Source organism: Papilio machaon, chromosome 10, assembly GCF_912999745.1.
Source record: "Papilio machaon chromosome 10, ilPapMach1.1, whole genome shotgun sequence".
Classification (NCBI taxonomy): Eukaryota; Metazoa; Arthropoda; class Insecta; order Lepidoptera; family Papilionidae; genus Papilio; species Papilio machaon.
Window position 1 is genome coordinate 152,495 of NC_059995.1, and position 55,644 is coordinate 208,138.

Sequence of the window (55,644 nt, forward strand, 5' to 3'; positions counted from 1 at the left end):
TTAATAATACACGATGAGGCATTGTGGAAACATTGTGTCTGATACTTCAAGAGAACCGAAAAGCGAGGTAGTGAAAAGTAAGCAGTTTGCCTTGAGCGGCGCCGGAGCGGCAGACTGGTGCTGTAGCCGGGTAATCCCCAATAGCGTAATTCCCCTCACATAAAATTTTCTTTTTAAAAATTTGTAGAGCACCTGAACAAAGAGTCCTTATTACACATAGTGCCTGAATATTCATTTCTAACAAACTAAACGCATAAACAAAATATAAAAAAAACGAAGTCTGATGATAAATCATTTCATATCCATGATATTTTCTGCCCATCAAAAGCAGTCATTGCGAAGAATGCGTTTTCAAAAGAAAATCGAAATAAATACCTCTTCGTCCGCTCACATACGAGTATGTCCCCACAGAGGGACTCGGAGTCGACCCCAAATTAATTGTTGGAAAACCTTACTGCTAACCCTTGATGTTGTCTCGTCAAAGTTGTAAAAGTTTAGCATTCAAAGTAAGAAAGTAGATAGCGAAGCAGTAGGTATAATATCGACGCGACCGCAGCGACATCTCACCTCAGTGACATAAGCAACATTCATATCTTGTCTTAGGTTAGGATAAGGAAGTGTTCGCAAGGCGACTGAACTTACCAAGAGATATACTGTATGTGACTATGATGCGGTGAATGAAACTGATTGATTTAGTTCCAGTTAATCCATATTTTTTTTATCCGTACAACTAATGGTCAGTCAAAGTCAAGTAAGCATAGAGCTGAAAATTGATAGAAATGTTTGGAACACTTCCATATGTGAAACATGAAAATTCTCCATCGATCGATTATTTGGATTGCGAATTATTTACCTAAACCTGCGTTTATCCCAGGTCTATGGAACAGCTGGACCATTTTGACGGGACTTTGACTGGAAAATACGGGAATATTATAGGGTAATTTTTTTAAATTTTGTGCGAACGATGTCCCGGGCGACCGCTAGTTATATGTGCAAGATTTCAGGCTCCAGATAATTTATGAGCCACTCATTGTATATAATTCGTGAGCAGCAATCAGCTGTCACGTGTCACAGCAGCGCGCCGCTACATCGCTACCGGCTGCAACGCTGGCATGCACATGATAGCACAGAACGCTGTTTGGCGCGGCGAGCTGCGAGCTGCGACGCACCGCGCACTTGTAAACAAACAATCGTCGCTGCGTATTTTATAAGTAGAGGCCGCGCCGCGCGCCCATTCCGCCGCGAACAGCCGGTCGCTGCGCACGTCGTTTGCTGCCATGCTCGACCACGCGCGTCACTACGAGCAAAACATGTGCGAGCTTTATCTCGCACCCGCGCCGCCGGCGCCCGAGCGCCTCGACGCATTCCAGGTGTTTCGCAAGAGCAACACTACCCCCTACGTCTACGGCACCTACTACAACCACTACGACGCTTTCGCCGAGCCCGACGTCGACGCCGCCGCCAATGTCTACCACAACCTGCTCAACTCGCGCGAGTACCATCGAGAGGACTGGAAGTACAAGAGCATGGCCGAGTGGACCGAGGACGACACGCTCTCGTGGGTCGTGGACGCGGCCGCGGCGGCACAGGGGCTCGGCTTTTGCGAGTACGACATCCCCTTCTGCAACTTCAGGATCCCCGGCGTCGAGCTGCGCGGCCTGAAACGCGAGGACATCGTGCAAAAGTTGGCGAATTTCAATATCGACGCTACCATCTCGCGTAGGATCGGGGACGTGATTTACGAGAAGCTGCAGGCCCGCCTCCACGAGGAGATGCTGCGCCAATCGGCGGTATTCCGGTGCGCGGAGGGCGAGTTGTACGCGGGCCCCGAGGCAGCGCAAACAATGCTCGACCTGGACTCCCTGGACCACAAGAACCGACTGTACGCGCTCGATTACCGTGCGGCGGAAGCTGCGCTGCAGCACCCGCCTTGCGACTCCAGCGACGACGACGTCTTCCGCACCTCGGATACCGCCTCGCCAGAGTGCCCTTACGGTAGCGACGGCAGCAAGTCCGGCGACGAGGAGGACAAGCGCAAGCAGTTTAAGCGGCCGCCTGGTCGGCCCAAGGGCAGCGGCCGCAAGGTGTGCAAGCGCCCGCGCAGCGTCTCCGTGCCCGAGTTCCTCAGGAACTTGCTGCTCGACCCCAAGTACTGCCCCTCCATTATCAAGTGGGAGGACCACTCTCAAGGAAAATTCAGGTGAGTCTATATCTAACGTCTGGAAATAAATTATATCGTGTTTGGCGTGTTCACCCAGCTCTCGACAGCCGTCCATACGTAATGTATCGTGTTCGTACGTCACGTTGCATTTGCGAGTCGCTATTGTGCGTTTGTCTTCTGTTAGTAACAATTTAACAGCTTGGAGTGTAAAGGTTCAAACTGTGTCCATTGTCTCGGCGCGGCAGAGGCCCACATCCAAGTTTATAACCTTATCACTTTGTCAAGTAGTGTTAGATTTGTGAAAATGACTAAAAGAAGTAAATAGCCAAGTGAGGAGATCGGATCAATAATTAGGGCAAGAAAATTACTATTTAATTGATAAAAATACAACACAAAATGAATCAGTCACCTATCGGTAGAGACACATTTCAATATCAAAGCGAAAATAAAAATCTAATCGAACTTATCTATTGCTACATTTTCTTATTTTACGGATATTGAAGAGCTATATTTTACAAAACTGTTTAAGAAGGCTCTACAAATTATTATTGTTTATATTAAAATTGCATTATATAATATGAAAGGACTTAACGCTAATAAAATGATTGTTGTTGTAAATTTCTGTTTATATGGCAAAACACTCTTATAGGTATTGTAGATAGATACCTACATTTTATTCTAACAGACTATTATTTTGAATCCGTTTTTAGTAAGATAAAAATACAAGTTCTATATTCACACAAACATTGAGATCAGATGGAGATTGTACGTTGTTACTAGATAGTTGATATTTGTATAAAGGTTCTTATTGTTCGTTCTACTTATTTTTCGTTAGTTAACTAAGGAGTATATGTAATGAGAATCGCGTTTTGTTACTTCGTATTAAATTCTGGCTTCCTTACTACACCTTTGTGAATGTTCAGAATACGACCTCTTCTATCTTTGCATTGCGGGACGTATAAGTTTCGAATGATTTGTATTTTTTCAAACAGAAATAGTAAAGTGCGCTAAAATATCTTTGCGTCTCGTAGTATCTCACAGTTCGCTACTCAAACAAACGCTGCAACTGACCTTGTCATTGAAAAACTTCAATCGAGCAAAAACATGTCAATGTGACATTGCAGCTGTGCCCCTACCACCGCTCTTGTACTCGTACAATCCCTTTAAATTACATTTAATGCAAATTTTCCACTGATGTTTTTTTTTTTTGGTATGATAACATTACTTCATTTTAATCAGGTACATGTTAAAATTGTTAATAATCTTACTAATATTATAAATGCGAATGTTAAGAATTTTAGATGGATGAATGTTTGTTTGAAGGTATCTCCAGAACGGCTCAACGGATCTTGATGAAATTTGGCACAGATGTAGAACATAGTCTGGAAGAACACATAGACTACTTGTTAATTTTTTTTTAATACCGCGCGGACGGAGTGTCGGGCGACAACTAGTAACTCATAAATTCGAAATTACAGTGCAAATTTAGTTATCTTAACTATACCCATTATTTTGAAAAATTTTCTCAATCGGAGTGTCAACAAGATTTTTATATCGTAAATAGAAAATAATTTAATTAATTCGATTCTTTATAAGGGACAAGATAAAAAAGTTCCTATGTCCGTCTCCTAGTTCTAAACTACCTCCCCATCAATTTTCAGCTAAATCAGTTCGACCGATCTTGAGTTATAAATAGTGTAACTAACACGACTTTCTTTTATATATATATAGATAAATTTTATCAACAGGCGTGTTATTTCGATATCCATCTTGATAATATATCTTTAAATAGTACATTAAATATAAATATTTGATAAGTCAACAAACTCAAATTAGGTACCTTCATTCTAATATATCTACTAACAGACGTCGACACGCTATTGACTGTTGTCGCTTTAGTAACACAAGTCGAATTTAATTATTGTTATAATTCTAGATTCTTCGAGTGTTGTATTTTCGAGTGTAACATTAGTAGGGGTTCGGATTCAATCCTACTCGGGCTTTATGTTTACCAATAACAAGTGTGAAATCGCTTTGTTGTGACTTTACTCTTGACTGCATATATGTATATATAAATGTTCATTAATCACTTTAAACGTTGACTTATTGTCACAGCGTAGAGTACATTTTATACTGAAATATATGACTTTTAATTTTTTTGCGACTAGCGAACTTAACTAACTTTAAATAAACAAAGTTTGGAGTAAATAAGCTTCACCGAACAAGTCGTACAATTCACGTGTCAGGGTCAAAACGTGACTTTATCACGTGTCAAATCAACTATGGTTTACAGCAAGTTTAAATTTAAATTTTATTCATGCCTTTTTCTATAAATAACCAAACATTGCTCTACTACTCTAAGCTTTAAAAAACATTAATAATTAGTGTAAAATTATTGCTTACCCTTAGAATTATATATAACTTTGTAAAGTGTATAAACAATAATAAAGTAGTTGAGATAATTTGTGTCGATCTCTGGTGTACGAAGAAAGGGCTGCCACCTTTTCATGCTTAACATATGCACGATGCATATTCAGACTGTGAGTTGAACGTCGATGACATGGATCCCGAATGTGGTGCGTAAAAGTCATTGGATGTAGGTTTTTTCGTCGTCCACCAAAAGTCAGAGGTTGACAAGGCACTGGTCGTCGTTTATCGCCAGTGTGCAAGTCCAGCAATTGAACATTGCCAGCCCTAGCTCGTTAGCTGCATTTTGTACTATGCGTTGATAAGATCGTAACTCCGCGCCCGCCGCGTCTCCCGCTGCCCGCCGCCGCGACCGCGCATTGTCTCATCAGCTCGCTAGTGCGATTTTTTATATCACCTTAACCTTGTGCTGCCGGCCTCGCCTGATGCTTAACATACACCACTTAGCACGCAACAACTGAAATACATTCCTAGTACCTCACATTAAGATTCATTATTGATTATCTTCGTCGCAGTCGTTTTTAATTGTTTTGGACAATGTTAAAAGTTCATGAGGAATTTGTACCGCCCGTGTTAGTGTTTTTTAGTTCTTATTGAAAGGTGTTACGATCGAGTTTTGAATGAAAACCTCATTTTGATATGAATTAACGAGTTACAAGAATCGCGTTTTGTTTAAATCATTGGCAGCGGCATTTTAAGCGTAACCTTTGAGGTTTTTCAATCACCTTGGGTCCAGATTATTAATAACCTTAATAATTTTTGAATACCAGTGTGCGAATGTCTACGAGCTACGGCGGTATACTACGACACTGCGTAGACAGTAAATGGGTACGGTAAGCCTGCGTAATAATTCTCATAACAACAGGAATATTACATGTTTCTGTCTGGTGGCATTAGCACTGACCTGCGCCGGCGCAGCGCATCTGAACCGGTTTGCGTTGCCTCAGATCCGAGAATAGATTGCACACAAGCACTAACACAGATCTAGAATCTAGGTATTAGCACACCGCCTAGCTAATTGTGATGTAAACATTGGAAGCTGCAGAAACACACATCAATTTTGTATCATAAAATTATTAAGATTTATATTTATTTAAAATTTAAATTCATTTAATGATATAGATAACTAATATTTATATATGGTATAAAAAATACTCGTTCTTCGTAAACCTCTGTTTGCCTTGAATTTTCTGCTAAACCACGAAACAGATTTACTAACTACTATAACTAAATTCAATTTTCACCATCATTTAGGTCATTTATTCCAGATACTTTGTGTATATATTTAATTTTAATTTGAGTTTAGTATATATGAATAAACAGCGTATTTCTAAACCCCTCACATAGGCTAAACCGTCAGCGTTATAAAAAATTCTATATGAGATAATTGTATACATCTGAAAAGGCGCTACAAAAAAATGTGTGTGATGCACACGGTGCAATTTTTTCAATTTTAAAAATTAATTCTTAACCTAAAAAATATTTTGGTTAGCTAGAGATTTTATTGTAGATTAAATTTTTCTTTTACAGTATATTAATGACAAATAGTTTAAAATATATCACGATCATAAACAATAAGCGGAACACAAAAATCATATATACTACTGATATAACAGAAAAGTGGTCGGACGTATATCCTATGCCAACCTGACGAAGCTGGGACAGGTCGCTAGTATCACTCCTAATGACGACGTAAGATATTTTTTTAATTAACTTGACCATTAGCAACTTGATTGCTATTAAATTTAGATACAAATGCGGTTTTCATTGTTATCAGCTGCCACCCAAGTAAGGCGCCAAACACCTATTGCATAGATAAGTCTGTATAACTCTATATTCAAAGGTAAGTATAAATTACAAAAAGAAGACGAATACATTATATACTTTGGAGTACATTTTATTCGATATTAAGACTTGTTGCAATTCTGACAAAGACGAAATTCACCTCGCGCTATCGTACAGTTACGTCGTTTTACGATTGGAAGGCATTTGTTGGTAAACATGAAGCGATAGAGCATTTCATGTGTAAGCAACGCGTGACCTAGAAGCCCTGAAACTAGGCTATTCGCCATCTTTGTCGTACTCGCGTGTGACGCGTATAGCCATCCTTTGCGCCAAGTTTGTCAGATACTACGCTCTTATTCATGCTCGACCTGAAAGTTGATTGAACCTTCGAAATATTTGAACTCTCACACAAACAATGGCGTTGTCTCTTATTTTCATTTTGTCATAATACAAAACGATAACATCGTAAGGTTTCACTAATTATAATTACACTTATTAGTTAATAGATTTATTTATTTAAATTTAATTTAATATCTACAATTATTATACAAATATATCTAATTGAGCAGATGCAAACGTATACAAGTGAGTTTTTAAAGAGGCGTGTATATTCATAGTAACTATTTTGATGTAGAGTCAGTAGAGCACATGTCTGATAGCCGCTGTTTTACCGAGTCCTAGTGCAGCCGACACAGTGCCGTGCCGTGTTGTATGGTGCCCTACCGTGTGGTGGTGAGTGCAGGGCGCGTCCCCTGCCGCCCCCCGTGCCGCCCGCCCGACTCCACTCGTATAGATTTTTTCCCATCATGTCCCGTGCGGGGCTCCAAGGCCGCGCGCACTTCCGCCGCCTACACGTGCCAGGTGGAAAAACTGGTAGCTAGGGCCCGCCGTACCGCGCCGGAGGTCAGAAAAACATTACACGTGGAGTCTCGCCTCGTGCCACTCGTAGTAACCAAGTGATCGCCCTCTTAATTAGTTACAAGCGATTTGCATGATTATATTTTTTTGATACGCGAATTCTGTTAAATTCTTTGATATCTGGTTATAGTTTTACTCATCCGTGACGACAACTCTACGAGTTTAGTTAGAATTATTAACATTATGTCATCACGAATAGTTTAAGATTTAACGAAAACAACAACCGTAGGGCATAAAAATCGTTTCTCTTTAATACCGAAGTCATTCTGTTGTCATTTGTTCTGATAAAAGTAAAACAAACATAGTAAAATTATTATGCGTAATCACATTTTTTTAAAGTACTTATAGCAATACAATGGTAGCCTACAAATCTCGTTCCTGAAACATAAAAAAACATTACTACGAAACGCAATTCGCCAAACATAAACTGTTTAAAAGTGTCGCACAAAAACCCTTAATAATCCCTCGACAAAAGAAAAAAAGCTTCGTAAGTTGGGAACGAAAATAAGCGCTGTGGAGCGGTACGGCGCCGTCGCCATGGCAACGCTCCCGGGAAGACGACAGTCACGTGTCGCGGGAGCTTGCTTCCGCTTTCCGCGTTTTTCTTTTTTCCTCTCGCCGGGCGCGCATTTTTCCCGGCGGCGGGCCGCAGGGTGGGGGCTGCAACCCCCGTGCTCCCCGCGTCCCCCGCGCCCCGCAAGCCCTCGCAGCTCGTGTACGCAACTTAATTGCGCCTGTGAGAGTGTGGGCTCGAGAAATTAGAGCAAGGTTAGTTCGCGACAGAGATTATACGAATATAAATCTTTTGTCTGGTGATAAACTCAAATGAGGGTATTAACATGAGATTTCTAGTAAACATTGACTTGTATAACATGTAGAGTTGCATACCACTAGTTAGCTAACTCGTCACTTTTACGTCATTATCATACTTTTTAGCATAGTTTCGTATACAAATACATAGCATATTAAATTAAATAATATAAAATGGTAAACGTCGTCTTCGGATTCAATTCAACGATAATTTTAAATGTGTTTAAGAGAACATTAGTTTTACGGCGCGGGGCGCAGGGAGCCACGCGGACCAATTACTGTGCTTGTTTATGTATAACTCTATTATTTTAAAGTTGTATTAATTAGCACGTCTTCCAATATGACCATACATAGATAGTGCCATCCGGTAAATAATTAATCCATGGCTATTTCGTAGTTATTTATATACTTAGTTGGAATTATGTTGTGAACATAAAATTGTTTTATTACAATATATATTTTGTACTGGAATCAATTTTGTATGTTAATATTTGTTGAATTAATATTTCTTAATATGTTGACACGTTATCTTGTACCTTTATTTAAGTTGTTTTTGTTGTAAAGCTAGAAGAAAATGTTTCATGAACGAGCCAATCTAACAATCTATGTACAGAAACGTTATAATATAGTTGTGTGAAGTTTTGAAAATATTTCAAAGAGTAACTTAAACATTTGTTTGTGACAAAACGAATTTTTATTAAAACATTTATTTGAAGTTGAAGGAAACGTATACTCTCTGTCTTAGCATACTCTGTGCCGGACTTGCACCAAAGTCCCTGTAACATTTCTTTTTCGTGAAAATCTATTTATAACTAGGGCAGGCCGGCGCGGGGCGCTACTTGTTTATGTACCTTATGTCGCAAGAAACACGGTCTTATTTTATTTACCACGTCGGTCTTTGTGCGACCGGCTGTATATACGTACATATATTTTTTTTCTCATAGTGGCTCTATTATATTGATTAGTAGGAGCCCCCGCTTCCGGGTGGCGAGATCGCCTTTTGTGCGAATTTTCTTAAGTTTCCTTTGTTTATCCAATTCCTTTGCTTAGTTTCTTGCTAAATGCACATGAATACTGAGTGGATGATACAATTTTATAACATCTTATCTACATATAGAGAATGCTTGTACTTAGCATCTTTATTGCCGCGTTCTTTTCATCTTGGCCTGTAATGGCAGGGAACCGCAAAAATACGCACCTTGTTCCAAGTCTGCTTTTTATATTACGCTTCACAGAAATCTAAAGGCGATGTTTTTCTTGCATTGCATTTTCACGACATGTAAACATGTTGTCACATTTATTGGTTAGGTATATTTCAAGAAGGAAAACACAAGGTGCATTAAATAACAAGGCTTCCTTTTTATTATGTGATCCTTTTTTTTAAAATATCGCATTTGTTGGATAAACCCAATACGTGTAGATGTTGACACATTAAAATAGTCGGTAATACCATTCTACTTTTAAGAATATTAAGCGCCAAAGTATACACATCACGTCTTATTGTTGTTGGTAAATGTATTCTTTCAATTCTATATGTATTAAGCTATTTTTAAGTCTTGCTACAGACAATAATATTATACACTGTGACGATACTTCTCCATATAGCGGTAAAATTAAGATTCATCTTGAAGCGGATAAAATAAAAAAACAGTCTCGTTGAAGTAATTGTCGCGAAACTAACCAGCCAGTGATTCACACAACGACACAGTAAGTGAATTTCCAATAAGACTCCAATGAGACGTGGCTAATGTATGGTCAAACCTCGGTTTGGCAAACGTTTGTAAGACAAGTAAGTCATTTACTAATAAAGAAAACGGCTGAAATACTCACGTACATTTGTCCGGTGTCGAGCCCTTCGGGGGCCCTTCATCAGGGTGAGTGGGACTGGTATTATTTCGCGGACACGGCGAAACTAGTCGGTGCCGACACCGGACAAATGTACGTGAATGTTTCAGCCGTTTTCTATATTAGTTAATGATAATGTCTCACGAAAGTTTGAATAATTTAATCACGTAAGTCATTTGCAAAGTCGCGTCGCATTCTTAAAGAAGCATCGTCACCTTGTCACCGCACCGACGCGACGAACTGTTTGTAAAGAACTCACCATGTGACGCGCACTGACAAACTTATTGTGCGTGATGAAGGAAGTCATTAAATCATTAATCGGCCTCCATTATACACGAGTGAGAAATAAAACTGCTAGCTTGGTATTTTTTTAAGTTAAAGACGACATGACAATCAAGTTATGAAACTCATAAAATTTATGCCGATCTCTTTGAGAAAAGTGAAGTTAACTTTTGTGTGACTTCGACCAGTCTGCACACAGCAAGCACGGACAATAAATAAGCATAAACATATTATCTGTACAAACAAATCCCCAATATTACTTGTACAAAAGTCTCTGCATCTCTTTGTCTGATATTTTGACACTGATTCCGGATATCGTCTTCAGATATAATATGTTTAATTGCATCATAGTCGTGATTATAAGTTATCACAGGTCACATGTATATACGTAGAATACTCTTGGACTAGTGTCAATTCGATGGCTTTCTTTTCCAAGGACATGTTCATTTTCCGGTAACTTATGACTACGCCGAATGTCGAAATTCCGTGCTATTGGTTGATCTGCTTTATTTAGATATTTTAGAAAGGAAAAATATCATTATTGTATAGACATATATTACCTAATACCTATTTTATCTACATCTGATATACATATATAAAATGTTAACTAATATAAGTTTAATTAAAAATGACTTTATATTAGATCCGAATAATTAACTTTCTAAGAAGTAGATTCTCGGTTTGTCTACTTGTATTTAATGTGGCATAAAGTTTTCGGCGTAGTAACCTTGCATTAGCGAAAGGCAGCGCGTACTTTAAATTGTGATTATTCATTCTTGGCAGCTAGTCACTTGGGTGACCCCAAGTCCAGAAAAAAAACTTAAGGTTACAAAAAAAAATGAAATAAGAAAAATTATCGGTGGATCACTATCATGTTGTGATCATTTACCCTGAACGATTTAGTCATTGGGTTTAATTGGAATAGAACCTAAACCGGTGGGTGAGCGTCGACCGACAGCAGAGAATTTGCGCGGCGGGATTCCCCGCGACACACAACGCACACCTATGTGCCTCGTTACTCGCGCATCAGCAATGTCGCCGACAAACTTGAAACCACAGAAATTTATAAGTTACATTTTACATTGATGTATGTCAATTAAAAATCGCATTGGTGGACATCTTATATCAGTAGGTGTTGAACTTTATTATTTATATGTCAGTGTAGTGCCACAAGTGTGTGTAACTTATCTGGCATCACGTCTAGTTAAATAACTAAAACTGTTATAGATTAGATAATTTTGATGTATTATCAGATTACCTTATTACGTTTCATTAATATTTGTGGATAATACGTTTTCACCTATACGATATTTTTTTTATATATTCGACTTACGACTAGTTAGTTCCTCGATGACGTCAGCTTAGAATAAAAAGTTTGCAAAAATTTTTACGTAACGCAACGCCACACCTTAACATCTCGAGATTTATGTGGTTTTTAATCGACCGAGTGTTGTAATGGCTAGTTTCCGAATATATCTGCAACTATCGCGTGCGTTGACGTCATCGCATTAGCGTATGAGCTGTGTTCACACAGACGAGATTACGTGAGAAAAAGTTAGCAAACATTACAACTATTATTATCTGTCATGTTGATGAAATTATATGTAGTGCGCTGTGAGTCAGACGAACTGTGGTACTGATAGCTGTGATTCATCTGCACTAGTATTGTTAAAAATGAATTTATTATAGTTTAATTTAAGAATAAATATTTTAATAGTTAAGGTGAGGACGTGTTTATCGTAAGCAGTATAAATATTATTTTAGTTGAAGACAGTGTACAGTGTAACACATCTTTATATGTATCAAGATATAAATACAGTTTATCGCAATTAAACTACGGACGAGAGTGTGACAAGGACGGCATGAGGATAACGTGAAAATAATTGATACAACAAAGATATGGAGCACGGCATACTCACCCGTATCAGTAAAGATACAGAGTTCAAAGTTGCGTGCGTGCAAATTTCACGATCGTAGTGTCCAGTTTTGTTGTAGGCGGTACTTAGAAAAGCGTGTGCGACTTTCCATCGATTTTCTTTTATATTATTGGATTATTTAACTAACGCCTACCAAATTTGGCTTGTTATTGATGATGATGAAGCCGTGGTTTTCAAAGCGGTAGATCGTTGTGTGGTGGTCTGGGGTGACCTGGTGACTAACATTATGGTCGTTTGTGAAACTAGAAAGGCGGACGTTATATTTAGTGTATTTTATAAATCTTAGATATGGTCGTTGGCTAAAGATGCGTCACGATTGAATATTACGAAACTAAAAGTGAGATCAAAGTAGTTTCTTCAGTGCACTACTCGTATGCACAAAGATTAGCCAACATTGTATACCATCAGAATAAATGGCTTCACACTTTTTTATTGAGTTACTAGCTTTTACTCGCGACTCCGTCCGCGCAGAATAAAAAATAGAATACGGGGTAAAAATTATCCTATGTCCGTTTCCTGGTTCTAAGCTACCTGCCCACCAATTTTCAGTCAAATCGATTCAGCCGTTCTTGAGTTATAAATAGTGTAACTAACACGACTTTCTTTTATATATATAGATTAGTTGTTCGTTTAAATAATATGTAGTGGATTTAAGTCATTGAGATAGGTCTCTTTCTCAGGAAAGTATAGATTTTATAAGTAGATATCTCCTTGTTTTGTGACGTATTAGTACATCCTAAAAGTTCTTATTCTGTCCGCATTGTTTTCTTTAACAAAACTATTCTTCTCCATTTTTTAAATTAATTAATTTTTAAAATCAACAGACAGATGTTATGCATCTGTATAAAAAGTGTGACATGACCTTAGAGCTCGCAAAAACTGGTTTGTGTTTATATATAGTGTTGGGAATAGAAAAAAAAGCCAAATAAATTAACTTTGTTATTCTCCTGCAGACATTAATAATTATAAAAAGTGTGGGGGGCGGGGACAACAGCCCGTGGTCAAGTCACTAAGGCGGCAGGTCGCTGCAGGCTGGTGGTGGGGTGTTTGCCACTCTGACTTGCTACACCCAAGACGATCTTCCAAATAGTTGGAAAAGAAAAGTAACTCTAAAACTATTCACTTCGGTTCATTTTTGTTTGTAGCTTTGGTATCGGAAAGAATCAAATAATTATGCATTAATATTCATTTTATCCATTTTTTTTCTTTTAAAAACATAATTTTGAAGTAAAAAAATCTCTGATGAATTTTTTTACGTAGTTTAAGCTAGTGCGAAATGTTTCTGACGTCACATTTTAGTACTATATTTTAAATATCTAAAGGTCGTATAAATTAAAAGATACGTGTAGTTTATCTGGTTACGTCTATATGTGTTTTCTTTAATATGTCAGCCATAATCAAGATTTGAGAAGTGGTCGGACTGGGTTCTCTGACGCGGATTCGCAACACTGTCTGGTGGATATAATATTTGTGTACGTGCTGTCTCGCTCCTGCGCGTACAATGGAACGAGATGAGTTTATTTTACACGTGAATCTTTTTTGCATCCAAAAATATAAATCACAAAATTATAACCAGAAAATATTTAAATACTTATAAATTATCGTCTCCATTGATTTTGGCGTGATCATTTGAATATGTAATTATAGGTGTTTTCATCAAGTTTTAGACAAAACAGGACAAATTGGCTTGTTTTTGCCTAAAACAATTATCCTATAAAACAGCAGATTTATCATCCTCAATTATATAGGTCAGTGATTCTCAACCACTGTGCCGCGGCACTTTTGTGTGCCGCCAAATTTCAAAAGTGTGCCGCCAAATTTTGCATGTATAAAAAATGTTAATATTATTAAATTATATCATTTAAAAAGAAAGATATTTTCAACATGAATATATATTTAAATCCACAAAAAATAAATTATTTTTTGTGGATTAGTGCCAAATTATGATGAAGGGACGTGCATAGCAATAGGAATATGTCTAAAGTCGGCGCACAGTCTTCTGTTATATAATCTCTAATATAATCTCTAATATAATTTGTAATAATTTTTTTCTTTTTCTTTGTGTGCCGCCAAATTTTGAAATCGTTAAATATGTGCCGCAACAAAAAAAAGGTTGAGAATCACTGATATAGGTAGTTGCGTAATTACATAAAACTTATAACTTATGAAATGGCGTAGGCGCACACCAATAAGTTATATTTCGATGTAAATATTAGAAGATTAGATTGATGTTTAATAGTTCTTTTTTTTTTGTAACGTTACTACATAGCTGTCGCCCGCGACTCCTTTCGTGTGAAATAAAAAAATAACTATTAAGTTATTTTTTTATTTCACACGTTTATATGTCATAGTCTGGAAGAACACATAGGCTACTTATTAAAGTAAAGTGTTCTACATCTATGCCAAATTCATCAGCGAGTTCCATTGAGCCGTTCTGGAGATAGCTTGTAACAAATATCCATCCATATATCCAAACATTCGCATTTATAATATTAGTATGATTCTACTACTAATAAATAAGTTTTAATGTTGAGTTAACTTGGCATAATTAAATTGACTAAGTAACAATATTACCACGATAAAGCATTAAAATGGACATCGATAAATCTTTAATTTTTTTGCACTTCACAAAAAAGTGATATGATAAAATCACATACATATTTATATGTCGTCCTTACATTACCTTAAAGGAGTTAAGTTACAACTGACCTAAATCGAATTTCCCTCATATTTTAAATTCCTCCAATGCCATCACACCTTCAGATAACCTCAATTACGTCTTCTTAATTTTTGGCATCAATAAAGTGCACTACAAAAGGTGAAAAAGGTTACAAGCGAAAATCTCCAACATCCAAGGTTAAGTGATGTTTGTAGGATATTAAAGTGACAATAAAATAATCGATGTATGTATTTAAAGTGACACCGCAACAAACAAAGAGTGTCAAGGGTCCCTCCTATTTTGGATTTGAGAACTTTGCGAAGTGACACGAAGCCTCTTTGCATATAAAACTCACGCTGACCCCAAAATAATATTTGTTAACATTCGCCGAGCGGTTACTTGACTTTTGAGAATATGCGGACAAGTATTCATGAAATTATATAATTTATTTATGTAAAAATATTGTTAATTCAGGATAACAAAATAAGGTAATCCAAATTCCTCTGCAATAGTTATCAAAGATTTTTCCTTTTTGAACATTTGCTTGTTTTTTCAATGTGTAGTTTATTCCAAGTAACTCAGTACAGTAATCGCTGTATAAAGTTGAACATTTGTAATTTACAAATGAGGTGATTTAATTCCACAATCATACGCATTGAAGTTTACCAAGAGTTGGATGACGTACCACTTGGCTGCGGCTCGCGGCTGATTTACTACCCGGCGGGACACGGACACTTCGTATCTGCCTGAATTCATAGCTTGTGTTATCCTCCTAGCTATCAATATTGTTTAATATCGCTTAAGATTCTTATTATTAAGAAGATTTTAATTTCAGAATTTTTTCATAAATAGAGTTTAATATAATTCTTTCTGGCTCTAGCTACCAAAACAAATTGTTTCCGAGAGCGATTTTTTTTAACTTCGCAGAACACGAGTTTATGTTTCTTGGTAAGTACAGTGATGTAAATGCAAATGAAAAATACGCATGGTACGTCACTGTATATTTCTTGTACATATATGCTCTTGAATTAGTTACAAGTATTTTATGTAACACACGACTTTGTTGGTAGATTTTGGTATAACAATTAGATAAGCTAAGCGTAATTAAAGTGAAGTCGTATTCAGAACTTCCGAGCAGAATGCTGGTCATCCTACTACTGTTTGTTTATCTCCGCGAGCTTCTCGAAATACCTGGAAAGCATTAATTCGCAAACGCCTTGAATTCGTAAAAAAACAGTTTTGGTCTTCACACCGCCGGAAAGAATTTGCACTTATAGGCCAATGTCTTAGGGTATAATTTTTATTGACAGACAGTAGATAGCGGTGTGCAATCGAGTGTCAATTCAGGACAACGTACAGGAAACCGGGCGTCAATGGCGCGTTGTTTATTTTGGAGATAACCTTTTTACATGCGCTTTTAACTTGTTATGTATTCGATGAGCATGGATTAATATTATGGAAGGAGGGCAGGTATTCGTAGTAATCATAATTATCATTTGCTTCTATTAATAAAGTGCATTATACAAAAATGTACGCCTCATGTTATAACTAGGTGTAGGAAACGCACAAGTCGACCATGATTTTACTAAGAAATAATACCTAAGTCATGTGGCGTCAAAACAATACTGTATACATAATATTTATGTACATAGATGATGTATTGTGTAATGAAATAGAAGATTTTCATTGCCACAAAGTCAACAAACGCGTGCCTTGTACACTTACATAGATAGTCTCTTTTGTATGTGATACTAAATACGTCATATTATGATTAAGATAAAAGTTTAGCCAGTTTTATCTACTTGAAATAACTTTCTTGTATAACACGTACATAAGAATATTTAAAATTAAACAAAAACCAGTTCAGATTAATGTCTAGACATTGTATACTGAAAGCAACCTTAGAAGACATCAGGATGTCACTCGACAACATTAGATAATAAAAAAAAACTTTCATACATTAGCACAAAAAGATATTTAAATGGAAATTTGTTATTTAACAATAGGTTATATGGAAGGAGATGATCAAACTTTTCACAAAAGCCAAGTCCAAGTCAAGTTCTAATAAACGATTAGAGTTGGCTTTTGTGAAACTCTAGTTGTCTAAATTTTGCATGAAATTTGTGTCAACTTTTAAATTTTTAATATACTAAAGTAAGAAAGGTTTTTAATAATTATATGACGTCACGAATGCAACGTTGTATAGTCCTGGTGTAGGTCAGAATGTGGTAACACCGTGTGTCAGTTTCGTAGTCATGATGAATGATAAAAGACGGTTATCAGTGATATTATCTTAATATCGTTGACAGCTGGTAACAGATCAAAATTTGTTCACCACACTTCCTTATTTTGTTACTTAAGAAATTACTGTAGATTTTAGCTTCTCTACATATTTGACCTGTGACATTCATCGAGATTAAGTTACATAATAATACATAATGTAAATTTACATATATAATGTATGTATATAGCCGCACGGTTCTTCCCCTTTTCCAAGACAAATGAATATCCCTTGATGTAGTTTCAGATATCTACATACATTTCTAGAAAATATATGAAATAGGCGTTTTTTGTATGCTCTACGTGATAGGATATTTTGTTAATAAAAATGGCCTGAATTTATGCAGACCTGTAACTAAAATATGAGTATTTTATTTCAACATAATATAGCTAAAGTAATGAAAGATAAGGTTTATTTCAAAATGATAGTAAAATATGTTTTTATCCATGTCAATAAACATAAGTTGAAATGATCATTGATAAGCGATAATCTGCATGTCCCTATTTCGCAAAAAAGCGGGAAAATCGAGCATTTGTGACGAATAGGTAAATAATGTTGTTTGTGTTGCCGCACGTATGCTTCTGAGAAAGAATTCTTAAAATAGTGCATCAGATATGAAAATTAGCAAAATTAAATATACATTTTATAAATAAAATACGACATTGAGGTTCGTTGCAAAAAACTTTTGCCTCAATACGTCCTGAGTGATGAAAAAAAAAATCAGAATAAATATCAAACTTACGTTTAATACATTTTTCTTACATAAAAATAACAATTTATTACGACTTAATATTATTGAAACGCAGATATGAAGATAATTTGCCATTTAAGTGCTAAAAAGAGAATATTTGTGTTAACATAAACAGTTACTCAACATAAGTACACTCATCAGACCCTAAAAATGCATAACAAATATCTTGAAAACGATGTCATTGATTTCGCGAGGGGTATGCAAGAGGGGGAGAGGGTCTGACTCAAATGCGACAGGTTTTGTACGAGCTCGAAGGTGATGTGGTGATATTGACTCACCCGCAGGACAGATGACTGCTTGTTATTACTTGTAATCGTAAACTATATGCCATTATACGACACTTATGCTCCCATTAAGTCAGACAGTCAGATCGAAAACCTTTGAGTTTTCACTGCCGAGAAACATAAAAGTAATATGTTTTTGTAGAGTTGTTTAAGCAGTGGAAATTCTTAGAAAAACACACATTCACTCCTCTTTAAAATGTCGCCACTGAAATAACAATGATAGGGTTTTGAAGTAAAGTTACGTTTTATTTTTGAAAAAAGAAAACCATTAATTTAGAGTCATGTCACACACGTGATTTGACATGTCAATGAGAACGAATCATTGTGTCTCTATACACGGATTTCCAAATTATTATGATAATATTTCAATTTTTTAAAAACTACTCCTTTAAATATGTAAAATGTACGAGTACTACGGATTCGTAGAGGTTTTATCAATGTTATATTTGAATAGTCGGACATATTGCATTTTCGTGTTCGCAACACCGACCTGTGTACAAAATATGTACGTTAACAACACGTACTTTTGCAAACTCACGTAGTGTCTATTGTAATCTGGATATGTTCTCTCATATTGGATTTGTTTGGAAAATTGTTTGAATACTTAGTCATATAGTTTATTTTTATTATAAGAATTTCCTGTTTAATTCCGCATTAACGTAAAATACTGTGAAAACATTTTTTGTACATATTTTGGACAAGAATAAATTATTTTAATTCAGTCGTTATAATTACTGACAGAAATAATTCAGTTACCTTGATTTTCAAGCAATTGCACAGGGCCTATGACCATGCTCTCCTGAGTCCAAACATTAGTGTACTCTATGTCAAAATGCCGTCAAGAAATCGTAATTCAATGCGTCAAATTACGTTTATTAATAAAATTAGTGGAGCAGAAAAGTATTATGTCTTGAATATAAAGGTGAGTGTACATTAAAACGTTGTTAATGCAGATCACGTGTGCCCCTTGGCCCAGCTGATACGCGATAGTCGTCGAGGCAAGGCCGGCGTGGCCGCACGCGCAGCGCATCCAAATTCCCATGAATCACGGCCCGCGACTGCGGACCAGCGCGGCAAGGTCGACGATATTATATCAAGGGTCCGTACGAAGCTGACATCTTGCTGAACGACTTGGGCTTGAGGCCAACGAGGCATCAAGCAACGTGATGTCATATGTTTATGCGATCCGAGTTTGTTGCCTTTTGTCCTGAATAGCAGGGTTGAACATTATTAATTACCTACATATAGTGGAGTTAATGTAATATATTATAAATTATTGAAAAAAAAACTTTTAATTATAGTAGACATGGCAATTATTGTTTGACTAAATGCACTATTTTTAATTGTGCCATTTTATTTATTTTCATTATAATAAATGAAAAATTACATAATCGTCTTGTAGAATTAATTTAAAAAATAAATGCAAACATTACGCTACACATAAAATAAACAAATACTAAAACAATGACAGTAAACTTTGAAATTATAAATTAAAATAGTTACTCTATGACATTGAATGGATTTAGATGAAATTAAAAATTCTATAATGATATGATACAAGGCTTGTTTTTATTGTTGTTATAACGTGCTTGCATTATGCATGTGCCGCGAGTGGCGACCTCTGGCGGTCGTTACTACAGCTTAGGCTAAAGGACGTTGCGACGAGTCACTCTGTAAGCTAACGAGCTAGTGTGAATGGAACACTAGCTGTTGTACGCGGTTATGTCCGTGTCTTATGTTCGAAAAGTATTGTAAATTCTTGCTAGGTATTCGTGAAGTGTGCACACAGCACTAGCGAGCAAGTGATGCGCATAGATTTTAAAGTGGATTCTACTGTAGTTATAAAATGTATTTTAGTGTTGCCAGCGATGTGTAGATAGCGGCCAAGACTGTAATGGCCTTCGTGATTACTGGTCTAAAGTCTTTGAACACAAAACCTCAACAGTCGGCTCCTGACTTTCTTTGTTCTCTGTGGTATTATGACAATTCTTCGTATATACTTGCAACAACGTTTGTTCATCATATTCATTAAGTTGTGGTCAACATTTATAAGACTTCAGCTTAAATCTTACTAATATTAAAAACGCGAAAGTTTAGACGGATGGATGGAAGTTTGTTAGAATGTATATCCGTAACGGTTTAACGGATCTTGATGAAATTTGGCACAGATGAAGAACATAGTTTGGAAGGACACATAAGCTACTTCTTAAGTTTTTTGTTTAATTCCGTGCGGACGCAGTCGCAGACAGCTAGTTTTTCTTATAAATGTGAAAATACGTCACACAAATGTTTTGACTCGCTGAAAAACAAATAAATGAAGCCATAATACCTTTTTTATTTTTTTTAAATATGTAACAAAGTATTTATATAGCAAAAATAGTTATTACAATTTCTATATCTTTATTTGTGAACTATATTATGAAGCTATTTGCTTATAAATGTTTATTTAATGTAATTAATTTATAAATTGTATAATTACCGAGACAAATATAGTATCGGCCGTGGCCGTGGTCCTGCAATTAGCAACATTTTATTTCCATTGTCTGATTACTTGCCACTTCACTTGGAGCTACTTATTTGCGTGCTATTCTAACATTGGAATGAAATGAAAACTATCATTTCTTATAATAAGATCATCTGCTAAATATTTATTTACAATCCGGTTCGCCATGATTACAATTAATCAATTATTTCATCATCTCGATCTAAATACACATGTGTACGCACACTGATTAGTGTAATACACATCAAGAGTGTGTAATTTTACACATGTTTGCAATAATATTTAAGGCATTCAATTTGTTCTACGTTATAATAAGTTAAATCTCCAATACTAGAAATCAGTCGGTAAAGAAACGTAAGTGCTTGTACGTCGGTATGTCTCAGCTCCGCAGCCGCGGCCCAGAATCTTAACATGTTCATAAAACTTTTACGATCGCTTGTTAATCTTTAAATGCGATATTTATTTAACTATTAATTCTCAAGTACGCGTTCTCGATTATAATCTAATAACCGTCGTAAAGACACTTGAATTATTATACATTATGAAGAAACTGTTTATATTAAGAGATTTTCTTGAAAATAATAAGTGAAATTATTTGTGTATAATTTACGTGACATTTAATGTTTTTGTATGTTCCTTTTTTACTACAAGGAAAACATATTTGTGTTTGAATTCTCTGTAGAGTCACAGATATATTGTAAAATTATGCATTTGAAAAATGAAAAGGGCATTGTCTAGTTTGATCGAGTGTCTATATTATATAACAATATTTCTCTTAAAACAACAAAAGAAAACTTATTTTATACTACTTGTACTCAATATATTTCTCAGTAAGCGTATGTTGAACGGATTATTGTGAATCTGGTTGAGTGTGAGTTGGTTGGGCGGTGAGACTCGCCCCGCCGCCCCGCTGTGCCACAGCCGCGCCGGCCGCGTCGCCAACAAGTGCGCCTTGACTCCGACACAATTATCTGGACATTTTGCATCAGAACTTGACACGATTATTGAATACTAGTTACCATTAAGTTTGCGCCGTGCATCTATATAAGTACTCTATCTGAGAATTTATTTAATCACCGGCAAATTATATGATTGAATATGTTATTAGTTGTTCCAAGATTTACTTCGAGCATCGCTGCCGACGCCGTTATCTGATACATAACAATAGAAATATTACCATATTTAAAGTCTATTAAATTGTATTTTTTTTAACAAAATACATTATAAATAAGTATATAGTTTTATATTCACTGTTTTAATTATTAGATATAAAGAAAGGTGTAAAGTAGCCGGAGATAAACATATTCATTTAATATAATCAATGATAATAAAGTATTACTTGTTATTGTTGCAATTATTTCGTTTGCATTGACATCTGTAAGGACTCTGTCGTTCAGGACAACCTCGATTGCGTCTAGAACCTTGAATGCGATATAAAACACGAAAGAAATTGTTTCTGTAATCAGTAGAAAATTGAGCAATAACTGTCTGTGTCGATGAGTTTATAAATATCATCGATTAACTGGACAGTGGCACTGGCACAGCAGTGACATCGCCACTGTCTGTGTTATCGAGGTTGACTGCCATCGGGTTGTTAGTCCATAGCATTGTACTCACTGCTGTATTGTGTAATCTACGGCTTTGTGTTAATTTGCTACTAGTCTATTATTTCTTTGAAATTATATCTCGCTTATTAGGAAATAAGTTCAACAAACTCAAAAACTACTAGACTGATAACAAAAATACACTTCGATTTTTATAAAGCTACATTATCCCTGAAATACATACTCAATCTATATGTAATATTCTTGTAAAATCATATATGTAATATGTAATTTGTTTGTCGTCAGGTTCGTGAAGCCGGACGAGGTGGCCAAGTTGTGGGGAACCATGAAGCAGAACGACAATATGACATTCGAAAAGTTCAGCCGCGCCATGCGCTACCACTATCGGCAGGCGGTGCTCGTGTCCGTGCCCACAGCGCGACTCGTCTACCAGTTCGGCCACAAGGGGCCAGACTTCAACACCGACAACCCCAACTTCATCAAAGTCAAATCGGAGTTCGACGTCCATGATATCTCACACCATTAGACTGTGTTGTGAATTGTAGGTTAAATAAAAATATCTGATGATGCTCAGTGGGAACGAAGGTTATGCTGATGTAGGAGTGTCTCTGAGGAGATGCATCTGAGTGACAAGTATTGTTATAGCTCAATTAACTAGCAACGATGTTTTCAATGTAAAGAATGTGTATTTACTGAAAATTGAATTAAATAGATGTATCGCTCAAGTTATTGGGTATTGGAATGCAGTTAGGCTATAGCTATGGAAATGGTCAAGGTTCGATATGTGTTTGTGACAATGTTGCATGTTGGCACACTCGACGTGCGGTTCGCTGGTGGTGCATTGGTGGTGCGCGGGGCGGAGGAGGTGGTCCGGTCAATTATCCGCCGAAGTGTCCATATTATTTTTTTAAATGATTTTAATTGTATTTTTCCGATGTCTTTATGAAGTCGCATCGTCGAGATGTTTCGAACTATTAAAGGTTGTTTAGATCTTACAAATTTTGATATAATATTTTTGATGTTTGATTGTTGTTACCATTAGTGATAAGTGCGGTATGAGTACATACGTATATGTACGTATATACGTATGTCTGAACAAACTTTGACATTCCGATAGAGGTTAAGTAATCGCTAGGCTAGGCTAGGCTAGGCTAGCTCAAGTTGCCATACTTATTGATCGTTTATAATTTATATTGTACTTAATTTCGAATTTATCTTTCCCATTTCCATCAGAGTTCATATTTTATCATCCATTAGAGTATATTTTTATATAGTTATTAATGAAATTCTTTCTCAGTGTTAAATTAATTATTAGATTTAAGATAATGTTGTGTAAAGTTATTGGCGCGATGTGCAATAAGTTAAATGACAGGAGAAAAGATCTGCAGGCCAAAGATTAAGTTGTAGAAGTTGGTTGAGGTTGAAGAAAATTATGTTTGCGACAATCTTATTGTACCGAGTAAGTTTAGAATTAAGTTTACGACTCTCAGGCATTTGCTGTGATCTAAAATAGTACATCAATCATTTTAATTTTATTTTTCCTCGTATCTGTGCTTTTTTTATTTCGTCAAGTGGATAATATCCGATATTCATAGATATGAACTTGTACAATACCTACCATTTACACAATCATTTCTTTGCCTGGACGCTGCCTTTCCGATGTCTTTCCGTTTAAATAATTCTCCAAAGCTTTGCTTATAAAAGACGTTTAGTAATTAGTTCATTTTTATTTCAGTAAACGAAAGTGTAACGATAGTTTGACGCTACATTTTCGTATCTCTCACAAAAAGTCAATTGTGTACAGGATTTGAAAAACATAACTGGCAGTACAAATTCCGTGTCTTGTAATGTTTATTGTTCTATGTAAGAGTCACACTGTCATGTCTATGTGCGGTACGTGTTTTGATAAAGTTTTATATACCATTGCTATATACAGGCAATTCAAAATATTTAATATCTAGTCCAAATATCGATAAAATCACAAAAATATATTTAATATTACACGTGTTTATTTTCGAATTAATGATTGTTTCAAATAAATAAAAAAAAAACAAAAACAAAATAGACTTAAAACGCTTTTATAGTCATTCGAACCATACATAGAGCGGTGTGATGTATATAATGTGAAATCATTGTATGTAAAAGGTTTAGCCACACAGTACGTCACAGGGTTGCGATGTCACACAATTGTGTTCATATAAAATCCCAGTTTATTCACCCAGTGACACAACGTGCCGTGATTCATTGCTTTCCAACATACTGACTACCAGTTACGACTAACTAACGATCACCAATCTATTGTTTTTATCCAAACTACGATGATAAACGCTCGTACAACGGCCAAGAAATACATGTTGTAATATAAAACGTAACTAAAATACGTAAAATTGATGACTTTCAAGTATAAAGGTATTGATATTTAAATAAGAGTTCTGATCTAAAGAGATTATTGTAAATTAATTCGTTTGAAAGTTGTGTATATCATAGAATTGGTGCATAATATATTTTACATTTTATTTGTTTTGTAATTTGAAATATTTCGGTATAACAAAAAGTTATACCGAAATATTTATTTTGAAGATATTATAGATTATATTTATTTCTATAAGTACACGTTAAGTCTGTTTCGTTTCCAGTATATTATATTTGTTTAATTTAGTTTATGTTTAGTTTATTTGTTTGCGTCTAGAGACGACCTGATGTTTGGTTGACTGGTAGTTGTCATATTGTAAGCCAGACGCAGACCAATGTGCAATCGAAGAGAGTCTTATGTTCTGATTGTTTCATGTTATTGATGACGAATACACGAATTATGTATGTGACATTTTGTTTATTTTTATCCTAACCTCTGAAAAATATTTCATTGGCACTCACTTTTCATCTTTCATCATCATCAACCTGTCCTTATCCCTATTGAGGGTCGGCACAGTATGTACTACTCCTCCATACATCTCTATCAGCCGTCATATCTGAATTTGCACCCTTTTTACGCATATCCTCTTTTACACAATCCATCCATACTCACTTTTCATCTCTACTGCGGTTAAATACACCGAGCGACCGACAAATAATTCCCTATATATCACGTTCAAATAAGATGCGGTTGAAAATTTTTCCAACCCTATCAACATGTTTGATGCATGTCCAATTCAAAAAAATTACCTTATTAGAAAATTGAAAATTTTTACCATAAATATAGGCTTAACTATGTATATTGCTATATTGCTTCATTCGTTTTATAGACTACTGGGACTACGATTTCTAGGTAACAGTGAAAGACACTTTATAAGTACATTTTAAATTTAATTCTACAAGCAGTTACCGACGAAGGTAATATTGAACTAAAAAGACCTTGGGTAAGAAATTGGATTAGAGTAAGAGTTGAGAAGAACTGACCACCCAGCAACTTTCGGAACTAGCTAAAGTCGGCGGAATAAGAATGACAACGATGATGTCTGCTGAAAACTTTGAGGATCAACGTAGTACTACGTTACATAGGAACTAGATTTCCGACGCAGTCTTAGCATAATACATTTTTATTAAAAAAAAGCAAAAATTACAAATACGACACCATTTTCTCCCGATTTGAAGTCCTGATAAAATTTCCCTGGAATGATGTGTAAGTCCCATACAATCGCTCTGTACTGGACTAGCATAGAACAGGCTGTCTGTTTACTCACTGGCGTCAATGAAGACTTCATTATGGGAGTTGTATGCCAGCGCTGATTTAGATCGCTACTGATCTACTGAGTTGACGTAACATAAACCAATTAGATTATTATTCTATTAATTCAAAACTAAACATAAAATACTTTTAGCAAGCACTACTGCCATCTACAATTCCGTTACATGGTTTTTGAAAGATTACTCACAGCGACATCTAGTAACTAGCAGACAAAAGCGAACTAGATACTATTGGACAATAGATGTCAGTAAGATTGAAAAAGAAATGCTCGAAAGCGACATCTATTTTCGAAATTCTTAATAGTTCCGAAGCTTTTTTACACGTTCTGGCACAAGATGGCAGGAATTGATGCGTAGATTAGTATTCAAAAAATATTTATTTTTATAATATTTATTAAAATTTACTTTAATTACTTATTTCACAATTTTTAGTTATTGAAAACATGTAAAGAAATCTCTGCCTTGACTTATTAATTCAACAGTAGGATATTTTTCTTACTCCCTGAGCGTGAACCTTAGCCAGTGTCCGCCTTTCATTCTAATGTTAAACGTATCCGGGGACAGTTTGGCTGGGATGCAGGTCTTCTCGCAAGGGGAAACCTGCACCTGCAGCAGCAGCTGGTACAGTAGCACCTTCACTTCGCACAGCGCGAACCGGGAACCTGGCGAATACAATTATAAGTAAGGTAAGTTAGTATTAAGTATCTATAATAGTAAACGAAAGTTGTAACAATATTTACCGATGCAGTTCCTGGGCCCGAGGCCGAAGGGCATGTAGGTGAAAGGCTTGATTAGGTGCCTGCGTTCCTCAGAGAAGCGCTCCGGATCGAAATGGAGCGGCCGTGAGTGATAGGCGGGGTCGCGGTGGATAGACCACGCGGGGATCATGATCGACTCGCCTTTGCGCACCTAAAACATGTTGCTAACAATGGAAACGTTGGCTTTAACTAAACATGTCACTTAGATGTTTAAGAAAGAATAAAGAAGTATAACAAAGCCTTAACTTAATTTATAAACTAATGCTATATTTTCATGACAAAGATTTACCACATAGTCAAGAGTACAATCCTTATTTGCTTTTCCTAAGCTATAATCTTTGACACAGAGTCTGTCCAATGCTAAAGCGGGTGGCCACAGTCTGAGCACCTCTGAAATGAACAAACATTCGTAAATCCCAAAATCATTGCAAAACATAAATCTGTTTCTTTTTTTCTAAAGGACTGTAAGTAGCGTTTTTTATTGATTAAAACACTAACCAGATACCACCATGTCCAGATAGGTCATGCTCTGTATGGAAGTATAGTCGATCGCCCCCTTGTTCCTATCGTCATACTCGCGGATCTCGCGGTGCAGGCGCTCCTGGACGTCGGGGTGCAGCGCCATCTCGTACAGCGCGAACGACATCGCCGCGGAGATCGCCTCGAAGCCCGCGATGAAGAACACCACCGCCTGCGCCACTAGGTCCGTATCCGACCACACTGCAACACGATACAGTAATTTCACACAACTCAACTCTTTTAACATTTCAAATGTTAGTGTACACCTCACAGGCCCGAGTCGTTGTTGTTTAGTGAACTAAAATGAAACTATGTATTATCCGGAATTAAAAAATCAACCGCATTGATTAAATTAGCGAGAACTTACCTCGGTCTATATTTTTCTTACCAACAGTCGACTCTTCGACCGTGGCAAAGCCCGCATCTGCGTCAGCGGCGGATTTTTCTTCGTGTGTCAACCGACCTATACAAATTCAGAGTGTTATATTTGGAATTGACTTTACGATAGTTTCGCGAATTAACGACTAGATGGCGTTGTTTGGAGATCGTAGTGAATTTTCACACTTGGTTCGTTACCTTTCTTAGCTTCCATCAGCAGATGTATCATGTCAGGTCTGACAATCTGTTTAGCCTCGCGATCGCTCATAGTGCCTAGCACCAGATTTAGAAAGAAGTTCTTTATCGCCGGCGTGAACAGACTCACGCGAAGAACCTGAACAAGATAATAAAGCAATGAGTTTTGTTTGTATGCTTGTTAATGATATTTAACTGGATGATATTTATTAAATGGAAAGAAACCTTTGAAATATTGGGCCAAGAAACAAGCAACAGAAACTTGAGCAACTGATTGAAGTCGAAAGTGGAAGCAACTTTGCCCATCTTGTAGAACTCGTTGTCTCTGTTCGTGTGCGAGTCCACTTTCAGACCGAAGGCGCATGAGGCGATGACGTCATTCGCGTACCGAGTCGTTAAATCCTTACAGTCCACATCGATACAATTAGCTGAAAGAATTTTTAAAAGAAAGAAAGTATAAAGTAGTATTTTGCTTGTTTAAAAATGATCTGTTTCTTTCAAAACAGTTGCAACTTACCTTTCGAGTTCTTCATTTTCATCCTTAAAGATTCCATCATCTTTTCGCCGACTTCGACCATGAAGGGCACCATGAGTCGCATCTTAGAGCTAGTGAAGGCGGGGCTTAAGGTAGATCGCATGTCTTTCCACTCCTGACCTGTTTGTGCAAATCATTCACAACAAACATTATCTCGAAACCTGTTTTGTATCTATGATATATCTCGTGGTAACGTGTTATGCGCAATTAGGTACCCAGTAATGGCTATCTTGCTAATAAAATTTATTTATCTAATATTAACTATTGTAGGTTGCGACAAATTATACACAATTACATTATTATTGTAAATTGACTCGTTCACCTCAAGTTCACAATTGCTTACTCCTAAATTTTCTGCCGTACTCAGGTTCCTTAAGATTCCCCTTAGTTTGAATTTAGGATGATAATAATATAATTACACTAAACAAATCAAAAATAAAATCTTTATAATTAGTATAAAGCTTTGTAACCTTTTAAAGCAAACAGATTTCGTCCAAAGAAGGGGTCGACTTGCTCGTCGACGAAGGCCCGGTGGTCGAGGAAGTGCTCGAAGTCCCTCACAGCTATCTTCTTTATAAGCTCGATGTCCTTGATCATCACCATCGGGTTAAGGAACTCGTATCTGCCCACAAACCTGAAACAGCAATTATAAAAGGTTCTCTTTTTGTTGTTCGTTTTGAGTTTAAGCATATATTTCTGCACTTAACAACATTAAATAAACCTAACCTGTCATCAGGGAAGGCACCGTAGAGCCTTTCAATGCTGTCTGAGAAGTGCTCCTGGCGCATTGTGATCCTGGCAATGTTGCCGAAGAGCGGCAGGGGACGCAACGAGCGCACGCCGTATCGGCTGAATCGCGTGTACGTCTGCCGGAAGTACAACCACACCGCGCACACCGCAGTAACCACCCACACCACTAGCAACAGCATCTATCAAAACAAACATGTAACTACCACAAGAGGACGTCGGTGGCGCAGCGGTTAAGCACACGACTTGTCTTATAAATATGTCCTAAGATCGATTCCCGCTATGTGCCAATGTGGTTTGAATTTTTGAATTTCATATACTCGTATACAGATGTTCTCACGACTTAGGAAATTATCACGATGCACCTTGCACATATCTGCAAAGAAATTCAAAAATATGTGGGAAGTCATCCAACCCGCACTTTCCAACCAGCCACCTGGCCACCAGGCCACCCTAACTTTAAAAGTTGCTTGTTATAAAAAATAATACAGTGGACATGTAGGTCTTCAGATTAAAAGATTCTTATCAAAAATATGATTCTTTGTTTTCATTGTTAATTTGCATTGTCACTTCGTTAATAATACGACGTCTGAAATTGACAAGTCATATTACGAGTCATATATAGTAGACGATAGATATAATGAAGAGTACTTAAGTAAATAATGACGACTAACAGAGAGATAAGAAGTGGACGCGATGTTAGCTGCGTAAAAGACTTGTTGTTTGCAAGACGCAATATTTAAACTAACAAAACAAATATTTGTAAATTAGTTAATTAGTGAAATATATTTTTTAGAACTAGGAAAAATGAAGTGCCTAAATAGCACAATATCTTTAAGAATATTTCAATATAACAATGTACCAGACTTCCATTACAACATTTTTAGTCCGAGAGTCGAAATATACATATTTAAATGTGCGTGTATAACAAAATAAAAAATGTGTCAAATAAAAATTCATCATCGTCAGCTCACTATACGTCCCCATTGAGGGGCTCGGAGCCTACCCTAAGTTAGGGGTGACTAGGCCATAGTCAACCACGCTGGCCCAATGCGGGTTGATTTCAGACATATCTTTGAATTTCTTCTCAGATATGTAAAACACATTGTTACATGGCGGGATTTTAACTTAGGATCTGCAGATTGCAAATCAAGTGCTTAACCCCTGAGCCACCGACGCTCTCTTAAATAAAAATTAATCTTCTAAAATAAAGAACTAGCGACAAGTCGTATTTATATTGCGAAGTTGTTTAGAGTTAGAGGTTAGCATTAGTGATGCAACGGAAGTGTCTTACCGGAACCAGAAACGGAAACAGATATCAAAAATAAATTTTAGCAGAAACGGAAACGGAAACGGAAGCGGAAACAGAAGTGTAAATAATAATAAAAAAACATATTTACAAAATTTTTTTTTGGTAAGAACAGTTTGTATTCGTTTTTAATTTATTAAGGCATTGGATATCGGTGTCCTTTAGCCTTCAATATATGTATTTTTACTGTGCTGCAATAAGTTAAAATACGTTTTTTTTTTTAATTTATTTTCAGGAAACAAAATTACACTATTTACAAATTAATGTTCGCCAAACCACTCGTGTTGATAAACGACAAATATATTTCTTTATTAATACATTCACTGCTGACCACTCGGATCCGAGTGGGCAGAGCTATTAGTAGCGGCGCCTCTCCCTCGGATCCGAGCGAGAGGCCCGTTCACTTTGTAGTAGCCAGTAAGCCGCCGGCGTTTGAAGCGAGTCCATGTTGCTTTGTGTGGCCACTCTGGCAATATAGTCAACTAACGAAAAAGAGTATTAGTTTCATTCTTACAGTGTTGTAGTGACCACGTTCGTACGGAGGCAAACATACAAATATCTTGTATCACATGAAGCTAAGGCTGAACTTTATGTTATGTATGTATATTTTTTAAATATATGTATGTCCTGTATGTGTGTGTACGTGTGTGTATGTGTGGGTGTGTATGAAATGTTACAAGATCTTGAACCGAGAAGATAAAAGCTGGTTTTGATTAGTATCCTTACATGTTTTACTCAATATTCTGGAATTTGATGAAAAACTTGATTTTGTCAAAATCTTGTAACATATAAACAGAAATGCAATCGTGGAACAAATATCTACATATTAGTGAACTAAACCATTGCCATCCCTAGCGCTCAAATACAAAAAACATTATTAATTTATCTATATGTTCAAACACTCCCAGATATACTAAATAAAAATTCACCGTAAAAAGTTTTGGCTCCCAGCAGTTACATTTTTTACTTTGTAAACAGTGAATGTGTTAAGTATCAAAAACACCAAATCTAGATTAGAAAAAGATATAATTATTAGGCACTTGACTTGCAATCTGCAGGGCCTGGGTTCGAATCCCGCTATGTACCAATGTGTTTTTCGATTTAGATATTTACATTTATCCGACGTTCCTACGGTGAAGGAAAACATAGTGATGCTGCCTGCACATATCTGAGAAAAAAATTTAATGATATGTGCGAAGTCAACCCGCTCTGGGCCAGCGTGGTTGACTATGGCCTAGTCACCCCTAATTTGGGGTAGGCTCCGAGCCCCTCAGTGGGGATGTATAGTGAGCTGATGATAATAATGATGATGATATATTACATGGTTATCACTTATTCAAAAGTACATTTAAAAACTCGTAAGTATGAAATAGGAACATTTTGCCAGTTGTCAAATTTTATATGGACAACTACTAGACAGTTTACTCCAGCAAGAGAAACTGATTGTTTCAAACAGCAGCAGAAAATATTACGCGCTTAAATTCACAAAATAGTACGTAAACAAACAAATGCGACAAGTAACGAAAGGCCGCGCACGGACTGCGCGTCTCGCGCCGCGCATTTGGATCTCTCAGCCGTCGTAAAGTTCCGTTTTATCTCCGTTATAAAAGTTGCGGAAACAGAAGCAGAAACGGATGTTGAAAAGCATGCGGAACTTCCGCACTTGCGGAAACGGAAACAGACATCCGTTGCATCACTAGTTAGCATATATTTAGTTACTAGTTATGGTATATATTGTTACCTTTTTTAATGTATTACTGCGCGGTTCACTGCATTAAGATTCAATTACTGGCGTAGACGGATATTTATTAGATTACAAAAGTTTTTATCTATCTAAACTATTATTAAAATTTAAGGCTCTGTATATAATATCGAAATGTTTATGATTTACTTATAAACATTTTTTTTTATCTGTCCGTCCGCAAGTCTAAGTTTGTTTCAAGTGATCTCCTAAATGGTTAGACTGATTTTGACTGGAAGATAACTGATTTATGCTGAAATATTATAGGGTATTTTTTTCAATTTCGTGCTGACGAAGTCGCGATTACTGTTTAGGTATTTGAATAAACTCATTCTTCTAGAAAATTTATCCTTAAAAATTGTTACGTTAGTCTATATGACTTCTATATGAGTTAAGATTCATTACATATTTATTCTTTGACATTCATCTTTAAGTTTATAAAGCGACTGGTAGTAAAATTATACCAAAATTAAAATGTGTTGGATGTCAAATGTCAGTAAAAGTCGGCACTAAGTTATCGAACTACCCAATACATTTACAAACTAAACAAACGACAATTAAAAAAACAAACAAAACAAACTACCTTAAAACCTTAAAGATATGCACACGTTTACTTTGTATTATGAGAAACAAGATTATTTTTCTTGCTGTTGTATTATCACTTGTATTAATTACACTGATATTTAAAGTAAGTCCTTATGCAAATGCAACGCCAGCGAAGGACCAACTTGTTATATAGACGTGATGTTATAGATCTAGTGTGTGTATGTATGTACGTTTATATAAACACAATATGCATCTTCCATGTGTGCAACTGCAATCAATCGCTAAGTACTTATATCGATACTAATAAAATAAGGTTGAAGAGTTTGTTTGAAAGTTGTTAAAAAAAAACTATTGAGCAAACTGTTTAATTCAGATAAATGACAATTAATATTAAGATATTCTTTAAAACTGAATTTCCATAATTATGGGCCACTAAGTACTGATTGGTGCGAGTTACGAAATGGGCCCTGAGATATTTCGACCGATTGGGACCAATTAGTTAGTTTTTAGGTTGCTCGGAGACGAATAATGTTTGGTAACGTAGAGATGGATAAAACCGCGGGGCATAACATTATGTACAGATATACAGGTAACAAAGTCATTAGTCTGTGCACTTAATAACATTATTTACATGGACTTAACACAAGTATATATTTTATCTGTTATATTGACGGAACTATAACCTGATAGTAGGAGTATATGACTCATAAGTACTCTTCGTCCTGAGTTTGAACTTTTACTTATAAACACTACTTGAATGCAAAAATACATGCTATCTTTGATTTCAAATACATTGAGAGTGTTGTCAATATGTTTTAAATATGTTTTTCACAGTGGAAACTCACATAGGACTAAGGTTTACGAATTTGAAGTTTAAAAAGTGATTAATGATGAGATGGTTCACATTAAAATCTTCAAAATAAAACGCTTAAAACTAACAAAAAAACGAATGCATACTATATTTGGAATACTTCCTCGGCACAATAATTATTTCGGGAAGATTTTAAATTATGTTTGCTGCAACCTTTGACAGTTTTTTTTTTCGTGGACCATATGTTAGACATGTACATGCGTTATCACAACTGTATTTTTGCTACATTAGTCGACCCTAACATCACTCTAACATTCGGCCTCATGAATATATAGGGTTATATGTTCCAATTTACTTAGATATGATCGGGTGAAAGAAAAAAGAATAAAAGTAGCTACAACACCTCCTCAAAGCAAAGAAAAGATGATCTGAATGAATTTTCATAAAGAAATTTCGTCATTTCAAATTAAGTAAACGCTTTTGTTTCACACATTGACTTGACGAAAACGAATAAAGCAGACGATGACAAAGCAAACGCAAACTAACATAGATAAGAATGGACCTCGTTAATTTTGCTCAATCATTTACAACAATCACGAAACGTTATATATTAATATAATATTAACTAGCTGTCGCCCGCGACTCCGTCCGCGCGCAGTTAAAAAAAAATGAAAAATAGATGTTGGCCGATCCTCAGACCTACTGAATATGCTCACAAAATTTCATGAGAATAGGTCAAGCCGTTTCGGAGGAGTACGGGAACGAAAACTGTGACACGAGAATTTTATATATTAGATGTTTAAGCCTAATAATTGCACTTAGTTCACCATAATTTATTAACTATATTTAATTGTTTCTCCGACATGTGGTACTTGACACTAATTGTCATATGTATTAGCTTTTTATATCGCTTTAACTTATTATAGTTTGTAAAAGTTTACTCTCAAGGATGCATTATAACGAAAGGGTATAGGGGTGAAGATTTGTAAGGGAATATATATGACGTTTTTGTGAATATTTAGTAGGCTTAATATGTTTTTTGTAATTCTTTATTACTTTAAGTTAAATACAATAATTAAACTTACGCCTGTAACCCAGAGGGATAGGCAGAGACCAAGGACCTCTATTTGTCGCGGTCCTGAGACACCACACTCTCTTCTTCCACATTCATACATCAACGTATGTCTCGTTCCTTAAGTAAAATAATTAGCCTAAATAATTAAAATGCCACCCGAAGACAATAATAATAATAATAATTTATTGGATTAACACACACACAATTTACACAAAGTTACACTTTACAAGTATAATAAAATGTTACAATAATATTTTTGCACACATTTGTTGTAACCAACAATATTGCACGCGGACGAAGTCGCGGGCACAACTAGTACATGTATACGTTATCTGTACACTACTTTAATCTTGGTTGTTTTTTTTTTGTTTTATCATTGCTGGACCTGGATGTAAGTATATATATAGCCAGATATAAATACGTAAATCATGTGTTTGAGACGATCAGTTTCGTCGTCTGCAGCCGACAGTGTGGATCATTAGAAAACTGTACTTTATTTTTAAATCATTTTTAACAAAAGCGAAATTAATAAGCAATAGTGAGTATTATTTTAATTATATTTATTTAAAGATTTATTACTTTGTACTTCTTGAGTTATGTTAGAGTAGGAACAAAATCCTTACACAGAGTTGAGTGAATATAGTCTAAGAGCCTGTGGGAGATCTACCTTCATCCATATCATAACGACATGAGACATATTTTTTTATCACAATACAAAAACAGGCAGTTTTAAATTAAAAAAAAAAATTATAACGATTTTTAATTGATTGCTTTTGTTATTTATTATTATACACGTTTTCTTATAATACTAATTTGGATTTGTTCATATATGCTAGCCAGGTAGCCATGAACATAAGTAGGCATATTCTCTGTGTTTAACACAGAGAATCACTTGACATGAAATTTTTTGAGCTATCAAAAGAGTGAAGGTGAAAGCCACATTTATGTACATCGAATTAACTGGTAGAGGCGGGATAGAGAGCAACATTAAAAAAAAAATCTCTAACAAAAAACACTAAAAAGAAACAAAATATTGTCATGAAAATACTCGAAACTAAGAAAGTTCTCCTCTTTTTTGTAATATGTCTACATTGTATAATTATTGTTATTTTGGAGTCGGTTTCTAAAAAAATGTTTTTATCAATATCGAAGCATCAGGGGCGGAGCTTCGCGGTAACCCACATTAAAAAATACAGTCGAATTGATAACCACCTTCTTATTGAAGTCGGCTAAAAAGTGTTTGTCTTCGTTCAAAATGAAAAAAAAAGTACTTATAGTAGCGTTTTTATTAGTAATTATAATTCCTTTCTCATGTATCATGTACCACGTACCATGTACCATGTACCATGTACCATGTACCACGCCCCTTCTTTTTATTCGAATTTAAAGAGGGTTACATCGAAAAAAAAATTATTAATAACAATAAAATTCTAAATTAGTGAAAAATAAGCTTGAATTCCATTCACCATTATTTTTCATGTTCGTATTTCATCCTCACAAAGGCAATGATCGTACAAAAACAATATCGTCGACAAAACAGTGAATTGTTTATATGATAAGGCATGATTCGACAAGAATTACTTAAGATAAGAACATAACAATAGATAATTATAGTAGTACGAGTCGTATGAATCTTCAAAACAAAACAGAGATCAAATGGTCAGACAACACAATCTTGTTAACTACTACATGACATATGAATATGGACTATGACAAATATCTTTAATCGCCTCTCAACTATTGGAGTTTGGCTGTCGACTTAGCGAATACAGCTCGAGCCGGCACCGGTCTTTGACGCTAGCAATTTTTACTCTGCTCCGTGATGTTTCTTAGCTATGATATTTTTCTCGGTCTTACGCGTTTCTTTCTCACATCATTTGCCTTTTGATAACAATGTCTTCAGGTACTATTCTTTGATACATTTTTCCTATCTTAGATATTATTGTGAGGTTTAATTAAATATGTATAGCTTGCATATGTATAGGATGTATTGAGATAAAATGTTATATAATGGTAATTATAGACGGTTCTAACATAATGGATACTCAATGATAAGATTTTAAATCAATTATAATCAAACTTATCGACCAAGATAAAGCGAAAAGTGGGCGATAAGATCCACAATACATGTATTTTCAAAGCTTACATATTTACTTTCACTACATTTTATTATTTGAACAATGAAATGGTAATTTTTATTTAATTAACGAACAAAGAACTGATAAATGTCCAAAAACTAAATGTATTATGGTCCTTATTAACATCGGTGGCGCAGAGTCGTGGGCACTCGGGCCGAATAATGAAAACATGGCTTGCATAGTGCAGCAAAATTTAACCCTTCGTATCGTTTTGTCACTCTTTGGGGATACAGAAACGACAGAAAAATATTTTCTGATGCAGTTACTTACAAAGGTTCATTAACAGGTGATGATATTATTGGTGTTGCTATCGACGTTGGCGGTGGGGCTGACGCTGTACTTGCGGCACGTGTACTCCAGGTTCAGGAGGTACGGCGTCAAGAGCCTCACGCCGATTCCCATCCTCGGCAACATGGCGCGCATCACTTTTCGCAAGGAGCATGCTTCAAACAACACGGACAGGATTTACAACGTCGGCCCTGGAGACAGGTAGCTAGTTTATGTAGATTTCTGTCGATGGCTTAAGTATGAACCCAAAATATTATGTGCTCATAGTAGACTTCTTCTACGATCGTCATAAATAGCAAATCTTTCTATTTGAAGTCTAATAGCGCAAAGCTTTTTTTATTTAAGTACATAATTTATTGTTAATGTGCTTTGATTTGAACAAACTAAAATCAATGGAAGATTACTTACGTATTATGTTAATGTACTGTCATTGTGGAGTTCAATATTTAATTATTTCTTGGTTCTAGATTTGTAGGCAAATATGAATTCCTGGATCCTGTGGTGATGATAAAGGACATTGATCTCATAAAATCTATTACCGTGAAGGACTTCGAACACTTTGTGGATCATCGCAAGTTTGTTGACGAGGAACTTGATACGTGCTTCGGAAGAAACTTGTTTTCGTTAAAAGGTATCTTGGTTTGGTCATGGTCTTCAATCAAAGTATATACCAGTTATTTATTAATTCACACTCATAATTTAGAGTAGAGCCACTCATTGGAGAAGTACATATATAAGAAAACTGACATCAAACATTATTTTTTATTAGAATGTCAAGCGCCACTGCTCCGGCAAGGTAGGCAACGCATCTGCATTTGCCGATGTCTGTGGGCAGCGGTCGCTTCGCTATATGGGCGTATTCTGGCGGCTGCTTACTCATTTGTCACTTTATGATAAAAAGTTTAAAAATTAACATGTGTAATAATTACATTGGAATTTTTCGGACTAAGAATTGCATACTTTTCCAGGCGAAGAATGGAAAATGATGCGATCTATTCTAAGCCCAGCCTTCACCAGCTTCAAGATACGCTCGATGGTACCGTTCATGGTAGAAGTTGGCGATAAGATGATAAACTCGCTTAAAATGAAGATAGAAAATTCAGGAAGTAGGCATTTTTTAAAACTTTATTTCAATTTGTAATTAAACGATGGATTAAAGCCGCAAATGCTAGCTACTGGATAACTTCGTTTTGACAAAGATATTTTTTGTAGAGAATATAATCGACATAGACTGCAAGGAATTGTCGTCACGCTACGCTAATGACGTCATCGCCACATGTGCTTTCGGCCTCAATATCGACTCGCATGCCGAAGAAAACAACACCTTCTACAAAAAAGGCAAGGAAGCTGTCGCATTTAACTTTAAGCAACTGCTCAAGTTCTTTACTCTAACTTTTTGGCCAAAGGTTTCGAAGGTAAGCTGCTATCTGTTTATATCTTGCTAATATTATAAATGCGAATGTTTAGTTTAGATGGATGGATGGATGTTTGTTTGAAGGTGTCTCCGGAACGGCTGAACGGATATTGATGAAATTTGGTACAAATAAAGAACATGAAGAACACAGGCTACTTATTATGTTTTTTTATAATTGCGCGCGGACTGAGTCGCGGGCAACAGCTAGTTTATAAATATCCTTTTATGCCTTAAATAATATGAATATTATACAAAATCTGCATCTATTTTGTTATTAGCGTTTATCTATTGATGTTTGTTAACTGACCACACTTTACGTTATAGCTGTTGGGGATTACTCTGTTCTCCGAAGAAATAAGATTTTTCTTTCGGGACTTGGTGCTGGGCACAATAAGAGATCGCGAAGAAAACAATATCGTCAGACCTGACATGATCCACCTACTAATGGAAGCCAAGAAAGGTGACTATTTGGACATTTGAAACTAAAATAGTGACTATTTTATACTATGTACTAAAAATACAGATGAAGTATATAATGAAAGTGATATATAAATATCAACAGGTCTTCGTCACGCCTGTAATCTTTTTGTTACTTGTACTTAAGATGCAGATTATTAAACAGCTTGCGTGGCGCAAGAGATTTCTTGTTCACGCATGCCATAGCACCCATATACGAGAACCATTTTCATAAGTCGTTAGCGCCCGCATGCGTTCTTATCCTTACTCTTCTTAGGTCCTTACTTTTCCTTACCGAGCATCGTACTCGTCAGCTGAGTCTTCATGACGCTTGCTTCACGTCGACCGATCATTTTCATTACTCGTTACCCAGTACATGGGTACTTCAAGCATGTCGTATAACGACCGAGTTATCGACCAATAAAAATGTGCTCTAAGGCAATGGAATAAGCCACTTCATGCAACTTTTCTTAATTATTTAAGGTAACTTAAAACACGAGAGCGGTAAGGACACAGACGCGGGCTTTGCCACCGTCGAGGAATCAGCTATTGGAAAAAATAACATATCGTATGGTAAGTGCTCGTTCGCTTGTTACTTTGTAGTTGTTATTATTGAGAGAATAATTTTTTAGACTAAGTTATACATTTAGTTCCAAAGTGTTGTTTATAAATGTTTGTGTTTCAGTGTGGAAGGACAATGACTTAGTGGCGCAAGTGCTGTTATTCTTCATCGGGGGCTTCGACACGGTGTCGACGGCGATGACGTTTGCGATGCATGAGTTGGCGGCCAACCCGGAGGTGCAGGAGCGGCTGTATCAAGAGATAAGGGAATACCACCACAAAAACAAAGGAAAAATTGACTACAACTCTATAAATGAATTGAAGTATTTGGACATGGTTGTTTCAGGTAAGCAGCTAATGTAATTTATATGCTGAATAGATGAGTACACTGCCGAAATATATTGCGGAAATGTATCTGAGATTTCTTTTCTTCAACTATAACTACGAGTCATTTGCAAGAAAATCATTTGACATTGTTTTGTACTTTTATAAAATGAACGTATAAACTTGTTGTTTTCAGAGGTGCTCAGACTATGGCCCCCTGCTATAACATTGGATAGATTATGTGTCAAGGATTATAATTTAGGGAAATGTAATGAGAAAGCGTCGAAAGACTATGTCGTGAGTATTTTTTGACACAGTGCAACATAAACAAGATGTCTTTAACGGTTTCTTCTTAATTCTAAATCATCTCATTCTGTCTAACGTGTTTTAGGTGCGCAAGGGCGAGTCGATTATTCTCCCGCTGTGGTCTATCCACCGTAACCCCACCTACCATCCGCGGCCGCTCCTCTTCGACCCGGAGCGCTTCTCTGAGGAACGCAGGCACCTCATCAAGCCCTTCACCTACTTTCCCTTCGGCCTCGGCCCCAGGAACTGCATAGGTTAAAGTTCTTACAACTCTAGATTGCTACAGATTATTTATAAAACATGCTCACTATATGAAATGTATTTGTGCAGGTTCCCGTTTCGCGCTGTGCGAGCTGAAAGTTATGTTGTACCAGCTGCTATTGCACGTCCAGGTCTCCCCGTGCGAGAAGACCTGCAAGCCAGCGCAGTTGGCCACCGACACGTTTACTATTCGAATGAAAGGCGGCAATTGGGTAGGCCTCAAGCTTAGGCAATAAACGTCTTTGGTGGATTTTGATTGTCACCTAAACAAAAGGACCAATCGTTGTTGTTAAATTTATTTGATCTTTATTGTTTTCATGATTGCATTTAATGAAATGAATCTTCTCATTGCCAATACCGTTGCCGTTTGATAAATATTTATAGGATTTTGTTTGGAAATAAAAGAAATCAAATAAAACCTGTTTTTTTTTCATAGTTTAATGCACATAAATATGATATTGTTCCCACCATCAGCTGAAATATGTACCTACTTTTGGATCGTAGGAACAAGTTATCATATACCTCTGAGCATGAGGCAACGCGTAATTAAACAAATTTTACAAAGTTATTTTGCATACCAAGTGTTTTACGTTCACAAACAAAAATCATATATACTGTATCTTCGGAACGGCTCAACGGATCTTGATGAAATTTGGCACAAATGTAGAACATAGTTTGGAAGAACAAATAGGCTACTTCTTAAGTTGCTTTTTAATTCCGTGCGGACGGACTGGCAGGCGAGAGCTAGTAAATTATAAAATAGAACAAAAATTATTTTAATATTAAAATTACATAAATATTTTGTTATTTGTGTCGTGTTTGTTGCGGCCTCGGGTTTACGTTGCGCCTCCATGGACTTTTATTTTTACTAACTTTTTATATTTTTTTAATTTTCATTTCATTTCGTTAGGTGCAAATTACATTTTTGTGTACAAAAAATTTTGAAAATTTTATATTTGTCTGCTATTGAATTTTTTATGGCGAAATGAAAAAAAAAAACAACTGCTGGATATTGTATGCAAAAATAAATAAATAAGAAAGTAAAAAGCCAACATCACGCGGTGTTCCCAGGCGGTCACCCATCCAAGTACTGACCGCGCCCGACGTTGCTTAACTTCGGTGATCGGACGAGAACCGGTGTATTCAACGTGGTATGGACGTTGGCGACTGCTGTAGCATATTTATAGAAAAAGTTTTAGTTGAGATATAATTAAGTTTATGTATATATAAAGAATTAAAAAAAATCTTAAATTTGTCTGTAATTGCATTTATTTAAAGGTAAATAGAAAAAAAACACTTCTGGATATTTTATGCAAAAAAAAAAATGAGTAAGAAAGTAACAAAAAGCCAACATCACGCGGTGTTCCCAGGCGGTCACCCATCCAAGTACTGACCGCGCCCGACGTTGCTTAACTTCGGTGATAGGACGAGAACCGGTGTATTCAACGTGGTATGGACGTTGGCGACTGCTGTAACTTATTTATCGAAAAAGATTTCGTTGGGAGAGAATTACGTTTTTGTGTACTAAAAAGTTTGAAAAATCAAAGTTTGTCTGTAATTGAAATTTTTGAATTCCAAAAAAACGCTTCTGTATATTGAATGAAAAAACATACAAGAAAGTAACAAAAAGCCAACATCCGCTACCAGCCAGATGGTGCTACCAGCGCATTAAATAGCTCTGACACATATTGGCGGCGTGAAATATTTAAGATAACATGTATCGTATCGTATCGTATTTAAGATGAAAAAAAAAATGAAAATGAAAAAATATTTATTGACATCCAAAAAATACAGTGAATTATCCAGGATCCTCGCACTAAGCGCAGCCTGTATCGCGAGGACCCAGCTCAGTGATTTAACAAGAAACATCGTTAGATGGCAATGGCAACACATGGGCATTAAACAATATTAGAATAGTTAGGAGTTAAGTAAACTACACAAGAAAACAAAAACATTCTCATTACAACTCAATCCATAAATAATCACTTAATTATTCTTATTTAATGTACTATTTTAATGATTTTCTCAGTTTCCGCATATGATAGTTTCCATAACCACGACTTCAATTTTAATTTAGCATTGTAAAGTGAGTCTTGTTTAATGTTGCATTTACTTAAAATATTATTATACATATATGGCCCTAAGAAATGTGAGAATCTTTGTGCGAATGTGGAGCTAACTGTTGGAAGTGGTATTTTAAAAAGTCTTTTACCTTGAGAGTCCTTATAAATATTGTTTTTCATGACGGCTTTGTGCTGTATTAGAACCGTTTTTAATATATATATTTGTCTCACAGTCAGGACCTTAGCCTGTGAGTATAATGTTTGTGTCGGGAATCTTTTCTTTTTGCCGAATAGCACCTTAAGAACAGTTCTCTGAGCACGTTCTAATTCAAGCATGTTGGTTACGGAAGATCCGCCCCACGAGTTGATACAATATGAGATGATGGACTCGCAGAGCGCGGTGTAAACGAGCCGTGCTGTCTGCGGGTCTGCGGCCTCGCGGATTCTATACATTATATGCGCCAGTTTTCGAACTTTACCAGCTAGTTCACTTATATGGGTTTTATAGGACATTTTATTATCTATTACCACACCAAGGTATCTTATGTTATTTACCTGTTCTATAGCAGAGCAATCGCACAAATTAGGAGAACTACAACCGGAATGAATTTTAATGCTTATCTGCGATTTCGGTGCAGAAGATTTAGTTTTATGAAAGCATAAGAATTTTGTTTTATCGGCGTTTAGAGTCAGGAGGTTATTGTCTAGCCATTTAAATACATCATTAACTCCTTCATCACATCTTTTTACTGTTTCCGTCCAAGAACTGCCGTGAAAAATAAGTGCAGTATCATCCGCGTAACAAATGATGTCAGTGTGGTTATTGGTCAGTCTAAGCAGATCATTCACGTATAATATGAACAGTGTAGGGCCTAAAACACTGCCCTGGGATAACATGTATAATAGTGTCCTCTCCTTAAACCTTGTATATTTTATAACTATGGACTTGAGACACCTTTGGCCCACACTTCTATGCAGATATCTTCCTCTTGACGTCTGAGTTCTGTGTGGTCGTAGTATTGTACCGCTCGAGCGTGACATTCGTGCAACAGCTAATGGTGCTACGGACTCTACCACTTTTAAACCTATCAATGTCTTCGTTTTTTGTTGGTTGGGTTTCGATCATAGATAAGGATGTTTTGTAATGGTGTATTTTACTAAAATAAAGATGAAACCAAAGAATTCTGACATACCAGGATAAAATTTTTGGTACTCCTGCCTAATCTTTTATCCATTCTAAGATTTACTGTTTTTTACCTTTCACTAACAGACAAGGGCGGCTGCACTTAGAACTCTAACATTACGTATTCTTTTAATACGCTATTATGATGAGAGATATGCTCATTCACATATCAACTCGTTCAATGTAAGTAGTATTGTGTGAAAATCAAACAATTAAAAATATTAAAGCTTTTTATTCGACCATAGATATTATAATATAGTCAGTTACAGTATCATGAATTAATTTGTTCGCTTGCAGAAGACCTATGTAGATACCGTGCATTTACCTTAGAGCTTGACGTTCAAGTGTCTTGCACAGATAATTCCGTGTTTTTATTAGCGGGTTCATGTTGTTATGTACATTGACACTTGCATAGAACGTCATTCCCTGAGACGGAACCTGAGCCAGTGGCCGCCTTTTAGTCGTATGTTGAATGTGTCGGTAGCGAGCTGCTCAGGAACACAGGTCCTCTCGCACGGGGCCAGCTGCACGCGCCGCACCACCTGGTACAGCAGCACCTTTACCTCGCACAGCGCGAACCTAGAACCTGCACAAGGATCATAACCAACGCTGCATTTAATGCAGACCATGTGTGCATTTGATGGTGCTGCATGATGGGTAACGGTCATTTTGCTATTTTAGCGTAATGCGATGTTGTTCAATATCTTTATAAAATTATGTTGCTGTTGGATAATTCTTATTCATTCTAATATTAACAAGTAAGGGAACAAAATGGAAAGAAAGAATATAAAATCTTCTACTCTCTACCACCATGAATCTAGAAAAACATCAAAATAGGATATTATAATAGTCTGTGACCTAATTGTGTCTTTAAGAAATAAATGTTGATACCATAAATATAACATTAGCAGTAACATACCTATGCAGTTCCTGGGACCGAGTCCGAAAGGCATATAAGTGAATGGTTTGATGAGATGTTTGTTTTCCTTTGAGAAGCGTTCAGGGTCAAATCTGTCGGGGTCTGGGTAGAAAGCTGGGTCCCGGTGGATCGCCCATACCGGCACCGACACCGTCTGCCCCTTGCGGATCTAGAACGTAATAAAGTTATGTGTTATTTCATACTGTCTACGTTTATACGCAGATGTTATCGTCTAGGTTTACGTCATTCAGACAGTACGGTATATCGAAAAGAGAAATATTTATTCTGCTAGTTGATCATTCTTTGACTAGATATGTTTGGAAAATCTGTTTCATGAAGTTATTCCAAAGTAAATAAAAAAATATTGACTCTGATTTCTAGCTGTGTGTAATATCTATAAGTTAACATCTCACAATGAAATCCTCAGTTGCATCTTTGTTGGGTCTTCCTAAGTTGTAGTCCATCAGGCACTGCCTGTCCAGTCCAATTGCAGGCGGCCACTTTCTCAGCACTTCTAAAAGTTTCAAATAAGAAATTGTAATTAAATAAAATAAAAAATAAGAGTAAAGATGCATCAGAACGTTAAAGTGTACCTGAAACAACCATGTCCAAGTAATTCATATTCTGTATTGAATTGTAATCAAGCGTTCCGCCATTCCTAACTTCGTGTTGTTTAATTTCATCCAGCAACCGGTTCTGGATGTCCGGGTTCAACGCCAGCTCGTGCAGGGCAAACATCATCGCTGTAGACACGGTATCGAAACCCGCGAAGAAGAATATTAACGCCTGAGCAACTAGATCGTCGTCTGTCCAAACTGAAAGTTATTTATCATTGTTAAATGTAGCGAAAATGCGTAGCTGTGACACTCATCAGATTACAAGCGTATACACTTGACGCCTGTCTTCTGTGCGGTCGTGGTATTGCTCCGGTCGAGCGGGAAATTCGTGCAACTGCGAAATTCTGCCGTGGACTCTACCATTAAAAATGATGTTAAACATACTTCAGAAAAATACTATCTTCCTTCTTTATGCTTTTAATACTTGTTTATCTTATTATGTCGTACTTACCTCTTCTAACTATCTTCCTGCCCACTGATGATTCTTCAACAGTTGCGAAACCAACATCTGCTTCTGCTTCGGTTTGCTCTTCGTGTGTTAATTTACCTGAAGGACAAGCAATTGACATATAATACCTTCGATAATAATTAATCGATCTTATTAATGTATTTACCTTTCTTCGCCTCCATTAGCAAATGTATCATGTCAGGTCTGACAATTTGTTTAGCCACACGTTCATTGACAGTATTTAGAACTAGACCTCGGAAGAAATCAATCACCGAAGCATTGAACAGGGAGATCTTTAAGATCTAAAAAATAATTTACATAATAAAATTTCTTACTGTGTCTCACTATGACACCAAAAGACAGGTCAATCATCATTCATTACTCGTTCATTGAATTTAGTGTCAATACTGAGCGTGGGCTTCAATTGCGGCCACATTGTGCAATTTGTGCCAATCAAGGATAAGCCAATTTAAATTTGGAGGTCATCATTCAATGTCATTCTAAAATCACTTACAAATGACTGCCCAAAGTGAAGCAATGTTATAATTTTTTGACATCATTTTATGTGAATCTATAGAAAAATAAAAAACGAAAGAATTTGAACATTCAAATACATCCGTAATGCCGTAACAAACATAAAACTACTTATTTTAAGAAAAAGATGAACACATTTATAGATTTGTCGAAGAAATTCTATACGGCTGCGGCTGTGATACCTTCTCGATGAAACACATAGTAAACTCTATATCAATTAACACCACACCTTTGAAACAGTAGGACAGGTTGACATAAAAATTAGTCTGAGCATCTGTGTAGAGTCGAAGTTGGCAGTGACTTTGCCCATGTCATAGAACTCATTGTTTCTGTTCGTGTGCGAGTCCACTTTGAAGCCGAAGGCGCAGGACGCGATGACGTCATTAGCGTACCGAGTCGTCAAGTCTCTACAGTCTATGTCGATATAGCCATCTGTGGATCAAATTATGGTTAAATTTAATGACTTTATAATCTTAATACATAGGTACAAATGTATGGATGGATGCTTGTTATCTCGTAACTTAAGAACGGCTAAACGGATCTAGACGAAATTTGTAACAGAGTTTACAGACTGAAATAGCGAAGAGGCAACCATTTTTACAAAAAATCGCGGGCGACAGGTATTAACAGTATCATCAAAATTGTTCACTGCAACAAATCTGTTGTACAACTTTAGATACCTTCTGAACTCTGTATTTTCTCCTTGAGTGACTTGATCATGATGTCACCAACTTCGACCATGAAGGGCACCATGAGCCGCATCTTGGAGCTCGTGAAGGCGGGGCTCAAGGTCGATCGCATGTCTTTCCACTCTTGACCTTTCAAAGGAAGCAACATTAGAAGCTCATTTGAACTTCAGCACATAGTTTAATATTCAATGTGTAGCGACAAAATTGTAAAATCATGCATAGTGGCGCACAACAAAAAAAAAAAAAAGTTTCTCACGCTAAGAATTTAATTAACCGCGTTTGTAGTTTATAATAACACGGTTTTTGTTTTAATCTCGTGTAAATACCGTCTCAAAGTTATAATAGTAATCAGAAAAATTAATCAGCTCCGACGATAAGATATTAGTATAAAAAAATAATTAAAAATTTATGTTACCTTTTAACAACAGAAGGTTCCTCCCAAAGAATGGATCAACTTTGGCGTCAATAAACGATCGATGATCCAAAAAATATTCGAAGTCCTTTACACATATAGTTTTTATTAATTCTATGTCTTTCAACATTATCAATGGATTAATTAATTCAAACCAGCCTAAGAACCTAAAAATTATTGGGTTCTATATATATTTTTTTCTGTTCTGTTGTATAATGCTAGGTAGGTAAGTTAATCACAATTTTACTTTCGTCTCTTTCCAAAATAAGAGTAACTAGGTTTAAGAGTAACTAGGCTCGAGAGCTCCCTCAGGAGCCTCGGTTCGGGCTGTTACTTCGTTATTATTACCGGATTGGTAAATTGTGGAGAGTGAATATGTTTTTAAACAAGTTCCTCGACAATGCAAATTTTCGCCCCATAGTATTATGGAAATTTCTTCCCATAGTTAATATAGGATCATTGTAGTTTAGGAAATAAAATAAAAAATAACCTTTCTTCAGGAAATGCTGTATAGAGCCTTGCTATAGCTTCTGTGAAATGTTCTCGACGTAACAGTATCCAGCCCATGTTACCTAGGAACGGTAACGGCGTCAGGTTCTTGATTTTAACTTTGCTGAACTTTGAGTTAACCTTCCGTAAGTAGAGGGAACAAGCCACCACAATCACGGCGAGCCATATCACCAGTAACATTATCTGAAAAATAATGAAACATTTAGGAAATGCGTTTTAAACAAATATTTCACATTTAAAATCATTCAAACAACAACAATTTGTTTTTGTTCATGTATTTCAACAGTGGAAACTTACAAGTATTACTACAAACAAATTATCACTTCTTATTATTGTTGATAAAAAATTAGTTTTTGTATTTGTTATTTTATTTCAAAGTTGTTTATTAAAAATATTACTTGAAAAACTAGTTTTTAGCAAGACGTGTGTGTTCTGCCAAAGATTTCACAACAATGTGTTGATTGTATTATATATTATATGAGGCGCACATTCCTATGTTGTCTTGTTCAAATTAACAAGTTTGTTGTTTTTCATATTATTATCTGATGTTATTATTATCTGTTTGTTCTGTGATAACATATGTTTACATAAATGAAAAAATTTCTTTAAATATAAAAAAATCAACTACGTTAAATCATAGCGGACGTTTCACAATAATTTATTGGCTTAAGAATTCAAGAATTTAAATATGTCAGTCAAAAGAGATTAAGGTTTATTGTTCTACAACTGGATTTTTTTACTACATTTTTAACATTTGATTTTAATTTTTTTTCGCTGTCAACTGATACATAGCTAAAGAACGCCATCTGCGGGTGAGTGGCTTTGTTAAAATTGTCGTGTCTCCTCGTCTCGATCGTGAAATTCCTTTATTGTATAGATGGCGTTATTTCGATATTTTATAATAAAAATTGGTCCAATTGCTATTTTGTTGAAAGATTGTTTCTATAATTCTATTTGAGAATAAACGGAGTGCGAAAAACTTTTTTTAAAAGCTAGCTGCAAGCATAATCTGAAGAAGTGACACTGAAGCCTGGTATGGTTTTACGCCATCTATTTGAAAATTTTTAGTTATGGCGCTCACCGAAAGATGGCAACTAAACTAATTAACACCAAAATTATAGAAAATAAGTTTACCCTTTCGGATTAAATTAAATGCAGCTAATGACTAATTAATCAATACAAACGTAATATAAGAATTTAAATATAAATATTTTGAATTACAAATGTTATACCCGAGTTCTTTTCATTCCAATAATAAGTTCGGAGCTATCTTATGAAGCTATAAAAACAATACTTTTTTTAAACAGGACTTTTATGTACGTCGCTGATTAGAACCGTCTTTACGACGAAGTAAGGTCGCAGATAAAGAATCAGATTGAACATTATTCCGAAAAGGAATCACTTCTTTAAGTTTAAAAAGAATTCACTTCTATCTAAATTAAATTTGACTTTGTGCGTCGAATATATGTGATTGTGTCTATACATTTAGTTAATTTGAATTACCATTAGTTAAACAATAAATAATATTGGTATTTGGCTATAAATAAAATATAAGACCTAACTTCTTTTGTCATTTAATTAAATAGTAATCAGATGAGGCGGAGTGTGGTTTGCACAACACGTTTTTAAAGCGGCCTATAAAACAATTAAACAAAGGGTTCCCTCAATGAAGGGGAAATTTTAATGACCGTGTTAATAACCACTTAGCAAAGTAGAGACGAGACGAGAGCGTCGTTAGTGGGACTCTGTAAATACGTCAATGAAAACATCGTCGAAGGAAGGTGGTTTGTTCATTCCATTTATGATTTTACGATTTATCTCACTAACTTATAATCGATGTTTTTTGTAATTTTTTGTGTTTAAAATATAGGTACCTAATTCTATAATTAGCTACATTAACTACTAGCTCTCGCCTGCGACTCTGTCCATGCGGAATTAAAAAAATACTTAACCTATGCGTTTTTCCAGACTATGTTCTACATCTGTGCCAATTTTCATAGAGATTCGTTGAGGCGTTCCGTGTATCTTCAAATAAACATTCATCCATCTAAACTTTCGCAGTTATAATATTAGTAAGATTTGAATAAATAACATGGATAGGATATAATAACGAAATTGCCCTCAGAGGCAAACTAATAAGTGTGGTTCGTAAATTGAAATGTTATAATTAGTCACAATCATCTCGTCGATGTATCCGTGGCAGAGGTGGCGCAAATATACCAAAATGCACTGCTTTCTGGCCCGTTACTGCCTCCAACGGACCGGAACCGGTCCCGGCACCAAAACGTATACGTAACCGTACAAATTGTTCAATCCCTTGACTACACTACAAAGTAATTATTCTTCGGACTATTTTCTGTTCCATTCGATACGACATTCGGTAAATGGAACAAAAAAAGGGATTCATAGAGATTGCTGTTATTTAACAATAATCTAAAGCAGGGCCGGTTTTAGCATTTCTGGCGCCCTGGGTGAGATTTTTTTGGCGCCCCCTATATTTTTGGTGTCGGGGGAAATCTTCCAAAGATAGGGTATCTTCGGCGCAGGCGCCTCTTTGTATCTAACACTGACGCCTACGGCGCCCCCTTATGACCTGCGCCTTGGGCGGTCGCCTCATCTGACCCTACCCTTATGCCGCTATTGACATAAACTGTTTAAAATTTAACATGGTGAATCGTATAAGTACCTACTGACTACTTATTTCACCAACTTTGTATCATAAGGGAAATTTTAAGCAAACGTAGAATAACAGATGAAGCAATAAGTAATGTCTTGTTTGTAACCGACCGCATAGCGCGTCGACTGCAGTGACTGACGCGCGTCACGTTGTAATGACGCGCGTCAGTCTGCGGACGACGCGGACTCGGCGGGATGATTGATGTTTATTCACTGCGAGATATTACCGTACTCTACCTACTGCAGCCCCAAATAATGCAGGCCACACACGTTAGGTAAAGCTACGCAAATCCTAACGTGGATATAACAAGATTGTACAGTTATGTGTACAATGAATCTAGTTTAACCTAAGGTATGTGGCCTACATTAGAATATGAATTTAAGTCATTTAAAACACTAAGGACATCTTTTCACGACGATGTTTATATGAAAGCAGATGATTCTAAATTCTAGTTTCTAGTTGTTCGTTTGTTAATATATTTCTTATCCTGAGGTATTTTACCGAAGTTATTGGCCATTGAGAATTAACATTGTTAGTTGAGAAACAATTCACTTATAGACTTTAAATTGAACTTACTTATAATACAGTTGAATTATAAAAGCTCTTCGTCTGAACACTAATTTAATTTAGACCTGATTTAATTTCACGTTGTTTTGTTTCTCTTTGATTTAGTTTGTTTTCTGTGAAACGTCAACTGACGTAGCAAAATTTACATTTAATAGAAAAAAAAAAGTTTTTAGACTCTAAATGAAATTCAATTAGAGTTTCATTCGTTAAATGGATTCGTCGGGATTCGGTTTGTAAAATAATTTTCTATTAATATTTTAATTGGAAACTTGGGAAAACTTAGAAAACGTTTTCAATTATGATTATATTGTAAAGAATTCTTTCGTAGAAATTTAAAATCATTAAAAAATTATCTATCATATTATGTATTTACATAACAATAAACTGAGTTAGTTTACATTTGATTTGCAATGAAATTACTATTATTAACTAGCTTTTACCCGCGACTTCGTCCGCGCGGAATAAAAAAATGCACATAAGATAAAAAAGTTCCTATGTCCGTCTCCTAGTTCTAACCTACCTCCCCACCAATTTTCAGCTAAATCCGTTCGACCGATCTTGAGTTATAAATAGTGTAACTAACACGACTTTCTTTTATATATATATATATATATATATATATATAAGATAGATAGGCATTGATTTAAAAAAATAAAACTTCTAAAATATAACTTATTGTAATGGGTTAATTGTAATTACTTATGTGAAAATAATCCAAAAAGTTAATTATTATTATCCTAAGGCATGTTATAATCAACGTTAATTTTCCATTTCGGCCTCTCGAGAAGATACCTGATGGTACAAGGCTGCTTTCCTCATAAATAAGCCTCCTGCGCTATGCATTACGAACAAATCCTGCGCAGCGGTGGAGGATTAAAGTGCGGGATGAAAGTGAAAAATTTGGCGAAGCGAAGCGGAGATTACTGGCGGGATTACATCTCCGTCATCTATCAACTTCATCTGTGAGCGCCGCAGCCTCTCCGCCCCGTATCGCCGCCTAGTGAGTGGTGCCAGCTGGTGCAAGGGAAACGTAAACGCCTCTGCAATATTCCAAACTTGAAGTTGTCAATATGGGGCGGGCACTTCGCTATTTTGGCGATATCAAGTGACCGCTTGCTTGTTTGCCATCTTCTGGTGGGAACCCCACCCGGAGGTGGGATTCTATGTTGGTAAATGTTTATATTATGTTGTTTATTCGCTTATTTCTAACAAAACATCTGTCCCAAATAATGTGATTGTATTTACTTGAAGATGTTTTGTATGTTTTTTTTAGCTTATTCTACGTAAATGTAATATATTTGGTTTGCATTAAAATAACGAACTGATACTAATAGAATTTCATAGTGATAGTGGTTGCGTTAATATATAACGCTGTAAGTTACTAACTTGGACCATACATGAAAATTTTTCAAGGCGTTGATCGATGAACAGACGCGTCCTAAAAATGAGGCTCAAGAAATTCGTGTCACATAAAAAATGTAAACCGTCTTATGCAGACAAGACGTACAATGTAAAATGTTCCTAGATACTTTTAATTTTTTAAATTTTTTTACTCGTCAAATAAATGTGTAACGCTGGAGTTTATTTTATCTTATGAAAGGTGCAAATGGGTTTGGATATTAAAGTGCCCTTGCCCTATTATAGTCCTCGAACTAGAACTTCAATTGATGTAGAAACATATTTATCTAATCATGATATTAAAAATATTAGCATACAAGCATTTTAATCTAACCAAAGCTAATGTTACAATTTAAAATTATTATTTATAACGTTGAAATTATCAACATATTCGATTATTCAAAGAAAAACTACTTCCCCTCACTATAAAGAATTCAGAAACAGAAATAGGTATCACAAAACGATGTCAAGCGTACAGCGATGTGCACAGTGTGTTATAAATTGTACAGTTGGTGAAAAGGAAGGCTTGTTATTTGGAAAAGGATTTCTTACAATAAACAATCCTCTTTTCTATAACAAGGGGCCTACAGTTTGGTTAAACCCATTCTCGTGTAAGCCTCTTACTTTATGTAATCTTGAAACGAAACTAAACATGAGGATGTCAATGTTTCTTAGAAAAAAAATTGATACTAAATATATATATATGGAAATTACTTTGTATTGTTTAATTTCTAAAATAAATGTAAAACTAGGCTCAAAATTAATTTAACATTAAGCCTATTTTAAACCAGAGATACCTAAACAATTTTTCTCGTAGACCTTTTTCAAACTTTTACTGGTTTCGGTGTGTTTCTACTTATCTCCTTCAACCTGTGAATAATCAACTTTATTTCCCACTAGAGTTCCCCTCGCCACATCAGTTATGGACCCCATGCGGTACATTCAGTCCTGAATCTATACCACTTTGGAAATCACTGCTTTAGATCAAATTTTACGCTTCAGTTTAACAGATATATGGTTCGTATTAATAAACGTGTTACGTTTTCAGTGGATGCTGTATAATTTTGTATCTTGTAGAAATATATTGACCAACCTGCATTTGAGAAACTACACTGAGGGTTTATATACTCAGAGTGTGAAAGTTAGTACATTTTATGACTCATGTTTAAATGACTTTGTTCTATTTTTTATATCCTTTATTGGTTTTCAAACAAAGACAAATATGCACAAAGAACTCGCTGAAGATTTATTAATATAAAAGAAATCCGCAGACGAAGTAAGATATTCTTCCGTAATTTTTCAAAACGCGCTCTCCAACAAAGCTTCAACAAGAAATTGAATTGACAGGATATTTTAAAAGTCTTTGTGCATTTGAAATCTCTGGGACGATAAATCTAACAGATGAAAGCTAAGAGTTAGATTTTAAAATGTCTGTCTGAGCTAAGCTTTTATCCTTTTTATGATGTTACCAGCGTGATGGCTGCGGGGCTGGACCAAGGAAATTCATTGTCTTATTGCATTATACTTATCTTTTCTTTTAAAAAATAGATTGCATCGTGGAAGTTATTTTTAGTTGAATCTTCATAAAATCAGAAAACTGTTGCTAATATTTCTCAGCTTTTAAATTTGATGTTTTCAAATTGTAAAAATATATACGTTACCGAATACCACGTTATCGTAAATCAATGTGATGATATTTTTCTAGTAATTTATTAACTTTCAGTCTAATTGCTTAATTTTTTAAATTAATTTTAAAGTTAATAAATATGTATAAATAATGATTAATTGCATCATAGTTTATTACGAGTATTATTTAGTAACTGTCTCTGTAAGTATTCCTTTGATCGTTCGTTCCTTTCAAGTTCGGCAAGAGCCAAGTGTTGCCTTTATATGACGTCGCTGAATTTGGTTCTTATTTTTTTTTTATTAAATCTTATTTTTTTTTATTTAAAAATTGCATTCGATAGTTCACTTCGACAAGGTAAGTGTGAAATAAAATGAATTGTCCAATAATTATTTTAATTTGTTATGTGTTTGATAACAACCTATTGAATTTAAACTTTTTGATGGTTTACTCGTATTAGTCGAAAATTGTTATAACTTTTTTGTTAATTTTATTATCTCTTTTTTTTTCAATACAAGATTGATAAAATTTTCTTTTCTTAAGTTTTCCGAACTCATTGCAAAGTTCATCTCGAATAATCAATTTTAAACTATCTAAGCCAGTTAATACCAGCTCTATAGGATAAAATAAACAATTTTTCGGTTCAATTAAAATAATTTTGAATCAGAAAGTTCTTTCTGAGTTTGCTAAGAAAGTGCACTTCAATAACATTTATTAAAAAAAAGTCTGAAAATGAATGACTCTTGACGAGTTTTTTGTACTTACTGCTTACTGGAAGTAAGTAAAAGAATTAAAACTCGCATTTTAATTTGATTGCACAGTTTTTATACAATTGTAATCGTAATTAAAATTTAATCCATTAGTATATTGGTAAATAAAATGACGGTTGAGTAATTCATTAAATTAAAAAGTTATTATTAAAACAAACTATAAGAGCTGTATAGCAATTTTTTTCAGTCATGAAAGGAAGTATAAAAATGAGTTTAGAAAACTATAGATGCCTTCGACCCCATCATTAGTTATGAGAACAAACAAAGTAGGTTGTACGTTGTCCCCTCACCGCCAGCCCCGTCCTGCCCCGCTACTGACACTGCAGCGCCCCCTACCGACCTCTTCATTAACGAACCACTTAACTTACAAAGTAGTTATCAACTGAATCATTAAAATTCTTCTCTCCAATGAATTTCGCCACTCGAACAAATTTACACTTTATTAAAAATGTTTAACAGCGAATGTCGATTTATTATTAAATACAATATACTAGTTGTCGCTCGCGACTCTGTCCGTGCGGCATGAAAAAAGCATCTTTTTATGAAGTAGCAGTAGTAGCTAGCCGGATGACTGGTAGAGAATGCCTTTAGGCATTAAGTCCTCCTTGTACTTATAAAAGTGCTAAAGAATAAATAAATAAATAAATAAATAAGTAGCATATGTGTTCTTCCAGACTATGTTCTACTTGTGTAGAGGCGCTGATGTCATGTATTCCTTATACTCTTATACAGCCAAATGTTGATTACCATACCCTCAAACATCGCGACATCATTGTAGTACTTGTTATTTCTATATAAGCATTCTTTTGAAGTTTATTTTTCTTTAAGATTTCATTTCTTCTTCTTTATACAAACAAAAAGTTTGAGGTTAAACATAAATTACAGAGATCCTTATCAAAGAACAAAAATCTTAATAAAAAAATAACAAAGGAGTCATTTGAGCACAATTATGGCAAATGGACAACATGTATTTGACCGA

General features: G+C 35.7%; 4 protein-coding genes and 2 non-coding genes across 6 annotated transcripts; 2 read left to right on the forward strand and 4 right to left on the reverse strand.

Moving 5' to 3' along the window:
* Positions 1 to 1,204: 1,204 nt before the first annotated feature.
* LOC106713824 (ETS homologous factor) lies at positions 1,205 to 24,175 on the forward strand. The gene is made up of 2 exons (XM_014506699.2): positions 1,205 to 2,200; positions 22,494 to 24,175. The coding sequence occupies exons 1-2, from the start codon at positions 1,278 to 1,280 to the stop codon at positions 22,732 to 22,734; spliced, it is 1,164 nt and encodes a 387-aa protein (XP_014362185.2). The 5' UTR covers positions 1,205 to 1,277; the 3' UTR covers positions 22,735 to 24,175.
* A 2,154-nt stretch (positions 24,176 to 26,329) lies between these two features.
* Positions 26,330 to 29,206, reverse strand: LOC106713776 (cytochrome P450 9e2). Its single transcript, XM_045679871.1, has 10 exons — positions 29,004 to 29,206; positions 28,748 to 28,911; positions 28,260 to 28,397; positions 27,968 to 28,170; positions 27,746 to 27,881; positions 27,537 to 27,632; positions 27,149 to 27,370; positions 26,940 to 27,040; positions 26,633 to 26,801; positions 26,330 to 26,554 (listed from the first exon to the last, which is right to left on the reverse strand). Exons 1-10 carry the CDS (start codon positions 29,204 to 29,206, stop codon positions 26,388 to 26,390), a joined length of 1,599 nt encoding a protein of 532 aa, XP_045535827.1. The 3' UTR covers positions 26,330 to 26,387.
* A 5,739-nt stretch (positions 29,207 to 34,945) lies between these two features.
* Positions 34,946 to 40,612, forward strand: LOC106713777 (cytochrome P450 9e2). Its single transcript, XM_014506636.2, has 11 exons — positions 34,946 to 35,044; positions 36,931 to 37,133; positions 37,400 to 37,563; positions 37,901 to 38,038; positions 38,145 to 38,347; positions 38,671 to 38,806; positions 39,286 to 39,375; positions 39,488 to 39,709; positions 39,884 to 39,984; positions 40,079 to 40,247; positions 40,324 to 40,612. Exons 2-11 carry the CDS (start codon positions 36,934 to 36,936, stop codon positions 40,488 to 40,490), a joined length of 1,590 nt encoding a protein of 529 aa, XP_014362122.2. The 5' UTR covers positions 34,946 to 35,044; positions 36,931 to 36,933; the 3' UTR covers positions 40,491 to 40,612.
* A 688-nt stretch (positions 40,613 to 41,300) lies between these two features.
* LOC123721339 lies at positions 41,301 to 41,419 on the reverse strand. The gene has a single exon (XR_006756205.1). It is a non-coding gene; the product is annotated as a 5S ribosomal RNA (ribosomal RNA).
* Positions 41,420 to 41,599: 180 nt separating this feature from the next.
* On the reverse strand, positions 41,600 to 41,718 carry LOC123721352. The gene has a single exon (XR_006756218.1). It is a non-coding gene; the product is annotated as a 5S ribosomal RNA (ribosomal RNA).
* A 1,993-nt stretch (positions 41,719 to 43,711) lies between these two features.
* LOC106713774 (cytochrome P450 9e2-like) lies at positions 43,712 to 47,952 on the reverse strand. The gene is made up of 11 exons (XM_045679872.1): positions 47,927 to 47,952; positions 47,610 to 47,812; positions 47,123 to 47,286; positions 46,699 to 46,836; positions 46,248 to 46,450; positions 45,651 to 45,786; positions 45,488 to 45,583; positions 45,013 to 45,234; positions 44,833 to 44,933; positions 44,420 to 44,588; positions 43,712 to 44,086 (listed from the first exon to the last, which is right to left on the reverse strand). Exons 2-11 carry the CDS (start codon positions 47,807 to 47,809, stop codon positions 43,920 to 43,922), a joined length of 1,596 nt encoding a protein of 531 aa, XP_045535828.1. The 5' UTR covers positions 47,810 to 47,812; positions 47,927 to 47,952; the 3' UTR covers positions 43,712 to 43,919.
* Positions 47,953 to 55,644: the final 7,692 nt, after the last annotated feature.

Excerpts from the sequence above, each read along its gene's own strand:
- LOC106713776 (XM_045679871.1), bottom strand. The coding sequence starts at position 29,206 with ATGCTGTTGCTAGTGGTGTGGGTGGTTACTGCGGTGTGCGCGGTGTGG. Across the intron at positions 27,633-27,745 it reads GCTGATGGAAGCTAAGAAAG|GTCGGTTGACACACGAAGAA; the intron begins GTAACGAACCAA and ends GAATTTGTATAG. Across the intron at positions 26,555-26,632 it reads CGGGCCCAGGAACTGCATCG|GTTCCCGGTTCGCGCTGTGC; the intron begins GTAAATATTGTT and ends TGTATTCGCCAG.
- LOC106713777 (XM_014506636.2), top strand. The coding sequence starts at position 36,934 with ATGATATTATTGGTGTTGCTATCGACGTTGGCGGTGGGGCTGACGCTG. Across the intron at positions 38,348-38,670 it reads TTTGGCCAAAGGTTTCGAAG|CTGTTGGGGATTACTCTGTT; the intron begins GTAAGCTGCTAT and ends TTTACGTTATAG. Across the intron at positions 39,376-39,487 it reads AAAAAATAACATATCGTATG|TGTGGAAGGACAATGACTTA; the intron begins GTAAGTGCTCGT and ends TTTGTGTTTCAG.
- LOC106713774 (XM_045679872.1), bottom strand. The coding sequence starts at position 47,809 with ATGTTACTGGTGATATGGCTCGCCGTGATTGTGGTGGCTTGTTCCCTC. Across the intron at positions 46,451-46,698 it reads GAAAATACAGAGTTCAGAAG|ATGGCTATATCGACATAGAC; the intron begins GTATCTAAAGTT and ends TTTGATCCACAG. Across the intron at positions 44,589-44,832 it reads ATGCAACTGAGGATTTCATT|ATCCGCAAGGGGCAGACGGT; the intron begins GTGAGATGTTAA and ends ATTACGTTCTAG.
- LOC106713824 (XM_014506699.2), top strand. The coding sequence starts at position 1,278 with ATGCTCGACCACGCGCGTCACTACGAGCAAAACATGTGCGAGCTTTAT. Across the intron at positions 2,201-22,493 it reads CACTCTCAAGGAAAATTCAG|GTTCGTGAAGCCGGACGAGG; the intron begins GTGAGTCTATAT and ends GTTTGTCGTCAG.